Source organism: Numenius arquata, chromosome 12, assembly GCF_964106895.1.
Source record: "Numenius arquata chromosome 12, bNumArq3.hap1.1, whole genome shotgun sequence".
Taxonomy (NCBI): Eukaryota; Metazoa; Chordata; class Aves; order Charadriiformes; family Scolopacidae; genus Numenius; species Numenius arquata.
The window spans coordinates 29,571,845-29,643,933 of NC_133587.1; the positions used below are offsets into that span (position 1 = coordinate 29,571,845).

General features: G+C 38.8%; 1 protein-coding gene across 1 annotated transcript; it reads right to left on the reverse strand.

Moving 5' to 3' along the window:
• Positions 1-381: 381 nt before the first annotated feature.
• Positions 382-37,004, reverse strand: KIF5B (kinesin family member 5B). Its single transcript, XM_074156949.1, has 26 exons — positions 36,629-37,004; positions 28,029-28,116; positions 26,244-26,317; positions 25,669-25,773; positions 25,207-25,255; positions 24,821-24,876; positions 24,627-24,714; positions 23,024-23,148; positions 21,322-21,426; positions 20,738-20,883; positions 18,690-18,838; positions 17,139-17,332; positions 16,316-16,384; positions 14,996-15,202; positions 13,070-13,213; positions 12,244-12,432; positions 11,274-11,391; positions 10,862-10,923; positions 10,660-10,769; positions 10,375-10,476; positions 8,277-8,337; positions 8,060-8,131; positions 7,779-7,883; positions 7,037-7,253; positions 5,055-5,187; positions 382-2,986 (listed from the first exon to the last, which is right to left on the reverse strand). Exons 1-26 carry the CDS (start codon positions 36,752-36,754, stop codon positions 2,980-2,982), a joined length of 2,901 nt encoding a protein of 966 aa, XP_074013050.1. The 5' UTR covers positions 36,755-37,004; the 3' UTR covers positions 382-2,979.
• Positions 37,005-72,089: the final 35,085 nt, after the last annotated feature.

A 72,089-nucleotide genomic window follows, 5' to 3' on the forward strand; every position in this document is an offset into this window, starting at 1 on the left:
ACATACAGAGTATGCCTTTGGGAGAGGTCAAAGTAATCCCAGACAGAAGGGGTTCTAATTCTGATACACCGTGCCTGTAATCGATTTCTGAACATTTCTACAGACATCAACAATTGGGGTGGGTTTTTTTGTTCTTTTGGTTGGTTTGGTTTTTTTTTTTTTTTGTTAGTGTGGTTTTTTTCCTATAACAAACAATCTTTTGAGTACAGACTTAAACATTCATATTTGCATGTGGGAAAGCTTACTTGTATTAACAAACACAGGAATAAGAGGTTAGAGACATCACAGACCATGATTTACATAGGTTTCATGGCCAGTTATCGCTATCAACTGAAAACCATTATATGGAGACAATTTAACAAACAGGCATAGAGGCTGAATAAATGCACAAAGTTCAAAGATTTTTCTTCTCTTTATTTAAACACAAATACATTTACAGCATGCAGGTAAGTTAAAACTATATGGCGTCTTCCCCAAACCAATTGTTTTAATGCATCTTAAGTGTACTGAAGTTAAATCATATTCCACAGGTAGACTTGTCCTCTCATGTCAAATTTAGAGTTACGCACAGTAGTGAGTCAGCATTTAAGTTATGTAAATAATTTAGTCGTTCACCAGAAATAAATATTATTTCACCAAGTTCCTATCCTAAACCATCTTTTAAAAAATATGATCTAGAGGAACATAAAAATAAGAACCATTCAAAGACTGCAAGTTGAAACAGCAGTGTTGAACATTCCCCATATAGACTGAATATTTTAATTTACAAAAAACAGTAATTGTCCTGTCTGGCTGACCTATAGCAGCCAGACCAGAAAACAAAAAGGTTGGTTGTTTTTTGTTTCCTTTTTTACATTAAGAGGCAATTCTTGGTAAACTTCATAAAAGGTTTAAAATAAAAAAAAAGTTTAAATATAAAAAGGTGATGTACACTGAGCTACAGACTAGTTATTTAATCTATTTTTTAATTGTTCTTTAAACACAGCAATTTTCAGCACCAAAACCCATGATAATTACCTACAGGAATGAAACCCCCATTCACAGGCATGAGAAAAAAATCCTGCTTCATTTGAATGTACTTTAAGGAAACTTGGGGTTTTTTTGTTTTATGATTGCATATTAAAATGACGGTCTGAAAACCTGTAGTTAACATGGAGAAAGAAAATGGACAGTGCTGTTTCCATTAGGAGAAATTTCATTCAAAATAGTTTGCTGATCCTTTTCTTTCCTCAATGTGCTGTCTTTAATCGTGCTCTAAAACAACTGCAAAGTTTGGAGTGCTTGGCAGCCTTAATGAACAAAACAGTCTTAAAGGCTGGAAACTCCAAAATAGTGAGATTTCTGACTGATACACTCAACCTTTCAAAAAAAAAAAATCAAACTATTAAAAATTCAGACTACTGTAGATATAGAAAAAAGTGGTTCAAGGTCTAAAATCTGACTACACTCCATCCTAATATAAATATTTTGTCTATTTATAATATAAAAGTTGAAAGTGATTTTCTGTCTGAACAGTCACAGATTCCCTACTGTTTCCACAATAATTGATGAATACCCAGCAAAAAATTCAAGCCAGCACACAAAGTGGTACCAACCGAGTCTGGAAAGGTAACTGAATTCTTTCAGGAAGATTAAGTTCCTTCTTTCTCAAAGACCTGGTAACTAATTTCTACCCAGAAGGCAGCTGTTCTAAAAATTACAGTGGCTAAACCCTATGAATAAGTTAGGCAAATTATACTATAAAATTTTAAAACCCAGATTCAGCTCAGTGGGAGCACTGGAGCTCAAAAACCAAAAAAAAAAAAACCAGTTTCATTTTGTTAGCCACTTTAAAGGACTTTATTGCAAAGAGAAGAAAAATATTCCAACAACTACTACTGTGGACATTTCATATACCTACTTACAAACGGATTACAAATACAATTCAGGGTAGCACTTTATTTGTTTTATTGTTTTTTAAACACGTCTCTGGAATTTCCAGATATATCAGTTTTAAAAAGTTGTATCCTTTAATAGTGTATCTGAATTCATTGGCCAGTTGTTGAAAAAAGCATTTTAATTTAAAGTTAAAATTTTAGCCCAAAAATTCCAGTACTGTATATGCAGTGGAATATCAAGTTAGATTTTAGATTGTGTTCCTTTCACTATTATAAGATAGCAAAAGTGAACCATCACAGATACAGACAAATGGACAGACAGGCTCATCAGAATGAAGCAGAATGTTTTCACTCCACCAGACTGTACTGTGTGTAGAACCAAGAACAGGACAGATAGCATAATCCATTGCCAAAGTCTTTTTTGTAAACTTAGGTTTACTCTTATTACTGTACAATATTTAATTCTAAGTTACCCAATAAACGGGCATTTAATCAGATAACAGTTAAACAGCCTTGTTCATATTGAACTCTTTAGTTCTGTGGTGTAGCGATCGCAGTGCCTCATGGCAGTTGTCGTAAGCACACTTCTGTATTCTTACACTGTACAAATAAATTTAGTTCCAATGCTCTAAGTAGCATTCCAAAAGAAAACTGTAATGTAGAGTGCTGTTCTAATTCAATGGGACACGTAGTGTTATGTGAAGTGATAAAAATGAAAGTATACTTAAACACTGTCGCACATTCCCTAAGACAATAAGATGTACACAAATTAAACTAGAAAATTCAAACTAAGGTTTTCTCAACGTACATTCAGCTTGGCACAGTGCAGACTAAATTTAAGACATGAAAGACAAACTGTGTAATGAGCAGAGCTACATTTTAAGTAACATGTCATTTTTCAAGACGCCAAAATTGCACTCTAGTTTTTTTTTTTTTTTGGGAATCAGTTAGCAGAATTTGTAGAAGGGGGAAGAGCTGTACAGGCCAGGTATAATTTATACATTTTCAAAAAATAATCCTACAGTCCCCAAAGGGAGAGATTATTGTCATGGAATGACTCCCTCTACATGATATCCAATCCTCCTCACGCTGCATTTACTTTTCAGCAACTGTAAACGAGAAAAATAACAGAGTTAAGTGCTTGTACCTCATAAGCCAAAAAAAGTCAAGTTATTTACATTTACAGTAGACCATAGTCAGTATTTACGTAGCCTTTAAGAGTCCAATTCTTAGACCACTCAGGTAAGTGCTAATAAAACATTTGCTTTAGAATAAGAAATTACTCAACACAAAGCATTTAAGGAATGCTGTCTGGTACCAACAAATTTACAGCACAATAAACTGACTGGGTATCCAATCTTAATTGCCTTAACCAAGTAAACATTACAAACACAAACCAATTATAACTCAGCTCCATTTCCCATGACTGTTGCTACTTTTCCAGGCCAGGGAGAACTGCCAGGATATCACCTAGCTCATAACAAATTGATATTTAATAGTAAAATAAAGTTCAAGAAAGTTTTGTTCCTTTACTTCCATAAGGGACAGCTTCTTCCAAAAACAAGATAGGAGAGTTGGAATAAGTTATGACTTTGAGTGCTAAACTCTGCTTGGTTCTACAGCAATGTGTATCATGCTGACGTTAGAATTATATGAAAGCTTTACAACTGCTTAAGGGATTCTGTAACCATATTACATGGGAGTTTTTGATTTGTTTGTTAAAAAGGTGTTCTAGCCAATATGTAGTAATTTTCCACTCCATCATTTATCTACAAATAGTCCAAAAGTCAAAGTGGTCTCCCGTTTAAATTCCCCAGAAGCAACAGTGAAAGCTCTTCTCCAAAGCAAGATGTAGGCTCAAAATTTACTTATTTATTGCTAATCAACTGTTATAAGTACTCTTAAAGAAGTATAAGATTAAATAAGCTCTCTTCAGTTAGAATTCTAGGCAACACCAGAGCATGTGCAAGCTCATGCTAAAGTAGGCATCTAAAATAGAGTCAATCATACTTTGAAATGTCTCTGCATCGGACAGCTGAGAGAGCTACGTGGACTACAAAGGCAATTTATCTGAAGATTAATTTCACCAAAGCAACTTAATCAAGAATCCATGAATTGCCAGGTCCTTGCTCATTCAAGGTAGATGTTATTCAGAGATAAAGTACCTATCACTTCAACCGCTTATTTACTAAGGGACACTACCAAACATTACCAGGTACCCTAACTAGTACAACAGTCTGATTTGCTCTAAATTGGAGAGAAAGCTTTGAAAAGTCAGTCAGTTAATAAAAAGAAACAAATGGAAACAAGATTAACCTAAGCTGCTCTGGAGCCCTTAAAAAGAGAAGCACCCAGGAATCAAGCACCACACACGCATTTTAAGAGTATTTTTGAACTGAACATGCAGATAACCTTAACTAAGGGAATGCCTAGAAGACAGTTCTATGAATGCTTAAAAGTGAAGATGACAAAGAATGCAGCCGAACACTTCTGTTAGGTGACCAACAGACCAACTATAATGCAGATGTTAATTAAAAACCAGACAAGATTCTGTGAGCAACTTAAGCCTATTAAGTACCAGACTACAGATGACTACTTAGGAAATTAGAGACATTTTCAAGTAAGTGCACATATTAATTTCAATTACTGTAACTGTATTTTAACTAGGCTAACATTTTAAATTTACCAGATGAAGACATGAATTCTGTTAAATACTTTCAAATTACTTACACATGAAGCAGTGTGCCACTGTAGTAAGAACAGCAAATAACCAACATATAAGAATACGGTCATTTTAAATTTCATCACTGAATGTTTTCTGAAGAAAACCATATTTAAGACGATACTAGCAACCCAAAAATTTAAACTGCCCACTCCTTTCCCAAACAGTGGCTATTGGCTGTGACCAGTAACTACCTCCAATCGACTGTTTTCACATTTTGTTCTACTCCAGCAGAACAACTCCAGAACTACCAGTTTTCAACACCAGATTTGTAACAAAAACAGCAGCAGCATTAGTCAGATGTACACATATACTGTTCCTCTAACTATAAAATTCTGCAAAAAAAAAAAGTTAATCTGATTACTTGAGTGATTTTATGTCCCAGAATGAACTGTAATAAAACTAATACCAAGTGGTTTAATCATACATTTAAAAATCCTACAAGACAAACTTACACTTTGTCTTGCCGTCCTCCGCCTCCGCGCAGTGCAACTGGCTGGCTGTTCTGAGTGAACGCGCCTCCACCACGAATTGCACTTGGATGAGTTGGAGAAGCTGCTGGATGCTGGCCAGGACGGATAGGCTTAGCTGCATGAAAAGAAACATGACTTACAAATATATACATCACAATTTCACCTTTGATTATTCAAATTAACTAATGCTTTATTTTACAGAATCCCAGATGTAATAATCAAAATTGAAAGCACATAAAATAAGAAAACAAGTTCAGGAGATGGTATTCTGAAAACCTAACAGATTAGTATCAATTATAACAAGCCCTGAAAAACAGACAAGGTTTTGCTTTTATTGTCCCTATCAGAATTAAAGCAAGCAAAGCTTTTGATAATTATTATCTTCACATGTATTATCTGCCCCACCTAGTGCATTTCCCTATAAGAGTCCTATTTCTTGGCAATAAAAACTCAAATAAGACACATCAATAGACAAAGTTTCATGAGGGTTATGTTCCTGTAAGGAATCGTTATACCCTGCTGTGTTTCCCACACCTACTTGATTGATAAGCCGCTAGTTACTCAGCTCTGCACATGGCTTTGTGTACTGCTTACTCTACAGGCACCATTGTTTCGTCAACTTCTTACCACCATATAAAAATAAAACTTGCTCTATTACTGAATTCAAAAACAGTAGTTTTGACACGTAATTCACAAGCTGCATGCACTTTGATAAACAAACTGTATTTTCAATCAGTTTTGCACTAGCTCTTACCAGGACATGCACAACAGTAAGACTTTACAGAGTTCTGTAATATTAAACAGAAGCATTTAAAGTTTCAGCAGGTAAGAGTGGATATAAAGTACCTACAAGCAGCAACTGCATCAGAGAAACACTTCAAGTTCTGCCTTATAGGAAGCTGATCTCCAGTAAGACACGTCTATAGTTCAACTAGACATTTAAGTACAAGAGGCTTTACATTTGTGGTAAGCTCACTAGAGAATTCTGGTTTGTCTTCTTGGTGCCCACTTGAGACAAAGACAAGACAGGAAAGCACCTCTCTTCAGACCACCACTTGAATCGACCAAGAAAAAAAAATTGACTTTATTCTGCAACAGCTCTTTGCAGACCTACAGAATGCGAGTGAAGTTTAACTGCAATGCTCGTTTCAGCTGTGCTCACATTTAACAGAAGTGTATTCATTACTGAAGTCCTGACACAGGACAACAAAAAGGCTGGAACACAGTTACTTCTACAACACCAATGTAATAGGCACAGTTAAGTCCTCCATAGGTCACACACCCTCTTGGGCCTCAGCACTTTACAGCGCGATGGCAGGTGGAGGACCAAGGGAACATGACTGCCCTCCCACCACACAGTAAGAACACTAGTAGCTACTCCAGACTTCTGGATTTTCCATTCTTTTCCCCTAGGGAGGGCTATGGAATGATATACGTTTTGGAACAAAGAACCAAAAAGGCAATTAGGGATCTTATGACACCAGTTGTGGGTTTCTGTCTGCCCCTCTCCCACAAGATCAAGAAACAGCAAGACAATTTTGTGTTTGTTGTTTAAGGCGATAGCTTAATCTCTCTCCTTACTTTGGAATACCTACTTAGTCTCAGGTATTTAACATGATTCCATAAGAACTTCTAAGACTCATGCTCAATGTATTGTTTTGTTCTAGGAAATGAAACAAACATTCAGACTAGAACTGTAGGGTGGCAAGTCTTTCCCAGCATGTACAAAAACCCAGCTACCAGGAAAAGACCCATTTAAAAGAAATAAAAAAACCCCAGCCAACCATACACCAACAGCCACACACACTTACAGTCTATTAACCAAAATATAACTCATGGTAGAAAATGCACCATGTTCACCCACGCTGTTCCAGCTAGGGTTGGAAGATGCATACATGCACAGAGATCAGGAAAAAAATCAGGAGTCAGATGAAGCTTTACAGGTCAAGGGATTCTTTACTAACCAATTTGCGCAGAATGTCCTCTTCTGGCCATATTCTTGGATCTTACAGCTTCCTTTATACGATCTACTTCTTGCTGATACCGTTTGCGATCACGAGAAGCATTCTCTTTGGCTTCCTTCAGTGCAGACTCCAAAGCTTTAACTCTTTCAGCTGTAGCTCTAAGTCGCTTCTCCAGTTTAGGAAGTTCACAGCGAAGATCTGCATTATCACGTACCAGCTACAAAACCAGAATCGATTATTGTCTTGGTATCTCTCTTCATGGGGAGGGCCAACCAAACACCTTCCCACTCCTCAACAAGCAAAGCAGTAGGGCTACTGTATTATCTTTGCTGAAGCTTTTAGTAAATCTAATAGTTCATCAGTAAGGTTGTAATTTGAAAATCAGTTACTGTGGAAGAACATGCTACCCAGCATAGACACTTAAAGTCTACATTGTTTTTCAGTCATAGACAGGCGAGCATCCCCCAGACTGATATATTAACTCTAAACACTAACTTGGACGTTCTTCAGTTTAAATGCAGCTATTTTGTTACATACTCACATGCACTTAAAAAAGCTATTAATTTACCTTATAGGAAAACTTTAGTCTATTGGTTTGTATTAAGAGACACACTCAAGATGTAGAAGTATTAAATTATAAAACAGTTACTTTCTGACCAATATGCATTCAGTCCCTTCTGTAATAATGCACTTTAAGTAAATAAAATATTTAAATAAAACTTGAAATTAAGCCACATTGTACCTGCTTGTGAACCTTTGTAAGCTGTTCAAGATTATTCTCAAGGAAGGAAATCTTCTGTTTTTGTGCAGCGCTGCCTCCTGTATCATCCGAGTCAATCTCAGCACTCTGCAGTGACACAGGCATGGGGAGGGAGAGAGAAGGCTGAGTACAAATCCGAACTTGCATATTAAGATCAAGCCAGAAAAGTTACACTGCGTAAAGATCAATTCCTAATTTAGTTCTAAACTGAAATTTATGTAGTGGTCTCAGAAATGCCAAGTTTCACTACAGTACCACGTTACCTTTTTCACTCTAGTAGCCAGATCTTGAACAAACAGCTTCCGAAGATTGTGAAGAGTCTGAAGTTCTTTTGCCTACAGTTAGGGACAAGGAATTAAAAACAAAAAAAAAAAAAACCAGAACACAAACAAAAAACCAAACCAAACCAAACTCTGAAGGGCAGGGAGGGAAGCTAGCAAGTACTGACATTCGCTTTGGAACATATTGTGACTATCTTACCACAGTCTCTTCCAAACCCTTTAAATCTTGCCTCGCTTGTTCCCGTCTGTCCTGCATAACCCTAAAACAGAGTAAGTTCATGCTGAAATATCTGACCAAAATTTAAAATATCAAGCTTTTAGGAGACTAGAGTGATAAACACTATATGGTACAAACGAAAAGTGTTTTTCGTAAAGTCCGCAATTGAGGACGTAACCAAAGGCAAAACCACACTCAGAAATTCACATGGGGTGGGGTAGGAGCGGGGGAATTGCAGGAGAAAAAGATGGAAGTACTTTTAATATTGAAGGAATACAAACAAGTAAATTTGGATGTATAACTCATAAGTTTCTAGAATAGAATCATTTAGGTTGGAAAAGACCTTTAAGATCATCAAGTCCAGCCATTAATCTAGCACTGCCAAGTCCACCACTAAACCATGTCCCTGAAGAAAGGCTCTCAAAGTCAGGTTCATTAAGAATACTCGGGGAGATGATCTCCTACAAATGTTCTTAGCTCTGACCAGCTGAGATGACAAGTATCACCTGACAGATTAAGGATTTTTTGTTTTGTTCTACCACCCCACCCCCAACACATCTGCCAAAGCTAGCATCATAAAAAACAATCACAGTTCACAGGAATATAGCCTAACAATTATCACTTTACAGAGCTTCTGCCTTTCTATTTAACCTGAAAGCATTTACTGCATTGCTAATGTTATCTCTCAGAATTATAAGGAAGTGCAATTACTAAGGTGGCAGGATACAGGAAAGGAATTTGGACTTGCTAAATGATTAAACATTTGAGGTAGCAAAATATTCTAAAGAATATCTCAGCATCCTATCCATTTTCCAGGCCTCACTGAAAAAGCAGTTTCAGGCATCTTAGGTAACTCTACATCAGAAAAAAAAAAATCTAACATGAATAAACTGCACTGTTTCTGGCCTGTCATTTGTCATGCACATTTATGACATACAATGAAAAATAACTGGATTCAAAAAAGTTGGGGGAGGACACAGAACACTGAACTAATTTTTAATATTTCTTTGCAAGTATTTTGAAAAGGAAAGTTTCTAATATAGCAAGTACCTTTAAGGGATAAATGTTATACACACTTTAGCCTGCAAACTGAAATAAGAAGCAAATAATGTGCTATGGATATCAAGCGTTGCAAGAAAAGAAAACCTACTGTAACTAATGTAACTTTTGTAATCATTGTGGCATATAAATAAATCAGAACAAGATGGATTCACAAGACCAGAGTACTGTTAAAATTTTAGTCAGTTAAACCAGCACTATGTTTCACAGTAAGGCTAAAAAGAAAAGCGTTGCTTATTGGTTATCAGTACAGACCAATCAGGTCCCTCTGATTATTTCAAGTTCTATGATAAAAACCTGAAAGCCACTGTGTGTTTTTAAACATGGCCAAAAAGCATGCACTTTTGAAAATGTTTTAAGGATAATGTAGTTTTAACTGTAAAGTTTTTCTGTAAAGAAATTCAAACATGCCAGAAAGGGGTTGCTACTGATACTCTAGAAACATTTCCAGGTGATTATGGTCAGATTTTTAGAAGTTGAGAATTATTTTTCAGCTTGACCCTTGAATACTTACCTGCAAGCAGAACTCAATTCTAGTTACTGCATTAACTTTTCAGTCTCTAACTCATTAATACATTGTTATTTAGCTACTCAATGAAGCATGCAACTGTTTAATCTCAAGAATAAGCCAAATCAGAACCACTTAACTAGTTAAATCACACAAAAAACAAAAACAGTAAGGGAACAGAAGGAGCCAAAAAAAAAGAGAACTGTTACAAGCCTCTTCCAGTCTTAAAGCATTCAGTACTTAGCTGCAAATTGGAAAGTTAATTACTCCAACCTATAGCATATTAACAAAGAAAAAGTTGTGGCCTTAGTATCTTTCACCATTTTACTTCCACCTTAAAATATTAAGGCAGTTAAGACACTTTCAAAAAAGTTAAGTTCAAGAAGGCTCTGAAGCCTCACACTTTAATAAGCGTATCGCACAGTAAGAGCCACTTCATCATATTAGGTCACTAGTTTTTTTTAGAGGGAAGTGTTCCCACACAGATCTCTTTTATGGCCGATTATCACTTACGTAAGTTCATGCAGTTTTCTACTTTTTTCCTGATCAGTTGCTTTCAACTTCTCATGCTCAACTCTAAGACGTTCCTGTTCAAGCATCATCTTCTGGTTTTGGCTAAACACAGAAAGTAAATATTACATCAACCGAACCTCTCAGAAATTATATTCAGTAAAGCAACACAAGTTCGAAAGACACTGCTTGAGGAAACCCTTGCCGGCTTCCTGCCCACCACACTGTGCTCTGTGCTCACACAGTCCAGAGACATTAGGCACTAACAAAATAATGACAATTGCTTACTCTTGAAGTTCAGTGATAAGTTTCTCCTTTGCATCAACTTCATCTCTTAGGCTACTGATTTGTTTCTGATGTGTCTCACGATGACTCTGAATTTGCTGTTCCACAGCTTGCTATTAGAAAAAACAGTATGTATGATATGCTTTAAGAAGTTGCCATATTTCACTTTGGTTTTAAAAAAACAAAAGCAATGAAATTAACTTACCTTGACTTCATTTGCAGTTTGAACCTTATTTAAGTGCTCTTTCTCCATCTCGTGGACTTTTTCTAGTAAGGATAGAGGAGAGAAAAGAAAACACATTTCAGCCAGGTAACTGGGCAACTACAGGGAAGATGGTGTTAATTCCCCCTTCCCTCCCCAACACCTTAAAATTTGGAAAGTCTCCTCTCGCCACTAAGGTCAATTAAATCAGTAACATCTTAAATTTAATCCTATCAGAAGCAGTTCTTTCAAACAGCAAATATGTTTTCCTGTTGACCAACTCTACATGTTCAGTAGCAAAAAGCCATTCTATAGCTCTTCCCTTCAATTTAATAGAACAGAACAATTTCCTATTTATCACTATATATGTAAAATGGTGGTGGTGGTGGTCAGGGTGTAGGGAGGCAATTCCTACCCTGTGCTCGGAGTTGAACTAATTCTTCATTAAGGGAATCTACAGACTCTTCCAGTTGCCTTTTTTTCTGTTCCACATTCTGAAGATATTCAGTCAATGACTTGATCTTGGCTTCATGCTTGTAGAAAGGAGAGATTCATTTACTTTGGAACTAGATATCACAGAATTACATCTGCATAAACAGTTTATACTTATTTTTAAACAAGTAACCTATCTCAAAATAAAAATGGTGTCAACTAAACTTTAAGAAGAATATGACCACTCAACTATATTGTAATATAGCCTGTAAGACAACGCCTTTATTCTAGATTGGAATTAAATACATTTTTGGCTGGGAGAAGAAATGTTTTGAATGTTAAATACCATCAGAGGCAAGAGAGTCCCACTGTATTTAGAAGACTGCACTGAAATATGCATCTCCTGATATAAAGATTGCCATCTGTATATAAAACAAAATCTAGAAAAACTAAATTGCATACGTAGATCACAATTTTCAGAGTTTTAGAAGTCACATTACTGATCTTTGCTAGCAATCACGTTAAAATGGCCTTTCACACTAGAGGTTAAATTTAACCTGCTGTGCAGCCTATTACTGTGCCGTTACTACCTCTCCCACTTCCAACTTGCTGCATTAGTAGGCAGAGTGCTCACTACCCACTGCTTCTGTAAGACTTGTATTTGTAAAGGATCCTGTGATAGAGAACATATGGACCCCAGTACATAATACAAACATTACAAAAGCCATATCAGGCTAGAGACATATTACAGAAATTCTGACATCCTGTCACACAACTACTCAGAAGCATCCAAACTGCAAAGATGATTGAGGATACAGCTGAGTCTTGTGGCTGTTCAATCACAATGTACTTTGTTAGGTGCCAAGAAGAAATTGCAATTCCCCCCCCCCCCCCCCAGCAGGTTAATGAATTCAAAAGAACATTTAAGAAGTACAGTGTAAAGAAAGATTTACCTGTGAGATACGGAGCTGGCAGGCAGCCAACTCCTTTTCATTTTCTTCCATTTTTTTATTGCTTTCTGCTTGTGTGCCTTCTAACTGTTTGCAACGTTTCACCATTGTTTTTACTTCTGATTTCATTTTACTAATGTACAGTCTCGCAACCGTGAATTCTTCATCTATCATGCCAGTTCCCTCAGGCTGCTGAAAAGCATGGAGTGACACATTCAGAACGCTCAGATAACAAAACAGAATTAAATATGAGCTGGAGCAAAATTTAGTGCCCAGCACACATCCCCTGCCTCGACTGATACTGAGAGCATTTGCACACCAAAACATAACTGTTAAGTTTTCTGACTGATTATTTAGAAGTTTGCACAAAGGTAATGAGTCACTGGAAGAGGAAAATATAGTTCACTATAGATTTCTAACACTGCTCACATTCTTGTCCTACAGTGATCTTCCAGATTTCCCTTTCATTTCAGTTCCTCATTCCATTTTTAGTAAGTAACATCTTGATTGCCACTGTAGGTCAGCATTAGATTTCCAAGATGATGATGCTGCTGATTATGACCGTTTCATATAGCAGTTTAACAGTATGAATGAAAACACTACTTCAGAAAAAAATAAATCATACCTACTCTTCCTTATCCTTGCACAATCAAATTCTGTTTGGGACCTGACAAGTCACAGCATAAGCAAGGGATAAGCTTATGCCCAAATTATCAATATACATGAGGCTTTCTATGGTGGTTATTTTTACTGTACTAAGAAAACTGACCCCACCTATCCACAATGTATGTGAGTAATACATGGCATTAAAAAATGCACTAATTCTTACCTTGACATCATTATTTCCTACTGCAATTCCTATCTCTGCAAGATCTTTTAGTAAGGAGGCCATCATCTCCGTCGCTCGTTTCTTCTGATGGTTGGTCATTTCTTTAAGTTTTTGAAGTTCAGCATCTATACTGGCTAGAGTGACCTACAGTAAAAGAAGTCACGCTTTAATGAACAGAACACACTCTTTGTTTTAGAGCTACTTTCATATTATTTATTTAAATACAGCAACATGTAGTTGCCTACTGAAATGTCCCATTTTTATGTCTAAAACCAGACTGGTGTCAACCTATGTGACTACACCATACAGTAAAGAATTTGGAAGTCCTACAGTGACAATATTGCTTCCGAAAAAAATGTAAAGTACTGGGGAGAGAGGCTTCAGCCCACAAAATATAATCTTACAGCTCCGCAACAAAATTCACATCAACATTGCTAAACAGCAGAGTTATATACAGTTAAATATTGCAGAGGATTGCGTTTATAGGAAAAAGATACATAGACAACAAGTCAAACACTTGCTGTGGTTGTACTGGCTGCATCTCAGCAGCCTGCATTCTCAGAAGTTGTCTGCTCTCTGGTCTCCAGTTTTAAAAACAGGTGCCAGAAGTTTTACAGCAGGAAAATTTCAGCCAGTGACGCCAAAGGATGGTTACTGCATGGGTTAGCTGTGACAGACTGAGAACACTGAAATGTCTTAATGTTATTACATCTCAGAAGAGTTGTTGCTTTCTCATGGATTGAATTATTCATGACACTTAATGGACTTTAAGTTACAACATCTATATTAGATTGTAGATAATCAAGTGATTCTAAACTACATATAAACAACAAAACGAAAAAACACCCAACCAAAAACCCAAACCGTACACTTCAGAATCATACACACATACACCTATTCCACCAAATTTTAAATGCTGCTCATAATAGGAAGACCAGAGGTCACCTGACTTTCAGCTGACCTTAAAGTGATGTAAGTTACCAATAAAGACTACTCAGCTCAGAATACTTAGAAGTTTAAAGATAGGTTTCGTGATCTTGCAACACTGGCATTTAAATTGATGTTCACATCTAGTCAAGTTTTACTAACTGAAAATTGAAAGCCACATTCACCAGAAGACCCAGACCCACTGAATTTTCATCTTCAAGAATAGAGATGAATGAGACTTGAACCATCACATATTCTGCCTGCAATGCCAGCAAACAAGCTGGTCCTTTTGAGTACTTAGAAGTTTTGGATAATGGGTAGAGTATTAACTGTTTAAAACTGACTGAAGTCTGTCAAATAATTGGCTACCAAAACTATCAGTCAATTCAGAAACTATGCAGGCACCTGAGGAGGTGTATGGTATTCATCCTGCAGGACTGATGCTGCATCTGTAGTTTAACCAGGGCCATCTTTTGGACTATGTCCTCAGTGTTCAGGACTACTCCTTTCAGAAAGTAAAATCAACTGCCTGTTTTGAAGGCATCAAGATAAGTTGTATTTTACATGCCATAAATACACCATGCAAATACACATTCCTTTCAAGAAAAGCTCACTGCAATTTCAGGATTGGAAGGAGCAATTCTTAAGTGAAGACTACCTCAACTGCACCAGAAAGACAAACAAAACTGAGTGAGATCACCAGCAGGTAACGAAAGTGTTAGCTTCTAATACCTAGGATTTCTCTGAATACTCTTCAGGTAGTAAAATGCCACAGGTATTAAAAAGATGAGCGCTATCAAGGTCAACATTCACTGTACATTTTTCTAAAGCTTACTGGTTTTAGGAAATCATCCTTTGCTAAAAGCTAAAAAAATTTTAGACTTAAGCTCCCATTTTCCCTTATAAAAAACCTTTAAATGACTTCAAGCAAGAAATAGCAGTAAGGCAAGAAAAGTTACATTGAAGAATCTCAGTAATTTTTTTATCCCAATTTCGTACCGATTTTTGATTGAGTTCATCACTAAGCAGTTCATATTCTTTTGCCTTATCTTCTACTTCCTGAGACTTCTGGTCATAATTGACAGCTAATTCTTCAAGGGCTTGTAGCACCTCTTTCACTTCCTCTTTAGAGGCATCATTTTCAGCCTGAAGGCGATTCAACTCTGCTTGCAGGTTGTCTTGGTCCCGTCTGGTTGATGCTAGAAGCTGCAACATCAATAAGAGATTTATTGAAAATTACAACAAATAAACATCAAGAAAATTCCTTGCATAAGTTGAATCTTATTAAAGCTTTAGCTACTGCAATAGCTTATATCTACATTTTTAGTGTCTAGTATCATGCAAGAAGGGTGCAGAGGACAGGTAGAATGAAAGTGTAACAAATAATTACATTTATCATCTATATCCATAGTTCTTTAGCTTTTAACATATTTTTAAAATGGAAGTGATTACAAATCAAGATGCATAAGGACAGCAACTGGAAATGCACATGGAATATTGCAAGTTCTCAAAAAAGCCACTGAACACTACTCATGAGTCTGAAATTGTCAACGGGCTAGGGACTAAGCTTCCAGCATTTTCACACTATTAGTTGCTGAAGAATAACTAGACAAAGTGAACAGGTGCTAAAGAGGCAGATTTATTTATTGAAATAACATCAAACAGTAGCTCCAGCTTCCTGAGTCCTCAACCCATTTCCTTCTTGCCATGTACACAAAGATTACAATTTTTTCCGTCTTTGTGCTATATAGAATTATTTCCTCTAGTATCTTGCCTAAATGAAAATAACCATTTCATTATTAATAGCTATTTTCCCCATTTAATTAAGTTACACCACTGGCAACACGTGTATAAAATCATTTGAATATTCTAGCAAATATACTCTGCAGTAACCCACAGATACTTCCTTTTTCATTATGGGCCATTACATTTCCCTCCTCCCCCTTCTCTCTCTGTACAGCAACTGATCAAAAGCCTTAAAACTAGATTTCTTACATTAAATCAAGGTATCTTCATTTTTGACAAACTGCTAACTTTACAAGGGGAAAACTGTCTATGTCTCTGCATAAAACGTTTCCATTCCTTCAATCTTCATGGATACATAAGGTTCAGGTAAACTGGTTTAAGTTCAGCCATTAGCTCAGTGTCAGTGGGAGGGGAATGAATAGGCAGGGCATTAACATAAGGAATAGAACTATTATACAGTAGTAAAATGTGATTCTACTCCCTGGTCACAAACTGTGACCTATTCAGAACATCACAAATTTCTCTAAAGGAAAGAAAAAAAAAATGGAATAAAGATGCAGAAGCAAAACTCACCTCTTCCTGATCCAACATTTGCGTTTTCAGTTTTTCTACTAGTTGACTCTGCTGATTAATTTCTTCATCCTGCAGTTGAAGTAAGACTGTGTTAAATAAACTGACAAATCTCACTCAGGAAAAATAATCTAAGAGACAGGAGATGTTAGGCATCTAACTTTTCCATATTCTCAGACAATTATACAACAGAAAGCAATAAAAGTAAAAAAATAATCTCTTTGATTTCACTGGGTGATTCACTAGGCTCTTAGCCTGTCTTCTCGAAGTTGTTCTAACTTCGAAGTTAGAAACAACGAGAACTTAATTAAAATATTTTTCTCCTCTCCAAATGTAGTACTACTGCTTAAATTTAAAATTATGTTCAAATAAAATATGCACAACATGGAAGGTAAAAACTGCTGTCTTCAAATTACTCATTTTCCTGCTTTCTCATTATCTTCTTATTTCTGGTACACTATTATTACAAACAATTAACTAGGAATGTTCTACACCCAGAAAGTAGAAATACTGTTCAAGATTCTCATTAACTTTTCCTTCCTAGCTTTCATTTTTATCTTGTTTTCTATGTAGTGATACTTTAGTTTTCAGGACATTTTTTATTAGTTTCAGCAAAGGAGGGAGAGTAACTAAGAAAGGATGCTCACTTAGAACCAGATAAGGCATTTTTGATCTCTCTTAATCAGAGCTTCAGAATTAGAGTAGGCACTTTCAGCAAATATTGAAGCGAGCTGTACTAACAAATGAAGACTGGCAAATTAAACATTACATAATATAGCTCAAGATATATTTCCAAGAGGTCTTACATTAAATAAGAATGGCAAACCTTGTCATCCAGTTGTTTGTATAGTTTGGCAATTTCTTCCTCACATTTTCTTCTCTCAGCATCAGTGAAATTGCCAGTTACTCCAATTGTGGTAGCTGGTTTATCATTAATAACAGTAATATCCTTGTCCACTGCAAAAGCTTCTAAGTTGGCCTTCTCCTTGTCAAACTGCTCATCAACTGGTACAGTCTCCCCTAAAGAAAAGAATACACTTGGGTTTAGTAGTCAGCCACTAAGTATTTTGCACAAAATTAGCCTTGAGAAGTATTACATACTCCCTACTATCCATACTCCTAACTTACAGTTAGTAAGCCATCAAGTTCACGTGATTACATGGTAAAAAAATGACCACTGGATCATCCAAACTATCTCCTGCTTACCTCAGAACGTTGTATTTCACCCACTTACTCTGCTATGAGCTCCAAATCTCACATCAAACTGTATCTTCCAGAAAGGCACCTAACTTGCCCTGAAGACAGAAAATCCTCTTTTCCCTTGGCAGTCTGTCTTGCTATGTAGCCATATTTACTTTTAAATTGCTTTGATTCTAATTTAAAATATTTGTTCAGTTACACTTCTATCCTTTTATATTCATTAAGCCTCTTCTGATGAGAGCACTTTACTAACTTTGCATAGAAAAAATACCACATACGCTAATCAAGGCACTTCTCTGGTAAACTAAAAAAAATTCCTTAGCACCTTATTACAAAACATTTTCTGCAGCCCTTGGATGGTATGGACTCTTGCCAACACTCCAGTACCTTGTGTCAATATTCTGGAAGAGCTATACTTAACATTTCAGGTGTGGCCTCATACCATCTCTATAAGAGATTAAAAAATAAAAAAATTAAAAACACATCACATCCCACTAAACTTAAGTGAGCCCACTTCTCTGAGATTTGCACCAGGTTGTGGTGCAGTTGTTTACAAGATTGCAAAATCGTCTTCTGTAGCTGCCAAACTCCAGAATGCATCTGTAAGTATGACCTATGTTCTTCCATTCTTGAATTTAAGACTTCATTTTTAACTTGCATTTTGCCAGACGTTTTAAAGATAAGTTGTCAATTATTCAGGAAGAAAAGATAGGCACACATTCTGTACTGTCAGCAATTTTGGGTTTGGGGTTGGTTTTATGCCTATTAACATGTTTGAGTTTTAAACAAAGATAAGATCTTGTGATATTGATTTGAATTTGAAAACCAAACCAGAGGAAATTTTAATCATTTATAATTTCTGCATTTACAATTAATATCATTGTTTCTCCCCCAAAATAAATTTTTAGAATGTAACTCTAGTTCTGTAGTAAACTAAGCGTTGAAGAACCTAATACCAATATATTGCCAAACATTTTTCCCATTACGTGATTATTAGATGTTCCAGTTGTAATACAGTGAAAAATATGAAATTCCTATGTCAACTTATTATCCTAGCTTTAATATTCCTACCACTGTCTTGCATAGTGCTCTTAGTTATTTTTGGTATCCTGAATACTAATTCAGCATCTATCATCTTCCCTAAAGTTTGCAGAACAAAAATATAACTGCTTCTCACCATTACGCCATCTGTTGAGTTCATTTTCCAGCCACTGTATGGTGTTACGCAGAGTCTTGTTTTTCTCTTTTTCCTTCTCATACTTTTTCTTCCATTGTTCTGCAGTGAGCTCCACGTTGACACAGACTGTGTTCTTAATGGTCTTTGCTCTATACAGAAACAGCAAAAAACTCTGAAACTTTTTTTTTTTAAAGAAAAGAATTAAAGACTCTTAAATAAAATTCCTATGTATCACTGGTGAAATTGTAAATAATTCCTACCTCTTCCAAAAAGCTTACTTCTCTCCCTGCCAACTTACTATTCTTTCCACTGGATTGATACAACTGTTAATGGACAGAGCAATACAATAAGCTTTGGGAAGGTTGAAAAATCTCAAGCTGGTTGATTTAGAAAAATTCAGCTGCGTACTTTCACCTGAAAGAATTTAAATCAGGACAGTGCGCAGCTTTGAACAAAGGGCAGCATCCACCACATCTCGCAAAAATCTCTCTAACAGAGAGCATAATACTTTGAGGGTGTAAACCATCAAGCTTATTTAAGAAACAGCTCGTTCCAACCTAAAAATCCAATTGTTGGATCTCCATTACCCAAAATGGTGTCCAAGCTATAAAGTTCAGATTGACTGTCTACATTCAGTCATGCAAATCTCATCTGAACACATTAACTTTGGAGATGAAACTACAATAACTGGCACTAATAATATATCTTTGTAAAAGTTAATGTATAGTTTTTACTTTAGTGCCACACCTCGTTGACCTCAGTAATTCTTCTGTATAGTCTCCTACTACCAAATACCAACCCCCCCTCAAAGATGAGAACAGGAAAGAAGTTTAATGGTAGTTAAAAATTTCTGCCCCCCTCCATAATATGACTCCTATAAGCATCTTTCTGCAAGGTCTTACTGGGACTGATTACTACCAAAAGGCACATAATTTCCTTCTAAGTTATGTGATATTTATCTAGCCTTCTAGATATTTATCTAGCCTTCTAGATACTATAGCTGCGGGTTTCAGCAGAAATTTAACACCTCTAGAAGGCTGAATTAATATACCAGACTAACCATGGTACCCAAGATAAAAGCATAATCTATTAACTCCTGAAGACGACAAGAGCATGAGGCAATGAAACTGGAGCTACAGCCGGAGGACACTTCCCAATAGCTCATTCAAGTACTAATATGAAAGGAAAAGACCACCTAGATTCCAAAAAGAGACCAAAACCACCTCCACTGCTGCAGAATGCAGTCATTACTCCACACCCACCAACCACCCATATTCTGCCAAGGTTTTAAGAAGTTCTGAAGTATTTTAGTTTACTTTCCATAATAAAAATCTTGTCTGAAAAGACTAGTAGAAAACTATCTTGTTGAATTAAAGTGGAAGAGGTAGGCTAACAGAAGACCAGATGAACTAAGTGAAATGCTGACAGCTTTTGTAGTGTGCTCCAGTAAATAGTGATTAAATCTAGCAGTCAGGAACTAGAGTATTACAATGAAGCATTAATAACAGAGCAGTAAAGAAGAGATACCTAACAGAATACTAAATCTGAAATGGATATTTATGAATTCAATTACAAATGACACAGGAATTTAGAAGTATTAACTCAAGTGTTACTGGAATGCTAGATACAGGAAACAGACCAAACTACGTAATTCAGTACTCCATCAAGGAAAGGCTGGCAGAGGACAGGCTCTCCCAGCAAAAAGGATTCAACTTAATAGGGGAAAAAAAAATGATTCCTCCCTCCCACATAAAAAAAAAAAAGAAAGAGTATGAATTACCCTCCAAGACTACACATTAAACTGCATTTTGAATCAAACAATACACTGTCTTCCTGGAAATACACACATCTTCAGGACCCTGCCCAATTTAAGGATTGTTATATAGATAAGATAGATGACCACACTTAGCCATGTGTGCACTGAAGAATTACAGGAGGTAAACATTCTAATTAGCTTGGTTCAGGAATCTTAATGGAGTAACATTTATTTCTCATTCTGCATTTATATCCGAGCATAGTAAGAGCAAAACATTAAGCTGTTTACTCACCTTTGGCCAAACAGAAGAGTAGATTTAGTTTCAGACTCGTTGTATGAAGACGGAGAACAGCAAATAACAATAGTGGTTCTGCAATTACCCCCTAGTGAATCTTGAAGGATTCTGGTCATTTTACTATCACGATATGGAACATAAGTCTACGAAGAAAACAGTTAAATGAATCAGTCACAATTTTTCAGGCATGTTATTTAATTCATTGGAGTTAGGCTTTTGCTAGGTATAACTTCATTAGAAAGACATTAAATTCTACTTCAATTCATAAAACCTAAGACTGAACATGCATGGGATGACATAAAATTGTACTTCTACGTTTGGTAACTTCTACAGTACAAGAAAACCATCAGTACAATGCTTAGGACCCTCAACATTACACTGATGATTAAAGTTACATTTAATGTATGTAATTAATCATCAGTGTTAACACAGTATAAGGGCAATTTGCAATGCATTGGTGCAACTGGATTAAAAGACTCCACACACATCACTGAGGCCAGTAAAGAATTTCTGCATAGTATCATGCTCAGAGATGCAATCCTTCAACCCTGAAGTATAAAAATACAGAACAGGACACTTACACTACTTTCAGCCAAAGCCGAGATGACGTTTCCAAGAGCAGACAAAGACTTGTTGATGTTCTTAGCCTCATCCAGCACAGCACCTTCTGCTCCAGTTTTACTAACCTATACAATATTTCAGTAAATTACTAAAAGCATCTTCAAAGAAACACCTTCCACATTTAATATAAAACTTGAGTTAATTTTTCTGCTTTTAAGTCAGTCTCCCCAACTTTATGAGGTACACATAAGTAAGCTGAATTAGAGAAAGCAAACTCCTCCTCAGACTCTCTCTGATTCACCATCAATTTTTCATTCAAAACTCAGTGTTTTAAGACATATCTGATTTTTTAAATTGATTATTTTCCCTGGAAAGTATGCCTTTTCATAGAAAATAAATGTATAGTTCAAAATTTTTATCAAACAAACAACTTAAAAAGTTTTTTGAAGTTTCTCAAAAAGCTTGAAATCCTTAGAGTAAAAGGATCAAAAAAAAAAAAATCCTATAAAACAAACAGCAACAACAAAAAAACCCAAAGAAAAACCCCATGACAGCAACAAAACAACAATCAAAAACCAAACAAACCACTCACTACCAGTCTCTTCCCACCACACACCCCCAGAAAATACAGCAGAGTCCATACTAGCAAGAATTTGTGAGAACAGATTTTAGAGGCTGAATCTGACCTAGATGAGTGCTCTAGGAACTTCAGCAGGTATCAGCAGAAATGTGATAAAAAAATCTACCCTGACACCATTCAATTTACCTTAGCTCTTCTGCCTCAAGGGCTGAATTTGACTTATAGTTCTATAACCGTCCCTTTACTATTCTTCTCACCAAGCTGTGATCACGACTACAACTCAGCAATTCTATTTGCCGATGTTTAAAGCAACCAAAGACAAAGCATCAAAAAACGTCAAGTACTTCAAAAAGACTGGGAGAAGCATGAAAGCCAAGTTTGAAATAAACATTGAAAGGAACAAAACTACAGAGAAAGGAGACCTGCAAAGAAGCCTTTTTCTTTAACTTTGCTCTCACTTTAATGCTTCTTTTCACTCTCATTAAAAAAAGACCACTACTAAGAAACACATTTCAGAATAATCACAGGATCAGAGACAACAATAAAGCCACAGAACAATGACACGAGGAAAGACAACAGCAAGCAGAAAGGACTGAAAAAGATGGGGATTACCCCAGAAGCAAAGTTGAATATAAAAACCAAAATCCAGCTCTTAAAAAGCTGAATTACAGTCTATACACAATAACCAAAACAATATATAGTTCCTTCCTTGCTTTAAGGCACTGACACAGGAAAGCAAGCTGTCATTTTAAACAATGTTAATCAGATTTTCAGCTTAAACACTTGGTACCACTAAATAAGAAAATACAGCTATTTCACATCCATAAAACTCTTTTTACTCCAGTACCTGGCTACCCAACAGACCTGTACACTTTTGTGCTCTCACAGATACTGAGACTGAACTCTAGCCTATTTCCCCACCCTATTCTGTATTTACAAACCCTCACTGCAGAAATGCAGATCAGCTTAAAGAGGTAGTATCTAATAACCAACCCAGACTAGGATTCAGAAACCACATTTCAAAGTCAAAATTAAAATGCTTCAGAGATGACAACTGAACAATCAGTACTGCATTAATGTAAAATATTTGATTGTAAAGAACAACCAGAGTTTCTCAGAGCAGAAAAAGAAATTTGATTTACCTTTTCACTACCTGCCAAGTCCACAAGGTAAAGTTTTCCACTTAATTTCTGTTCTGTTTGAGTATTCTCTTGTTTCACATTAATAAGAAAAATACTATGACTTCGGGAGCTGTGTTCATTCATATCTATAAGCCAAAATATATAAATTGTCAAAAATATTTGTACAAACAAACAAACTTCACAAAACAGTATCTTCCCACTTCCCACAAAACATTGAAGTGACAAATTTAAAGCTAACAAAACTGTATAGAGTAATCTCTGGAAGACAATAAAACTAGAGGCAGCAAACCCAATAGTATCGTCTAATTGAGTAACAAAGATACAGTCTCCCTTGAGCTTCTATTAATACCACATAAGCTCACGGATAAGATTTGCTAGCCTGTCACCTATGGATTTCACATTTTTAATTTACTTCATTATAACAGAAAGCACATTTACATTCTGATACCAGAACTTTTTTTTTTTTTTTGGTAGATTTACAATGTATCCCATTTTATCCTTTTGTGAAAATTTGACCTGGATGTCCCAGAACCTTTGACTCCTTTCCAGTTTAAATCCCTAGTGCTCCCTCCAAGAAAAATGCAGAGTAAACAAGACCTCCTGAATTTAAAGAATGATTTTTAATTCATTGACAAAATTTAAGCTGACTGCAACCTGAATAAGAAAGTCTACCTATTTCTCTTCCTTTTAACCATAAAAACCTCAGAGGCCTAAAGGACCAGCTTATTGATGCCAGAGAAGCAGTTCAACAGAGAATAATATCCTTCTATCCAAGTTTCTGCTATTTCTCCGTTACTTAATCTGGTCCTTACTTCAGAATCTTACTACCTAGGAGCAATGAAGTAGAAGTGCAAGACTAAGTCATTCCTTAAAAGGAACATCATATTTTAATTTTTGATCCTTAACCAAAGAAATGAGAAAAAACTTTTATTGTCTTCATGACTGTATATTCTTTCTTTTTCTGAATAAAGAACTAGACACAGGAGGATTGTGAAACTCGCCCTCAAACTGGCTCTCAAAGATTTCTGACAGTCACTTCAGTTGCTAAGAACTGCAGTATTACTTTGCACGCACCACATCTTTCCTTGTTGGTTTTTTTAACCCTCTGTCCATACCTAATCCTGCTTCTTATGGGAATCTAGAGACCTATGAAATGGCTCCTTGCAACTCTACTGCATGCCACAGGCCAAAAAACCTTGGGACATTGGGATGCTGCTTAAATCTGCAGCTTGTCTGAATATATATTCTGACCAGCTTTTCTTAAAGTGTGCAACAGAATGGCCAAAGTGCCTTAATTATAGATTCATAGGTTAATCAAAACAAATGCCACAAACTGGGGTTTTGCACAATTCCCAATGCAGAACGACATCTTTTTCTCCAACCATTCAGAGTTCTCACTGATCCTTTCAATCCAAGCCTAAGTAACAACATCTAACAAGAAATCAATTGAAATACTTGTTTCTGAAAGACACGCTGAAACTGCTTATGCTAGACCCTTTCAAAAACCTGAATTTAGCTCACTATTTTTTGTCTTCCCTACTTTCTAAGGCATACAAGGAGAGAAGCAATAAAGCACCATAAAACAACAAAAGATAATACTTACTTGTAACTGCTACATGTCGGTTTGACTTTCCTTCATCTATAGTATCCATAACTTCTTCTGGACTACATACAAAACGCTCTGTACAACCCTTTAAAAAAAAAAAAAAGGGCAAAAAACCGTCACATCAACAAGCCAAAAGTAAATGCCGTACGCTAGAGGAGTGAAAGATGAAAACATATCAGATTGATGCTCACCTTTACATAGGGAACTCTATTTTTGTCCTCATGAACAGAAAGATTGGTCTTTGAAACTGGAAGAGAAAGAGTTCTAAAGCTAAGGTATATATGATTTCTTTGCAAAATGAATGAGCTGTGTACAATGCATGTCTGAGTCACAGACGTTATTACTCAGCAATACTTTATAAAAAATGTAATATACATGAAACCAGCACTACTGCAGCTGTAGTATTATTATATGGATTAGCTCCATGCTTTCTTATTTTGATGTATCCTTATCATTTATAGGTTATTAGCATACTGCATACCTATCTTAGTATCATGAGAAGGTTTGCAGGTTTTGTTTTTTTATATTCTCTCCAGAACAATTTATTTTCTATGTACAATATAAATAAAAGGCTTACCATCCAAAAGGTCCCTTATTTTATCCAAGTATATTTCAAAATATGACACCTAGAAGTGGGAAGGGGAATAAAGATACAGCATCAGAAACCAGAAATGCTTTGCTTTTTGATCAGATGGATCCAGCATGATTTATTATGACCTCCCACATAAAACCATATCTAGCTCAAGTCCTTAAGGCTGAACTAAAATAAACCTTTAAGAAGAAACTATTTTGATCAAAAGCTTCAAGCACTATCAGCACTGCCACAGGTTATCAGGATAGCTACCATCAATGTTTAATGGAAACAGGATTAAAGTGTTAATGTAATTCTTCTTTAAGAAGAGTCACTTAATTCAGAAATAACTCGTGTTTAGATTTTCCAAGTTACAGGCATTTGGAACAGATATAGAACATCCATTTAACCATAGGCTACTTTCAGTTTTAACAAAGATTAAATAAGTAACAATGCAGAAAAGTTTACCTTAATATGAAACTCAAGATTCTCATCCATAGAGTAAATATAATTAAAAATATCTTGCACTATTCTTGGAATAATACCCATTCCATCCGGGTCATGAAGCTTCCCCTTATTAGAAAAAGATATGGAAAAAGATACAAGAAAATGAAACTTTTGTACCAAATCCAACATCACAAGCAGTATCCAAAGGCCAAATAGTTAACAGACAAATTATTTTTAAAATGCTAACAGGTATGATGCACTTATTTTACCTACAAAGGAAAGCCTTGACCATCCATTAGGCCCAGCATTTGCCAGGAGTGAAAAGAATCATCTCAGAAATCTCCCAGACTACTAAAACTGAAAATGTACTATTAATATTATTCTTGTGTTTCTCATCCTGCTACTGAGGGCTGAAAAAAAAAAAAAGAAATACAATAACTGCCATTCTCAGTCCTAAAAAAAAACATTTTGGGTATCAAAATGTTGTAATGGAAAGAAAATCAAAATTGCAAGATGAAAACAAGCTGACATAAGACTATTGGGATGAAAAGAGATGACAGTGACAATAAGAGGAAAATTATTTTAAGATTTCTTACTTCCATAGTGTGTGTCTTTCCAGACGATGTTTGCCCATAAGCAAATATTGTACCATTGTATCCCTCAAGTACATCTAAAGGGAAAGAGCATTTTCATTAGGGTTCATTTCCTTCTTCTAAAGGAAAGTAAAATGAAATAGAATGCAAGCAGGCAGTTCCTAAAATGTTCAGCAAGTTAAATCATTCAATGTTTGGGAACTCTGTGCTAGAGGGTGTTCCTCCCTACCCCTTTTAATGCATTAAGTCATTCATCATTCACTGCGTTTCAGAAGTTTACTGTGTTAGAAGCATCTGTTCCGTCAACCAGAAAAATCAGGACTTCAGAGCCAGGTACAAAAAGGAAATCAATACAACTGCCAGGTTGAATGGCTAGTCTTTGATAAATCAGAAGAAACACCATACATGAGAACACTTTAATATTTTCTGCCTTCAGGAAAGTTTAACTGTTCAATCATGAAGAGAATGGGCTATGCCGTAAGTTTCAAGCATCCTACTCTTTGGCTATTAAGCTTGTATTTCAAATTATGAGTGAACCACCCCAAAGTTTTAGATTAAGGGGTGAGAGGCAGATGGGTTGGTTTGTTTACAAGTCAGTTACTGTAGAATCACCTCCTGCATGCAAACTTTTATTTTCCAAAAACAAGCATGAGATACTCCAAATGGGGAAGTCTTTGCCACCCCATCATACCCGTAATCCATGTGTACCCCCACTACAGCTCATTTGCCACATGAAGTAGCACAGTCTAGAAATGCTGCACAGAGAAACAGATCAGATTTTTAGATGGAGGAAAGAGGCACCATTACAATTCTTAGTTAACTCCAATTTTTAAGGAGCAAACTTCTGATCTAATCCTCATTAACTCACAAGCAGCTCATATAACTGCGAGTTCCTTTAACTACATATAACATAGTTATATACTATTATACATTTAACTATATGTAACGTAGTTATAAAGTTCATTAATAGTTGCAGCAGCATGGATTTTTGACAGCACTTCACTTTTCTAGTGATCAAAAAAACCCGACATTTACCCAGTCTTCTCTTGTCACTAATAGTTGATGTTTCAGGGGAAGGCTTTGTTAAAGTTGTTCTGAAAGTTGTATCAATTAGAATTTATTACTGATCTCAACAAATTAATCAATTTTCAGGAAACTAGCTAATTGTTTACTACAACTACTTACTGAGGGATTTTCTGAAGTTACTAAGCCAATTCTGACAATTCAAGTTTGGAGAAACTGTATACTCTGACATGCACAGCACTAATTCACATTTAAACTTTTAATTCTGAGGCTAAAAAAATCACATTACAAAAAATCCCCCTTCAACTGTGTATTAAATAAACAAGCTTAGAAAGTATCTACAGCATACACATGATTTCACAAGTTTCCTTTCATCTTCTATTCCTCCAATCAAACTAAAGAAATTGTAGGATGTTTTCACCAATAAATTTGGGGGGGAAAAAAACAAAACTAAACTGTTCATAAATTATTTTGATTAATTTTTGAAAAATTATTTTTAACAATCTTTTGCAAAGATCTGCAAAAAAACACCAAAACACAAGAGGTAAATGTTGTCAAATGTTGCAATGGACTGAGAGAACAGGTTAAGCACTAACATAATTTATCAGCTCAACTACAGGATGATTTTATACTGCTATGATCCATGTTGACTTTTATTAAACATTCAGAAGGTAAAAGGGAGCAACAGAAGTATCAGTTTTCAACACTGAAATGCACATGAATATGAGACTTTTCACTATGATTAAAGTTGTTGTTCCACCTTACCTTTGACAATCTTTTTAGCACAGTCATTGTATACTTGTTCCTGTGATGTGTTCGACTGGAATACACGATCAAATATATATGGCTTGGACTGCAGGAAAAAAAAAAAAAAGGACACAGAAGAGCTATTGAAAAAATCAGACACTGGAAGTAGAACTGGAAGGTGGTTGTTCATATAGTTTAGAAGTAGCCTATACTGTCTCAGCCCAATCTTTTGTTTTATTTTAAGCACTTGAAGACAGTAGCAAGGAAATCAGCCTAAATCTTCACATGCTTGCCTGCAAGTAAGGCCTTGAACTAAATATATTTGGTTTCAAACAGTTCTTCAAAACTACTCTGCCACATGACCTCAATTTACTTGATTTACAATGTAAACCAGTGCCCAGTTTGTACATCCGAGAACCCCTTATTCTATTCTACTCTGGTAGCAGGTTTACTCTGGTGAACCTGAATTACTAAAACCAGCTTATACCACATCACACAGATGATCTGTCTTGGTAATATTTGTTAAAAACCAAAAAGAAACATTAGGATCACCTACAGTCAGCACAAGAATTATTTCCCCACACATGATATCCTTAAAATAAAGTTCCATAAGCAGAAGCAAAAGGCCACTTTGGAGGACAGCAACCTTCTACAGAAGACTCATTTTGGAAGACACTGCAAGAGAAAGCTCTGAGACAGCTTTTTGAAAGGGATGTTGGATTTTGTTTTGTTTTAAAGAAGAGATGTTCCTAATGCAGTTCTTAGCAGCCGACAATCCATTAGGATATGAACTATTATGCTTATCTTATAAAGTTCAAATTTTTTGTAGCGTTTTCAGAGCTTGATTTAGTAGGCAAGCCAAGCAGATAGGCAAGGTTTATAGGGGACCTAGGTCAGTTACCATTGCTAAACTCCCTGTAACTGCTAAGCACTCCAGTTTGCCTAAATTTAATTCATTATCATCCTCCCGCAAGGATATTCTGGAACTGCCTCCCTGGCAAAGAAACAAGAATAGCTTCCATCTTTCACCCACCCACCACATTCCCTTCCCCAGTCTGACCTTCCTTTTAATAACATCTAGCATAACACCAAACACAGCTTTTTAGATTCAACACATATCTGTCTGCTGAGAGGGCTTGAAGTCAGGTGGATGAGCTCTCGGAAAAAATAATTACAGCATTCACTGTGTAAATACACTCAAGAAACCACAAGACTTGGTAGGCAGAAACTATCCCTAAGGTGCTGAAGTTTGTCAGAACATTTGTTTCTCAGCAGGGAAATCACAAGCCTCCTCGATTACTCATTTGAGCTTCAAATGCACCTCAAATTCGTATGTTGTACAGGTAGAATTGAGTCCATTACATACACCAGAAGACAAACAAGCTCAAGTAACCCTAAGGTAAGAAAATGAAGACTAAGAACACATTATATAAAAATCTAAGTCACTGTAGAAAAGATAACACTAGATACACATTTTATCACTAGCAGCTGTAGTTTCAAAAAGCCTCCAACTTCACAATCAATCAGTTGCCCTACACAGCAAGTCACCTACATCACAAAACATTAAGCAAATCTGTTTCATGCCTAACTTCTGCATATTTGTATGCACTGAAATAACACCATTTTGGAGGATTGTATTTACCATTACACATTGGAAAGATATAATAAGAAAAGCAACAGCATCCAACGTCACTGCAAACAATCCGTGCAGCATAGTAATTTGTGTGTTTGCACTTGTAAGATTTAGAGTCTTCTCCAAATTATTGCTCCAGAAAATACATAGATTACAATTATTCCAATTAAATTGATTTTAGAAGAATTAGGAAAGCTCCTGGATACAATCTTCTGACAGCCTATGCAGCAAGTGTTAACAATACTCACTATTTCTCACAGAGCCCAACATATCTGATCTTTGCTGTTCCCAATACAGCATGACAACTACGAGAACAGAAAAGTATTAGAATGTAAACATTATTTGTATAGTATGTGTGTTTGAATGTAGACACACACATTATTGTGTATTTATATATTACTACAAAAAAACAGAGGTTTGTTGTTTTTTTTTTACTTCAAAGAAATTCAACTAAAAAAATTTAAAAATATAAGTATCGAGCCTAGTTTCTGGTACAGAAAGATATCTTGTTTAAAAAGAACTATAGGCACAACCTGCACTACTCCACAACTACCCTGCAATCTACACGTATTCGCAGCAGGTTCTGAAAAAGCTTTCTTTCTCTAAATTTTTAAATAGCATTTAGAGGGATTTGGTTTGTTTCTGGTTTGTTTGTTGTTTTTTTTAATTCTTCTGCCAAGCAAAGGTTGACTGAATTATTCTTCTTCATCTACATTAAACAAAAATTATCTTTACTAATTTGACAGTAATCCGTAGGCAGAATACTTTTAGGCTATCTACTCTCCAGTTGCCATTCAAATGCCTTCATAAGAGAGCAGAGCCAAATATAATTACAGTCTCTTTTGTTTTACAAAATGTTAATACAATAAATAACACATAGGATGAATGCCATGGACTAGTAAGAACAGGAAACCAAGCTGCAAGGACTCACTTGGACAGTAATGCCTTTAATTGATCTTCTTTATTTATACAGTGAAAGATGCTAGGCACATGACAAATTCCAATTTCCCTCAACAACTGTTACCAACATACAAAATTTAATAATTCTCACAAAAAAAAAAAAATCCTCACAAGGGGTCCTGTTTATACCATTTGTCAGTTCCCCATCCCTTGCAGGTGGAAAGTGGAATACTGGAATATTTGTTTACATGTCCTCAGTATTACAGTTCCTAAATGAAGCCACAATACAACTTCAAAGCACTCAAAAATCCAATTACATATTTCCCTTCCCTGCCAGGTCACAGTACAATTATCACACCTGTGAAAACCCACATTAGAGGTATGCCCCTACTCCATCATTACTGAATCAATATCTAACCAAGTAGGTTTAGCCAAGCAGGTTCCAGGATAATTATGTTTTAAGAATACAAGTTACTCCCACTCGTATGGTTTCACATCTTTGACATCTGCAATACTATGACTTATCACCTCTCTCTACAGTCTACTTTCTGCTGTAAACAAAGCTAAAACAGTATTACACAGATTACCCTGCCCTAGAAAGCCTCCTCATTACCTTTAAGAGATTAATCAAGAAAGATTAAAGTATCAGATATTTTTTCTATACCAGATGCCTTTTCTTCCTCAAGTAGTAAACAATCAGATACTATGATGGAACTGAAAACACAAAAGGTCCAAGTAACATTACCACACAGCGTTAATAACAGTGGTAGTAGCAGCATCACGGTTGTGGTATAGTGCTGCTTTCACATACTCTAGAAATTTTCAGCAATTATTACTCAAATCCTAATAAAAATTTAAAACATACAACCTCTAAGCAACACAAAATATCAAGCAAACAAGCAAGAGCTTCTGACTTCCTCCCTCCAAGTAGAGAGAATTCAACATTTACATTCACTCCCTGCAGAGCATTTGTTCTGTCAGTAACCAACTACAGAACAACTTAAACTCCCATAACTGATTGTACTGAAGGGATGTGGTCCCACGGCAAAAACTTTGCAAGTGCTCTCACAGCCCTCAAAAAGGTACATCTGCCAACATGATTTAGTGGTAGTTAAACTGAATCTTAATAAGGGGTTTATGTTTAAAGTACACATTTCCATGGTTAACCTAAAGCTAGTTACCAGTTATCCTTACTTGTTGCTCAGCCTGTCAAAATTACACAATTTGGAGCACGCATAAGTTTTCATCAGAAAAGTTTTTCTCAGTACCTTCAACAAGGACTACGCAAAAATCTTATCACAACTAGGCTGAAATCTTACCTTAAAAGTCCTAGAAATAATGAATATTATCTCCCATTGAAATAATTTAAAATATATTTCATTTTCCCATTGTAACTTTCTGTAAACTACAGAATTGGTTACTCATAACACTACCTTATTTTCTGTGCATTAGTATCTGAAGCGAAGTCAATAGTGAAAATTTACTTGAAAATCAGTAGCGTGTTTTTCTGCCACAACATATCCAGATGCTCTTTACTGTTTTTTCCTAAATGGACTGCTAGAGAAATACGATACCCACTAACGGTTAGTTTATTCTTGGTAAAAGACTGAAGTCATGGGCTTACCTCTCCCTTAAGTTTCACATCTTTAATAAAGACCATTCTTCCCATAAGCTCAAAATATGGAAAAAAAATCCCACAGCGAACCATTTCTAGAAAGCCTGATGTCAAATACCTGACTCAGTCCTTCCTATTACTAAGCTAAGGTATTGCTGCTTTGACACACCTAACAGAGCCAATGTTGCCAATAAGCGAAAAGGCACTGTTCCAAATCAGTATTTTATTTTTAGGATAAGGAAAAGGCATTTTCTTCTTCTCCCAGCTCTATGCATCCAAAACTGCAGCCAACACAGAACAGTTAGTGGATCTCAGCTCTTTTTGCCCGATTTTTCTATTTCTATGCAAATACTGCAACTCAAGTATCAACTTTTACAGCAGTTATTTATTGTTGTGACACTAAACCATGTCATTTTATGTTTAAAAAATTGTGACTGGAAACTCAATTTCCAGCACCAAAATGGAGAGAAGTTTTGGAACAAAAGCTTTAGCCAAGCTTTGCTTTAGTAAAGAGTTTCTTCTAAAGAGAAAAGTAAGCATTGCTGGCAGAAAAACTGTCACTGAATTTCAGAACAGCCACCAAGTACAAGATGAGCGAGGTGTTTCCAAGCAAGTGGTACAGCAGCCAGGGAGTACAGCTTTCCCTTTACAAGTTACCATAAGCTAGAGTATTTGTTTTCTGTTAAATTATCATACCGGTGTCATCTGAAAAACATCTCTATTATCCACCATTTTTTCATGGAATGAAATAAAAAAAAGAGCAACATTGAAAGAATATTGTTTCTGCTACAGACCGCAATTTCTGATTTATATTTGAGCTGCACTGTAGTCTTTAAGCATTTTTATTAGTGTGTTTCTAATTAAACAGTGATTTCCTTCATGCTAGCAAAATAATACCAAAAAAAAAGTTCTTTTAAGAATGCATCTTGTTTCTTGCATTTATATGGTCCAGCACAGCTTTTCTTTCAGCAGTGTATGAATTACATGTTCCTTTTGAATAATCTGCTGCCAAAAGCTGCAGTAACAGCAACTGATCTTCATTAATCTGATTCTAATGTAACTTAAACCTAGCTTGGCTCTCATTTACTACCCAATACTAGTTTAAAAAGTATTTAAAAATTAAAAAGAGAGCTAAATGTCTCAAGGTCTTCCCACAATCACAGGGGTTACATCTTACATACAAAAATACAGCACTGTAAACAAATAAGAAAATACAGGTAGGTAGCCACAATTCTTTCTTAAAAGCCATAGTAATAAGGAATATACTATGATCATTACTAGAAACATTTGGACAACAGACAGATACTTCTTATTTCTGTGAATGCCTGTAGCAACTCGCCACTTCAGTCATTTGACAGTGCTTGTTTCCAGCTTAGGCTTCAGCCCGAAATCCTGAAGTGTCACTGTATTCAGTAACCTGCCTTGTCTTTTGGACAGTTCTAAAATGAACAAGACTAGGTATAGAAACATTGTTTTTTTTAAAATAAGTATAGATGTGTTAAGCAGAACTATAAAGCTACTCAGTTGCAAGAAGTTTTACATTTGAAAAAATAAAGTGCATAATCATATATAAGCTTGCTATTCCCCCCGTTTCATCTTACTCAAAATCCTGAAATCCATGAGCAAATTGCTATCAATTTTTGTATATAGGCACATTTATGATATTTAACATAAAAGCCATATACTCACAACAAGTCACCCTATTATTTGTTTTAACAAAACCCTTACAATTTCCTAACAGGAAAAGCCATTATAAAAAAAATTTAATAAAATATTAAAATGGAAAGAAGCCTGCTTAAATTAATAATTTAAAAGCTCTTTACTAGTTAAAAAGGTCTCATCCTGTAGAAGGACAATAATTTTTCAGAGTCTGCTCTTTGAAACAGACTGATACCTTATGTCCCCTCAAATTGCTGTTGCACACTAGCTACAATTAAAACAAGTATTTTATCTAACACGTATCAAAACAACTCACTTGTCCAGAAAGACAACCATGCCAGTAATTACACAGGAGCTAGGAAGAGAAGGGAGGATAGCTCAGAGATGACAGGGGAGCCAAGGAAGCAGAAGGGTTTGGTTCTAGTCACCGATTTCCCTCTCCACCCTCCTCCACAAAGGAGTCAAATCTGCAGCCTGGTACAAGCTCTACTTCCACCCTCTCTGAGATTTCATCTCCTCTCTACTATTACAGGCAACTCCCAAGTATTATTAAAGAAGCCGTCACTGTTTCAGCACAGAACCAGGCACACAGAGAAGGTGCAAGTCCTTCAGGCAGCCCAGGAAAGCAGCTATAAAAAAAAAAAAAAAAAGTGGCTGAATTACTGTTCAACAGGCAGCCAACGTGCCATGTAGCAATAAAGACAGAAATCAAACAGCTGAAGTAACCAAACATAGAGGTTATTGAGGATGTCTTTAGAAACTGTTTCTCAAGGGGGACTGTTTCTGTTACCATTCTCCCTTGGGCAACTCCACAACACACACACTGACAAGAAGTGGCTGGCTACAGCCTCACATTGGCACGTTCTTAACTTGGTAAAAATTCAGTCAGCTTGTTAAAAAAACCCAAAAAAATACAAGTAATTGTCTCAACAGTTTTAGAGAATCAAGTCATAACTTTGAGAACAATGATATTCTCATATATCCTCCATTATTAAAACAAAGTCACAGAATATCTATCCTTTATTTGTGTGAAACAGAACTCAAATACTGTCACTGCGCCCCAGTCTCATAATTTGGGGGGGCATTCTCACTCAGACACAGCAAGTTCTGGCCCTAGGACCCCTAAAGGATTTTTTGTTGTCATTTTTTACCAGTGCAGAGAACACCGCAACACAGTTGTAACACTAAGTATTAACCCCGAGGATAAAGCCCCACATGATCCCTGAGGAGCACACCATCAGACTGCTCTACTCAGAGCAGTTCAGCCCAATTTACGTTTTAGATATTTTAAAAGCATACTTTAAAAGTATTTAAACAATGTAAGTTTTCTGTTCTTTTCAGAGTACTGAAAGAATATGTGGAAAAAAAATTTTTAAAAAGTCAGAAAACATCAAGATTTCTAAACTTAATTGTGGAATTTAAACAGAATAGGTCTTTCACAATGACTGAGTACACTGATGAAAGTGAAATCATTTGTTCTAGTTAAATTTTCCCTTTTTGAGGCTTGGTTCCTCACTCTGAGGAGTCTACCTGTACAGCCTCAGGAAGGGATGTACTCCAAGATACTTACTTGCCAGCTGAAATAAGCCCAAATTACCTCACTCCACAAGCATGCTATCATTCTTGTAGCTCCAGACTCATGAAATTCCATATTTTTTTGACAAATTCAGTTGAGTATTAACAGATTAAAGCACTAGTATTTAGTAAGTCATACTAAAAAAAGTATTTTATTAAATCACCTCCTTCAACTTCAGATATTGTGCGAATAAGCTATTAGTGGTAGCCTCAAGAAACAGGATAAAAACCAAAATTTGAATACAGATAATAACTGACATCTAAGTTACTTTCAGCAATGCAGAACCAGTATTGTCTCTAAAGAGAAAAGCATTTATACAAAAACACAAATTAAACGTTAGCAAGTATAAAACAAACAAACACACTTTATTCCCAATGTACAATACCAACCAAGCCAGGCAATAAACTACTGTACTTTAACTTTATATTGCAGTTCCACTTTGTAGCTAAATATGACACAATGAACAAAAAGGAAAGAATTATCTTTTCCCTTGTAACATTCAGATTGTTTTACAGCAGGCCTCATACTTTGCAAGGTGACTTCAGTTAAAACAGATTTACAAACATGTAATAAGCCAAATGGTCTGTTTATTCTAATTAAAAAAAAAAGTTATCTGCCGATAGACTGATTTACAGATCACAAGCACCAACGAACTAGAGCCTGCACTGTTGTTCTGCATTTTTTTTTTTCCCCCAAAAAACTCTCTGTAGGCAATTACTTCGATGGTAGCTCCAACACATGAATTTTGAGCACGTCTTTAGCGGTCGAACTGCTCACGGACGCCACAGCCGGGGACAGCCTCGCCGGGGGACACACCTCTGTTCTCCCCCCGGCAATCCACGCCTTTTCCGCGGACACACCGTGCCCTGTGGCCGGGGCTGGGCAGCGAGACCTCACCCCACGCCCCGAGTCCTCAGCCTTTCGCTAGAACCTTCCTCACAGGTTTCCCGACCCGCTCCCCCCGGCCCGTCCCCACAGCCCAACACCCACTGCTCGGGGACCTCTGCCCCCACCGGCTCCCTGCTCTTTGCCCGGCCATGCCCGCATCCAGATGAGCTCTGCCTGCCCGCCTCCCCTTCCCCCCTTCAAAGGCCATCCCCCTTCCCGAGGCGTCCCCTCTCGCCTCAGCCCTGCCCTCTCGCCTCACACCGCGCCCATCCCCGCGGTCCCCGACCCCTGACACCCCCCCCCCCCCGGCGCTGCCCCCGCCTTTCCCATCCAGGGCGTCCCCTCACCGCGATGACGACGGTGTCTTCGCCCTGAAACTTGGCGATGTATTTGTCGCCGCGGGTCACTTCGGACTCGTTGAGGGGCCTGAAGCGACACATCACTTTGATGTTACACTCCGCCGGGTCCGCCATCTTAGGCCAATGCCGCCTCCGGGGCACTCAGCTCCGCCGCCACCCGCTGCTTGTCTCTCCGCCGACTCGCTCCGGGGGGGGCGGGGGTCTCACAAAGCCGCCGTTGCCCGGGAAGCCTGCGTCCGCCCGAGCAGAAGGGAAAAGGGAAGGGCTCCTTCCTGGCCGCGGCCGCCTCCCGCTCTCACTTCCTCCCCAATATGGCAGCCATGGCGGCGCCTGCAGCCGGCGAGCCCCGGCCCTCCCTCGCCGGGCGGAGGCGGGGCAGCGGGGGGTGATGTCACCCTCTGCAGCGCCCAGCCCCGCCCCCCTGGCCGGGACCTGGTGCGCAGGCGCGAGGCCGTTGCTGGGGGGAGGCAGAGCTGCCGAGGGGGCGGGACTGCCGAGGGGGCGGGGCTTACCCTCAGGGGCGGGATGGCGGGAGGCAATTGTGATGGCTGCTTGTTCCTAGCCGACCCCGGCGGAGTTCCCCGCCACTCTGTTCCTTCGCCGCATGGTTTGCGGCCAAGGGCTGGGCTTAACCTCGGCCGCGGTGCTGAAAGCAGGGATGAGACCTCGCCTGACGGGGTGGGGGCGGCAGCCGGGCCGCTCCCCGTCACACCTCCCTCCCTCACACCCCTGAGAGGGGGGACTGGCTAACGGCCGGTGCCGGGCGCTCGCCGGCCCTGGTGGCGCTGAGGGGGGGCGTCGCGACACGGCCTTCTCACCAGCTGCACGCCGGAGCAGGGCAGTTCTGTAAGCGTGCCTGAAAACTGAGAGGCCGGGTGTGAGGTAAAGGCTTAAAGCAGACGGTCGAGATAGAAAGCTCCTGTATTTCTTTTGGGGTTGTTTTTTTTCCTTACTTGGAGTGATAAAAGAGGGAAAAAAACCACTTTCTTGAGGTGTTCACAGATGTCAGGGAACTGTCAGCGTTTCCTGAAGCACCCTTGCTGCCTGCATGTCTCTGGAGCTGGGAAGCAGACTTTGGGCGAGTGGGGACCCAAGTGCACTGCAGCCCACAGCTTCTGGGGTCACCTCCCGAGACAGTCTCTCACCACCTTCTCATCCCATTTGGAAAAAAAAATAAAAAAGAGTCTGCACAGTATTTTTTTTTTAAGCTTAGTTTATTGCAAGTTTTATTTATTTTTCACAGGGAGCTCTAATTCTAGTCAATCAAAACTTACTGTATCTAGATGAAAAATGTGGGGTAAGCCATTCTGATCAGAGATTCTGAACTGTCTCACAAGTTTACGACTGTACCTCTTGTATCTAGGTATGAACTTTAAAATTGGGACAAAGTACAAACTTGCAGCTTGGCTAAGTTACGTATGCTTCCTGACAGAAACCATGATTTGTGCTGGAAATTTTTCAAATAGCCTTGAAGTTAAAAAAAAAAGAGGGAGCCTTTCTCTTAAATTAGTAAATTTTAGTAGGCCAGAATGGCTCAGAATAGTACTGTCCTTCCCCTAAAAGTACTCTCGCTTTTATTAAAAAAGGGGAAAAGATTGTGAATTTTAATGGGGACCATCTGAAATCAGTGGCTCCCCAGCCCCTTCTCAGTTTAGGGATTTCAGTGGTGTATTTTTACTTAGGATAGGTGTGCAAGATGAACACTTCAAAACTATTCCACATGACAGAAGAATTACCTAATTATCTGGTTTCATCTACAGCTTCTTTTCACACAGTAATACAAAAAATATTTTTGTGCCTAGTTTATCTTATGAGGTAAGCTAAGTCTTCTAAATTGGGTTCATGTTGTAACAAGTTTATTTTTCCGCTGTGGTTAAAGATTCTTCAGGACTGTGCTGTCTCATCCAGGGCAGCAACCACTAAACCTCCCCACATATCAGTAGATGTGGAAATAGTTGTCTGGTAAAGCCAAGATATATAGTCAGTCTTTAGAGGGTGTAGTGCAACTCCACAGCATCTAGCATATGATATATAGAAACATCTGTCTACAGTTCTGTTTGTGTTTTCAGTAAAATTTTTTGAACATAATTGTTATTAGCCTTTAAGTATCAGAAATCCAATTCTTGTTGATTGCTAATTTAGAAATTATTAATTTGTATTGCAGTGAGCAAGACACATTAATGCATCTAACTCAACTACATCTGGGATTATTCAGATACTTATGGCTAGGAATGTTCTTATACAGCTGCTCACAGATTTCCTATGATAGAAGGTTATTACTTTCATGAAAGGTGTGTAAATTATTTACTGCTTTTTCAATTCATTTGCTTTCATACATGAGGAAAAATAAATGTTAGCTGCAAAATGAACTTCATGATTATTGCTCCCAGATGTACATGTTTCAGCTGCTGAGACATCCTTTACCCTAATCTTTTTAAGAAACTTCTAGTTCTTGTTAATTATAAGCAAAGGGGATGTATTATTGTCCCTGCTCATTGCAGGGACCTTTCCAACCCAAAAGGTCCCTTCCAACCCAAACTATTCTATGATTCTATCACTAGCTACACTTGCTGACATACAGTACCCAATGTAAGAACATCTCAGTAGAGGAAGAAACCTCATAACAACATGATTCCCCAGAAACTAGGTGCTTGGGCTTGCTCACTTTTTCAGTGGTCCAAACAGCAGGCACTCCAGAAAGACAACATAGACGAATGTGTAGATAATTACTCATTTTAACTATGTTGAAACAAAAAGTGTCGACATGTATGAGCTATGCAGGAGACACTACCCACTTTGAAGCTGTTAGTTCTGTGCAAACTCATAGGAGAACCCACTGATGGTATCCTTCATACTGGCTGTGGGAGCCCTTACTAAATGAGGTCTGCTGAACTGAATGTGTGCTCTCATATCTGTTTCAGGTATTCTGTCATGAAGTTTCTCTTCTCTGATCCGCCGTTCAAAATGCTCAGCAACCGTTCTTTCACATTACCTACTTAAAGTCTGACACAAGGATGCAGTGTGCTCAAAGAGGGGGCAGTATGTTATCTCTAATGGTGCTAATATATGTCAAAACAGCAGCCTTGAGGACTTGTGTTTAAAGATGTGGTGTCACTTTCTTGAAAACAGGGCAGAGACCAAACATCCTGGTAGGTTTTCCATATTGTCACAGTTACAAAATCCTCCTTCTTTGCCAGTTGGAAATATATTTACTGTCTTCTATATTGTTATGTAATGATATCTGTAGCATACATTTTTTGTCATTTAGGTTAAGAGATTCTGTTTAAAACTAATCTAATGTAGTGAGAAAAAATGATCTATCAGTTGTCATAAACAGTGAATCTTCCTGTTTGGTATTTAAGCCTAGGATGACCATATACATCAATTACATTTTCTTTATCTGACAAACAAGTTTGGTAAAGTTTCTCAGTAAAGACCAACGTGTTTTGATAATGGTAATTTATCTAAAAAATCTGTGTCTGTTAGTTCACTAACCATGTTTCTTCTCATTTATGATCTGTGCAATCAACCTCTAGAAATTCTTTTATGATTTACAGCTCCTTTAGATCTTCAGTCTTTCCCAGCAATAAAAGTCTGTTAACCAAAGGGAATTGGCAAACCTGAGCCTTACAGTGAAGCTATACCTGGATAATGATGTAATTAACCATCAAAATTGTTCCAGCAGAGTAAAAGTGATCTTGATTTGGTCTTTAAAAAATATTACATATTTGAGTAAGTCTTTAAACCAGGTGTTTGCGGGGAAGCAAATTAAAGCTGCTTCCTCCTGCCCTTTAAAGAATTAAAATTCTGAGATTCATCAGTTGACAGTACTTGTTGACATTCAGTGTTCCTAATGCAAACACAAGTGCTCTTCTCATTTTAATTTGCAATGTGCTGGAAAAATATAGCACATGACTTCTGAAAATTTAAGGTGCATTCCAGGTCAAATTTATTCTCAATTTGCAAGTCAATTTATAGGACAAAAGAGTGATTAATCTGCCAGATATGGTGTACCTCGAACAAAATTCTTTGTTGTTTGTAACAATCTCTTTAAATAAAGGCTATTAAGATGATTTATGAAGTCTAGCATCATTGCCTGACACCGGAAAATAATAATTAAAAGTAACAAAATTTTATGGTTCAGACAGCTTATTCAAATACATTTTAAAGTCTCTTTACCAACAGACTGTGACCGGTCAACTCAGCTTGAGGAACCCAATAACTAAGTAAATTATTAAGATTAGCAGTTTGGCAGATGGAGTTTAGTGGTCTAAGATACTACTGGAGTCCAACTAGATTATCTGAAGCTCTGATTCAGTTATGAAATTATAAAGCTTCTTTTTACTCCAGCAAACAATATGATATGGAATGTATCTCCTGTCCCAATCAAGTTTAGGCTCTTATGTGAACTAGAAGGGTGAAACATACTTTGAGGATGCGTCCGCTGATACACGTGAACAACTTCTTGACAAAAATATGACTGATTCTAAAAATCAGTTTTATTTTTACTTTTTAACTGGAAATGCATAAAATCCAGAAAAATCTCTAGTTTCTCCCTAATCACCAAGGTCATATTTAATTATTTCCAACAGTATTAGACTAATTAAAAGCAAAAGCAAGCTCTGGGAATAATACCACATTTTTAGATGTTTATTTCAGCTAATTTGTGCAAATTCATGCAAACATTTTGTCAGCTCACTACCTAAAGCATTGACTCTGAATTCTCTTTGAAGAAGGAACACACTTTTGGACCTTGTTTATAGTTTTAATCATTAAAAAGATCTGGCATCTGTTGTCTGAAACATCCCATCCTAAATCCCTATTCTCAGTTGCTTTTCATTGTTTACAACCCTTACTAAACTCACCACTGGATTGTATCTTAGCTTGCTGGGTGCCTGCCTGAAGCAATTTTTATATAGTTGTGGCAAAAAATGGTTTAGTTATTTTGAAGAGTGGGATTAGACATGCCTTGTTTGTCATTGTTGCTAAAGGAAAACTCTTAGAACTATTTCATGTCAGAGTTATATTAGAGTGCCTAAGGATCAAAATTTGGTGGGGAAACCCATGTAGGCTCTGCTTTTGATTATCTAAAACTACCTAAGACTGACCTTGGGGAAAAAAACCTTATATCAACATATTCTTTAGAGTTCTGCTGAAGCTTTTACTAGAGGTAAAACCTCCATCCCACCACAGCTACCGTCTGTGACTAATGTATATATATGAATCACTGAACAAATGAACTTGTTCCATGTCTAGGCAGCAGGGGTTTAGCAGGCTTTCCTTTTGCATTCTGTTTGATCTGGGAGCTGGAGCTGAAGGCAAGGAGCGTAGCTTCCTTGAATTCAAGAAGGAAGATGCTTTATTCACAGAAGGAACCGAGAAAAGTAGGTGGGATGGAAGAGGCAAAGCAGAAGTTTGGGGACATAAAAGAACCAGACAGAAAAGTCTGTGATTGCTGCAGGAGCTCTTTCAGCATCAAGAATGGTATCTAAGATCCCTCACTTTGTACTGTCAGCAAATGGATACAGAACCCTTCAGCAAAGCAGGTGAAGCTCAGAGCGCACGCAGAGGGACACCACCCTATAGCTACCATATGCTTTGTTAGTGAAAGGGGCAGGGGCAATGGACCTAAGTGCAGTCATGAGAGTGTCTGTGTGGTAACTGAGGTACTCCAGAAAAGACTTGGCTCAGGTGCTGCAGAACAAAATTGATGCCAATTAGGTGTAATATAGAGAATTTCCAGTCTTTTTAAAAGACAAAAAAATTATTCATTAGACAAGCTTTTCAAAAATTAGAATCCAAATGTTTAAAAATGACACAAAGTTGTTCTTGGCTGATCCAACTGTAAAGATATAGTATTGACAGGAGCGGTGGTCTCACGACAACCTGATTTCAAACTACTGATGACTATGAACATCATTGCTTTGCATCTCAGGTTGCATCCAGAAATGACAAGAAATCCCGCCGAGATGATCATTCTGCCACATACTTAGCTCGTGGTGAAACTAGCATTTCATAGGAAGCAATGACTAGATCCTTACCTGAAGTGCAAAATGGAAGTCAGCCTTAACTATGTAACACCAGTGTATTCAGAATGCAACATTTTAATTCGTCCCCATTTTAGAGTTGCTTTTTTTTTTTTTTTTCTGTTTGGTTTCAGTTTTGTTTTCCTCCACTGCAGAATTGCTGCCCTTCTGACAAAGCGTATCCCAATAACCTCTCCTGGAAGTAGCAAAAGTGTGGATGAAAGATTTACATTTGAAAATATAGCCCTGCTAATTTCTTTACTTGTAAATGGCAAAAAAAATTAAGGGACACAAGTTACATTGTGAACTTCACAGTCAACAATAGATCCAAAGATTGTGCATCCTTTAAAGTGTCAGTCACAGCTCCTCATTGATATGGTATACAGATCACCTTGCTTTATTAATTTAAGTGCTTCTGTGTGCCAAAAATCACCACTGTAATATAATCCAGGTTAGGTCATGGCTTATTTGTCTTCATTCAGACCCCAGACACAGAGAAAAGAGAGAACAGAAAGTAGGTTGAATGATAAGGAAATGTCAAGCTGTGTATTATGATCATATATCTATATGAAACGTATTATCTGTCAAAATACATTAGTGTCATATATGTTATGTACTTTAAAGCACATCCCAGTGTCTCCAGTGGTCTCATATAACTGGCGATAAGAGTGTCAGAAATCATATGCAAAGTCACATCTTGAGTGCGGAGGCAAAAATCCCTGGGTCTGTTTTTTTCTGAGAGCTTCTGTCTTCCCTGAGATTGTGCAGGTGGTTCAGCAAGGTCTTATGTTCAGTTATTCAAAAATCTTTTGATGGAGCTTATGGAGTCTACTCTGACACTTTTGCCTCCACTATGATTAAGAGTAGTTCATAGAGTACTTGCAAAAAAAAAAAAAAAAAAAAAAAAGTCTAAATTCATATGTTTTTCTGAATTTGAATTTGCAGGTATCAAAGGAATTAAAAAAAAAACCCTAAATGTAGCGGTTCAAACTCCATCTTTTTATATGTTTCTTCCAAATCTAAAGCTCAAAAGATACTAGTATTTGGGAAGGTCTAGTTGATTTCTTAGGGAAGGACCTAAAACACTTGCTTGAACAGAGCTAGCGTCTTGTCTTCCTTCTTGTTTATTAATTCTTGCAGCTAACTGGCCAAGCTTGTCACGCTTCTATCAGCCATTGAAAATTACAGACAGAATCAGTTTAAGATGTATGAGGCTTGCCTCCCACCCGACATTGTTCAAAAAATTATACCTGGCTAGATCTTCTTGTCCAGTTCGTGCATCAAAAAACATCAGGGTCTGTGACTGTTGAAGGAAATGGTGGTGTGTGGTACACAGACACACACAAAGAGATTGTGAAAACCATATCTATTTTTTCAGTGTCATTCTGTTTAGAAAGATGACCATGCACAGCTTTTTACTCACCAAATTTGAAACATGCTTATACTCAAAATCATGTCTGAAATCTATTGGCAAAAATACGTTTTATGAATCCCTACTTTGTAAGCTCTGTAGAAATAATGCTGGAGGAGAGGAACACAAACCTTTTTCTAGGTCTTTTATCAACATCATTATCTCACTTCTGACATTTATTGTTGGTGACAGCACATGAGATATGCAGAACAGGGCTGACTTTCAGAGCCCGGTTTGAAATTCCTAGGCTGAAAGCACCCTTTCAAGTTGTACGCTGAAGAAATTTCTCTGGCAAGGGTAAATAAACCATTCACAGGGGGTGAGAGGGTGGGACAACTGTGCTTCAAAATCAACCTTTCATATTAAGTTCCTGTTGACCTCATGCAGACTCACCATCCTGACTTCTAATCTTTCCATAAATGGATGTGTGCCTTGCATGCAGAGAAGTTAAAGAGTCTTCATTAGCTGGAGAGCTGCCAAAAGTGAAGGGAGTGGGGGGGGGGGTGTGTGTGTGTGCATGCATGCACATGTATTTGTCGTAGCGCAATGCAGACCGTTTTCTCCATCTCCTCAGCGTCATATTTTCATCAACCTCCATGCTGTCCACAGGATATAGTACAGAGGTTTCATCAGCTTTTCAGGATGTTTAGTAACAGTCTGTCTTTTTTTTTTTAATCTGGATATTTGCCAGATCTTACAACATGGAGTTACTATGTGGGAAAGCAGCAGTTCTTGGTTATTCGGAAGGTTTGATGCTAAAGTGCTGATTTAGCACATTAAGGAGTGGCTCTGTAAAGAAAAGAAAATCAGGTGAGGGATGAGACAGGTACTAATCACTTTCTGGCAACATCTAAAGCGCTTTTGTCATCCTAAGTAAACTTCCATCACATCCGTATTTCATTCATGTAGGTGGTCAGTTTTCAGCTTTTATATAGCCCTACCCTGTCTGTCCAGCCCTCTAATGGTTTCCCCTGATATATTTGTTGCTTTCCCAATGTCCAGCAGGCATCTCAAGCAGTTCAAAAAAAGTATAGCTACTAATATAACTTTTCTTGCTCCTTGCTTTAATTATATTTAATTCTCTCTTCCTTAAATACCTTCACAGCATTGAAGATCATTGCTTTTGCGTTCCATGATTTTTATGGCTTTGGTGCTCTTTGTTTATCTGTCCTTGCCTCTGCTCATGGCTTTCCTGTCCTCTTTTCTCTGGTAGTGATGACAGGATACAGTTTTTCTCTTGCTCCCAAAGTTGCCACAATGCTTTCCACTAGACATCAATGACCTTGTGGTTTTGCTAATTGTTTGGAGAATATTAAAAAGCATTGCCAGAAATAAGGAGAAAAAATGGAATAGCACGACTGAAATTGCCTTTGTAATTCCCACGCCTCTTAAATCCTTGTATTCTGATTTGTCCATATGCACCTCTTTCAGAAACAATAGTATCATCATTCCTGGCAAAGAATGCTTCCTTCCTTGGTTACAGCTGTAAAGACAGGGTTTGTACTTAGATGGAAAAATGAGGAAATGGATTCCTCAGTTGCTATAGTCTCTGTTTTTGGGATCCCCAAAAAGCATTAGACTTACCACCAACTAAAAGGGAAGGAAACATAATAAAGTTTTCAATAAGGTTTTTGTTCTTTAAAATGGAAAACAGTACCCCTTGCAGTAGTTGGAAGTTATATAGCATAATGTGAGCAAAATTAGAATTTTCCATGTGCCCTTTGCGCTGGCCAAGCACGTAAGAGGCAGCACACACAGGTGATAGATCTCTCCACTCCTCTGAATACCGTTCAACGACATGGGATTAAAGGTTTCCCTTGAAAAGTATGTGAGGGTTAGGATAGAAGAAGAGGGTTGGGAGCTGAGAGGAAGGAAGCTGAAGTGCATGGTTCGTTGGCTGTTGCAACTTGGCAGATCAGCCTGTAAAAGGTTATTAAAGCCACTGTAGATTTGAAGCCTTGTGTGGCCTTTAGTTCCTCTTATCTCATCCACAGGACCTCTCTCCGGTCATGGCTCAGCAGGATAGTTAGTCTCCACAGACCTCCTGCTGTCACCCTGAGATCACTAGAGGTATCCAAGTTAGCTACTGTTCACACACTTGAGGTGTGTGTACATATATATATATATGTGCATACCCAAAGTGAGCAGGGTAGCACATATGAGCATTGTTGTTGTAGCCTGTTCAGAAATTAAATTCTTACAGTGAGAATTTCATTTGCATAAGGAGTATCATGGTTTTTTTCCTTCCAGTACTGATATCTTGTGTTGATATTAGCTCCTAAAGGGATGGAGGAGTGTCTTGATACAGACAAATTTAAAAATTCTTTAATCCCTTCACAGTTTCTGGAAATCTTCCCTCTCTAGCCTTATCAGCATCTCATGGTTTACAGTGGCATAGGTGAGTACCAGACCTAATGTGCTTCAAAAAGAAATTATTCATATGTGCGTTTTGCATTTAAGCTAGGATTTGCAAGGTTAATTGTATCAGTCTTTTATGCATGAATTGACAATCTGGAGCATCTGTCCTTTCTGTGTCAGGATTACAGATTACTCTGATTACAGATACAGATACAGCAGCCCTACTTCCATTGCTCAAAGGTACAGCCTGGTCCACAGGAAGCAGCACTGGTTGCTGTTATTTTAGATGTATAATATTTAGCAAAATAATGCAAGGGTTAACACACAAGTTCACATTGTTTTGATAGAAAAAAATGTGTTAGATTCCTGTTGTATTCCCCATGGCTAGATTTCCCTGGGAAAAGAGACAACAATGGTACATTGTTATAAAAAACTCAAAGTGTTTTAAGATCATAGAATCATTCAGGTTGGAAAAGACCCTTGGGATCATCGAGTCCAACCATCTTCCCTACTCTACAAAGTTTTTCCCTACACCATATCCCCCAACACCACATCTAACGACTCTTAAACACATTCAGGGATGGTGACTCAACCACCTCCCTGGGCAGCCTGTTCCAGTGTCTGATCATTCTTACTGTGAAGAACTTCTTCCTAATGTGTAGTCTAAACCTACCCTGTTGCAACTTGAAGCCATTCCCTCTCGTTCTATCTCTGCTTGTGAGAAGAGACCAGCACCAGCCTCTCTACAATGTCCTTTCAAGTAGTTATAGAAAGTGATGAGGTCTCCCCTCAGTCTCCTCTTCCTCAAACTAAACAGTCCCAGATGTGCCCAGATGGAGCTTGATAAGTTTATGGATGGGGATTACAAAACAAGATAAGAATGACTCTGAAGTTAGAATTAAAGCTTGAGATAACTTTTGTATCCAATTTATTAGTAGGCCTGGTACCCAAATGCATGTTAGAGAGGAGATTCTGTGTGTTCGCAATGTTTTAGCCTCCCATTACAGGACTTCAGTTGGGTAGGAGGTGGTGTAAGGCTTAGTGCTTAACAAGATGCACTGCTGTTACTTCTGGCATTAGAAACTCTCACAGCACCTTAGGATCTTTTGGTCGATATACTTCCAATTCTTACTACTGTAAAGATGTTGGGAAATGGTCACACCTTCTTTCTTCTTACAGGACATCAGAGGTACAGCTTTTGCTCTTTTACTGTGTGTCTCAGGTGTACAGGCAATCCAGAACAGTGTGCACTATGAGGTTCATGGAGTTGTTGTATGACTCCTTTAAGATTAAATGTCTGTTGAAGTGGTCCTTGTATTGCCTGGGACATCATTCAGTGACCTAAGTAGTCTTTTTCAGTTCCTCTGTTGCTATATTCTAGACTGTGCTAGGATCTGAATCCAGAGAAGGAGAAGCAGTGCTTGTAAGCTTGGAAGGCTGGACGTTTGTAACTCTGTACTGCTTAGGACCCTTCTTTCTCAGCCAAATAAAAGATGTCTTGAGAAATCTCATCACGACATTTTGGAGATGTCGAATGTGTAACAAGAGCTGGTTTTTGTTCTGAGTACAAAGTACATTTTTACTTTCTCCTATTTGCATGTAGATGTTGGAAGTGGTACAGCTCCTTCCCTGGGAGGAGGGCATTCCCTTTCTTTCTTGTGCTTCACAGCTCAACAGCATGACTTGGTCTTTAACAAAGACAAGTACTAGCATGTTGGTTGCATCACTTTAGAATTAACTAAAAAATCCAATGTGGTATAAATCTTTATTAAGATCACTGAAGGCCTTATGAGATATACATGATTTTAGAGGAAACCTATTCAGAAAATTTCATATGGATTAATGAAAATATAGCAAAATCATCATACCAGTGTGTTCTGATGCACAGAAGTTTTTTACTTTAAATAGCATTTCTGTTCAGAGAAAAAAATTACCTGAACGTGACAAATTTTTACTTAGCAAATCACTTTCTTTGTCTGTCCTGCACACACAAATGACAAGAGTAATTTTGCTTTGTTTTTTATTCCTGTTAGACATGGTAATTATGTGTTAGATAATAAGCTGGATTTTGTTCCTTTCTATACATGGTCAACAGAATTTCCTGCATTGCTAGCAAGTGTATTTATGTAACTTAATGAGAACACTGAAAAAGGGGCAAAGGTTTGGTTTGCTTCAGACAGGCTTCCCGTGAGATTACCAGTGTTCATGGCTTTGATCTCTTCTCTTTAAAATAAACAAAATCATCTAAACAAGACTTCAACTTCAAAGTTGCTGTCAACTGGTTAATTGATTAATTTCTCCAGATTGTTTTGCTCCCACAAAGGAAAAACAGCCCAGCTAAGAAAGTAGTTGTCTTTTATCTGTGGGAACACTGTTCTTCTGCTAATACATCTTTACAGAGAAATATCAAGGGAAAACAGATTGTCTAAGGAAACATCATATACCATAGTATATAGGAACCTTGGTATTCATGGTCTGTAGTCTGGTTGGTGTCCAGGAGAATCTCTTCAGCATTTTGACTGGGGAAAGCAGAAGTTCAGTCTGCCAGAGAGGTGTTATAGTCTTCTTTTGGCCTTGCCTGGGGCAGGAGGCCTCTTAGAGTATTAAACAACCAGAACCGTTAAAACCGAGGGCAGATTTCACCTAACCTTTCATAAGCATCTAGAATCTAGTTTAGCATCTAGTCTGGTCTCCCTAGTCTCCTCTTATAGTCCATGGACAAATTTAAATACCCCAGAAGGTGACTTATGTCATTGTAAGATAGGTCAGATAAATCATCGTTTGGAGAGGCCCATGTACCTTCTGCTCACTCTAAAAGAGCCCAAGTAATCTAACTTAGCTTTGGACACCCAAATTCTAGATGCCTAAAGCTTAGGTAGGGTGAATACTGAGTTGGCCTTTTAAGTAGAGGAATTTTATTCAGATGCTTAAATTTACTCATAGAGCTCTGATCTGTAAATTTGAATCCACCCTAAGGAGATTTCCAAAAAGCTGCCTATAGCAGCCATGCATCAATCTCAGAACATCCTTTTTAATTACATGATAGTCTCAGATGTGATGCACATATTTAGTACATTTTTCAGAACAGTTTTTCCAAAGCAGAGGCGTATTTGGCACTCATTTGAAGGAAAGTGTTCAAATGAAGTAGCATCAGATTCGTTCTCAGTCTGTATTTTGAAAAGATCAAATAGAATCCATTAAAATGTTATTGATTCAAACTTTGTTCTGAAGTACTTTCTATAAGAGCTCTGTCATTAGCCCTCTGAAAGGGCTGATTAGAGTCTGAAATGAGTTATGAGCATGTAGAAGCTACCAAATTGTATTTGTGTACATAGTGAAAAGGGTAGGACATCAGCAGGGGGGTAGGACCAGATGATCTCCAGAACTCGCTTCGAGCCTCAGCTGTTCTGTGATTCTGTGATAACTGCACTTCTGGCACACACATACCTACATCCCCTCCCTCCTCCCGCTCTGCCAGGACTTCTCAATTGTTCTATCTGCCCTATTATTGCACTTTCTCTATTAAAAACAAAACAGAACAAAACAAAACAAAACAAAACAAAACTAACTGAAACTGGCCTTTTAAATGTTTTAAATAAACATTTTACTTTTGTGTCAAAGAGACAAATTTGGCAAATGCCTGTGGTATATTTGAAAGAAAAGTAATGAACAATCAGCTTTAAAATGGAATCCTTTACAGATTGACTAAACAGCCTGCAAATAACGGATTATTATGCGCTTTTCCCACCAGGTGGGAACACGAACATTATTATCAATGAATGCATGTTAAATTGAATAGAGTTAGTTGAATGAAAACAAATCCTAAGGACAGAATTGTGTATTGAAATTATCTACCCACACAGCATTAAAAAAATTGATCTTATATGTATTTACTAGACGCTTTGCAACAGTTGAAATCAGACATTTCTCTGGCAGAGCACAGCATACTATTTTCTTTTTAATTTATATGTTGTTTTAAGTGGGTATCCACCTTTTTTGGAAGGGACAATAAAAATGATTACATGAAAAATCAGCTACCATACATTATGTTGGGAAACATTTTTGCTATTTTCTTTCTGTCTCCAAATACACAGTTCGTTTTCATTAAGCTCCAGCTTACGAAAGCTTATTAAATGGTCCTTATTATCATTTAATGTATTTCAATAATTTAGACTAAAATCATAAAACTCACAGCATGTGCAGTCAAAATTAAATTTAAATAGAAGAGCAGTGTCAATATTTTGCAAATTTCTGCAATCTTTTCAAGTTCATTTTTCCATTTAAGATAATGGTTTCACTGTTGCAATTGAGTTATAAGTGAAAATAATGAATTCGACATAATTCAAGGTGTAAGATTTGAAGAATAGGAAATGGTTTAGTATTCTAACACCAGACTCCTGAAATAGGTACTCACAGACTGATTCATCTATATGCAATAGTCCTTATTCAAACAATGCCTATGATTATTTGGTCCAGTTTTAACCCTTCGCAATGTTTACAGTTTCCTAAAGAACTGGGGGTCCAGGCAGTGGGGGGATGAGAGAAAGTTGATTAATAAGGCAAAGGAAATTTTATTTGCTGAAATAACAGTATGAAAGAGTTATTTTGATTAAATTAATTCCTTTTTGATTTTTTCTGCTTTGCCATATTGTGTTTTTAGATAAGTCAAGTTGATGACTGAAGAATAAGTATCAACTCTCAATCTTACATGCATAAGATGACACACTGCCAAAATTCAAGCTCTTTGACTGCATTACACTTGTTATATTTTCAAATACCATTAATGGAGCTTCAGTGCTGTCATAGAGATAATCAATCAGGTGACGGATGATTTGCCTTTCAACTGTGCAAATGAATGCAATGGATGTCTATCATAAATGTTTCGGTATTTCTGAGGTTGTCGCAGTAAAATACTCTTTTCAACTGAATGCCTAATTGTTTTGTCAGAGGAACGAATGTATCGTTGACAAAACTTGAAACATTTTTTCCCCTAGCAACCTATATAATTTTAAATCACAAACATTAAGCCTATACAACTGACTGTATTATATTGTTTTCACAATATGCTGAGTGCCTGCTGACAATCTACCATGAGCAATTCTGCATAAACTACTGTGAGAAAACTTTTTCATTCATTTTGGAAATTACAAACTGTTTGGGGTTTGGTTTTTTTTTTCCTTAGGGCATGTATTTTTGCTCTCAGTGTGAAATTATCAGTCATCTATGATCTTACGATTCAAGATGGGAATGTAACCAGGTAAAATTGCAGAAAGAATATGTAGACTCAGCCAAACTCATAATCATTCTGTTTGCTCTGCATCCACTGTATTTTGCACCAGCAGACTCCAAGCGTTGGCTTTTTACAGCTAGCAGTTAACTTGGGATGCATGTAAAAAAACCTTTCAGTAACAAAATGTTAATTAATAGAGCAATTCTAGCTGCAGATCAGTCAGCTATTTTGCAGATGCATTTTAATCTTACCTTGTATGTCTGTGTAAGGTTTGTAAAGCAATATAGGGTCCTTCAGTGTTGAGGATGCTTGAGTATTCACCAAATCTTTGTAAAAAAGTCACTCCCAGTGTCCATAGCAGGCAGGAACTGCTATTTACATAGGCATTAATGAGCCTTTCCAGCACTTTTCTCCCTTGCATGCCATTTCTCTGCCTGGGTTACAAGTGCAAAGACAAAGTCCCAATGGCGCAACTGGCAAAGAATCAAACACAGAGCCATACCCCTGATCTCTAGTTCAAGACACAGATCGTCTTATTTTAATCCATTTGTTGACGTCTCATACTTTTACAAATGAAGTTTTTCTTCATTTTTCCATTTCTTGGTGATTTTCTGCTCAGTGAGATAATATCGAAACCCATAAGCTTTTCAGAAACAGCTACAAATAGTTCTGCTTTATTTGATCTGCAAATACAAGCCATTATGCATAGAGTTGGTTGAGGGTTTTTAACATTTTGGTTTCATTTTCATTCATCTTTTTTGCCTTTCACTTTGGAGCACAAAACACCTGTATCATGTAAACAAGTGATGCAAGAAGATCACACACTGTCTGTATGTATTTAGAGGGCATAGCAAGTTGGTTGCTTGTGAAATGCACATGGCAGTTCTTTATTCTGGTTTATTTGTTTTGATTGACATTATTTCAAGTTTTTTTATCATGAGAGGTGTTTAAGAGGAACTAGCTTTTGTTTTTACATTATAAGGCGAAGATTAGGCTCCCCGTTCAGTGATTGAAACAAAAAATAGGCAGAGGTTCGAGTAGTTTGCTTTTATGCTCAAACAGTACAAAAAAAAAAATCCTTCCAAATTTCTAAAGTGCCTGGTGGCTTTGCAATGGGAGATATAACCTTATGCTTCTTACAAACAGTTCAGGTCAACCTCCAGCAGCAGCATATTCCTGCCAGGTATTTGCTTGGTGTTCTGCAAGGACCAATAGGCCAGTCCCCAGCACAGAGGTGCCCTCAGCACCCAAACTACCATTTTTGTCACGCCTGTGAGCAACCTGGGCAGCAGCGAGTGATGGATGAACAGAAGAGTGACATAACTTCCTCATCCTACCAGTGGTCTTGTCAAGTTAGGACTGAGATTCCTCAACAGTGGGAAAAAACTTGTGCTACTGCTCCCTTCAGTCACACAATTGCAGCTGTAATTGCAACGAGTGCAAGAAGGCCCATACAGACTATTATTAAATTTCCCTTAAGTCTTCATTTGGGCATAGCGGGACTGAAAATAATGTCATTTAACTATGTGCCTCAGAGCACAGCACAGCACCAGTCTAAGGAGTGGTGCTTTTGCAATTGTCCTCTAAAAATAACGTTCTCCTCCTGACCACAATCTGTCTTAAAGTAAATTAATACCTTGGATGGGATTTCTCAGCTGAGAAGCAGAATTAAATACTAGAAATTCTCATTATATTTTGTTGGGTTGGTTTTTTTCTTCATCTTTCCCATTTTCATCCAAATTACATTCAAGGATTTTGCTAATGCAGGCATAAGTAGCAGAGTTACTGTCCTGCTCTTTCTAAAGAACTCAGCATTGCTGTACTCAACTTAACTAAAGTAACTTGGGGAGCAAGTCAAAACTAGAACTAATTTTTACTTGAAAGAAGAAAACAATTACTGCTTCCTTGGTGATAGGATGATTCCTTCCTCACAATGCTGAAATAGATTTAAAGGAAAAAGCATCTTCAGGTAGATTATAGAAGCCGTAAAGATGTTTGACTTTTCAGACAGCAGAGCCAGAATAAAAAAGAAGTAAAAATATCCCCAGTTGCCTGTGTGGTAATTATAAACACACACACAGAGTAAGCTTCCCATTGCTATCAGGCCTCCTCTTGCCAACTGACCTATCTGGTCACCATGAAGGTCCTTTCATGTGATTTCTGTATGAAGTGTTGAGGTGTTTTCTGAATATTGACAATGGTCTCTTTGTATGCGAGCGGAGCAGGGTATACTCTCAGTCAGTCAGCTGATAGGGGCTATCAAGAGAAATTATTTTAAAGTTTTTTCCTGGGTTGAAAGTTGGAGAAAAGGCTATTGTTAGAATTTTATAAATAATTTTTTTCCTATTCAATATAAAAAAGGAAAGAAAAGGAAAATTAATCATAAAACCAGTAAGTTACATTTGAAGTTAAGTAGCTATATTTTAACCCCCACAAAATTTCCTGAAGTATGGCTTAGTTCATGGAAAGAAAGATAATTCTTCCAACAGTATCATGTGCTTTTCCTCTTTCTAGAAACAGAAACTTTGTTTGCTTTCTCTAGGGAACCCAATCTAATTTTTCTCTAGGGGTGCACAGGGTCTATGAATTCAAATGGACCAAGGAGGCCAACCAGTGTTTGGGTATCCCTCACCTCTCATAGGAGTGAAGAAATGAGTGACACTGCCAAAAAGAGAATGGCATAAGGAATCTCACTGACCTGTACAAGTGTCTTTTCACAGAGTCCAAAAGATCTTTAGTAATGAAGCCTGGGTACTGCAATAATCCTGCATCCCCCATCGCCAAGGAGGGAGCGCGGTCAGCAGGGTGAAGGTAGGGATACATGCCAAGCCCTCCCACTGCACCCGTGTCTATCCTAAGACTATTTAGCAAACAGCCAAAGTTAGCTGGGGACAAGTGCTGCTCTTGCCCACAGCGTGTCTCTTATCCCCACCCGCTGAAAGGAATCCTGCGCTTGGCACCAGATCGCTGGTAGCACAGGGTCACTCCCCTCTGCTTGTTCCTCAGCCCATTGTAGTGCCAGCCAGAGCAGAAGTCAGCCTATGGAATTTGGATTTTGGAAACTAAGCAGCAGTAATTCAGCATTTTTCCTGCACTCTCCAGGAAATAGGTCTTTCTAAAGCATGGGGGGTGTTATTTTAAGTTTTGCCTTAGTGTCTGGTTAGCAGAAGACTTCATCTGTTCAAGATCTCAGGAACTCTTTTTGACCTCAATTAATGCTTTGAGGAACTAAACTAATAAGTGTTTCAGACATTACTTTACCATCATGGAAATACATATATATATTAAAAACATGTGCTTTGCTAAAATGGTCTTGGAACAGTTTCTGCATGCCTCTGTGTCCCCTTGGATCATTACTACCATTCTTTCTGTGCTGGCATTCCAGAGCTGCTGATTCACAGCCTACATCTGGTTCTGTAGCGTTCTTGCCAACTCAAAGCCTGATGCATTATTTGGACACTTAACTTGCTCGAGTCATTCTCCCTCTGTCACCGACTTGTTTGTTTTAACATCCTGTGTGTTATAAATACATTTCTCCAGGGCCTTTCCTCACTATATTCGATTAGACTATTTTGTTTTTTAGAAATGAAATGTTTTCTTCTCCCTTTCCTTCTTTCTTCCTTTGGGCTCCTTTTTGCAGTTGAGGCCAAGACGACAGTTGCTGATACACATACGGAGGCTGCTGACTTCAGAAAGGCGTGGGGTAGGTGAGGAAATCGGCTTGGGAAGGGTGGCCAGGCCCAGGATCAGGATCCAGCTCTGTAAGCTGTCACTGGTGAGAGAGAAAACTGAGCTTTCCAGACATGTTACTGTGAACAGTCGCTTGGGATTTTTGAAATGTAACATCAAGATGTTTGTAGACCAATGTATAACCCAGTTGTTTTATGTTCAGTTGTATCTGTGTTAATTCATTTATAGTTGTTAATGAGTTTGAATTCTTCTGTCATGTAATACAACGACAACATGTGAGATCAGACAGCAGCTGAGGTTTCTATCTAATTTGTAGGCTATAAGGAAGCTGGGAACACTACAACAGTGACTACATATCACTACATGCATGCCAGAAAGGATGCCCTTCTTCAAATTCCTGCACTAAGTCATGTGAAAAGTTAAATGATTTGCCATCCTATGGAGTTCATCTCCTCTCCATCAAAAGTGATCAAGATCCCATCCTATTGAAATCACTGAAAATTTGAAAATAATTTCAGTGGATCTAGGATTACTTCCAATAAACATATATCCCTTGCCTTAACCAAGGCTGTTTTTTCCTCTCCAGTAATTTTGGTGAAAATTCCTCATTCTTTCCTCATAGCTGCTTAGGGTATGAGTGACTTTTATAGAGTGACGTTTCCCCCTCTGAAATGTTTAATACGGGTGGCAGCTGTACAGCCCTCTTCATCAACGCACTTCGCAGCTCTTATTTCCAGCTTTGCTAGGCAGAAATAATTTCCAAGGGTGGGATGTGAATTTAGTGTCCATAGCCTTTCCGTCTTTTTCTGTTGAAACTCAGTTACGCTGCCAATGTGGTCGTGCATTTGGTGATAAGGGCAACGTGCACCAAGAACAGGATGGGCAACCTCCTAAGACATTTCACTACAAAACTCTTTGTAGAGTTTTTTCAGTGAGCGCTGGCTGTTGTCCAAAAGCCAAACCAGCTGTCTTTCAAGAGACCTAGCTATAAACCAACATAGAAAGCCACCATTACTGACTTATAAGAGCAGTCATGTTGTATTTTGAATGGATGGAGGTGGGCTAGGCATTGCCTGTAGTGGTCGTTGTCCGTAGCACAAATAAGCAAAACAATCCAGGCTGAACGGGTCCCTGGGTTCCTGCAATGTGAATATTATCGGCTGCCCCCAATTTACAGCAAGATTTGCAACACCAGGGTTTTTTTCTCCAACCCATGATTCTTGGAGTCTGACAGTTATGTGGGAATTTTTACTTTCAGAGATTTTCTTGCCGAGTCTACGCTTTACTGGCCCAGAGCCAAAGGGCGCAACCTGTGGGGTTTTTATTCATTTTCAACCTGTCATGATTTTTTTGGATTGCTTGAGCTCAGCCTAAGGACTGAACCAATAGAAGTATATGGTAAGATGTATTCTTCAGATTCAAGGTGTTAATTGCAAGTTAACTAAAGCAAGAAACAGATTTAAAGCTCCCTGGTCTGGTTCCTGTAAACTTTGCGTCTCCGTCCTGTCCTGCTTCCTTTCTCTGCCTTTCTCTTCCATGAGTACATGCCCTCAGTAGCTTGACACTGCTTTGTGCCTCACACCACAGCAGCAGAACGGCCGCTGTGAAAGGACAAACCAACCTACTGAGACCCATGCACCAAAGCTTTATTTTTAGTAGGGTTCTAGGCAACTAGTCTGAAGTCAGCTCAGAAACCTGTACTGCATCGCAGACAGGAGCTGAGTTTCTCAAGAAGCCGTGCATAGCCTTTCCTTACATGCAGGAGGGAGGGAGAGCTCAACTCAGGTTTTCATCTTCCTTCTAGACATTGTCCCAGAGCAGGATGCAACAGGAAACATTATGATTTCTATTGCAGGCATCTCTTCGTGAAATTCATTCTGAAGGATTTCAGTCTAAATTATTTAAAGCAACAGTGACGTTACGGCCAAAAATAATGTCTTTATCAGCAGATGGAGCTAAGCTGAAGTCACAACGGTCCCATTTGCCATATCCTGAATAAAAGCCCTCAAGCTGAAAATTAAAAAAAGGTAAATGAGATACTTCACCAGCGCTGAAAACAGCCTAGTTTAGTGCTGGCTATCACCAGCAGGACAGTTGTGCTTTCCAAACAAATACTAAGTTGCAGAGTTCAATGCTGCTACCCCATGCAATAGCTCCTCTATTAAAGTGTCCTGGTATCCCTTGGATCTCCACAGGGAAGGACAACCCATGAAGGCTTGCTATACATTCCTGAAGACGAGCAGTCCTTTTCTTTCCATGGAGTGACAGCTGCTGTCAAACAGAGGAGGTCCATTGCCAACCAGTGTAAGGTCAATCTTCTGGCAGAGAGTCAGAGTTGTGAATATTTTTTCTCATAATCTCTGTACTTTTCTGAGCAGAATTCTCCTTCCTGTACTTTCACTGAAGTTGTCTCAAGCCTGAGAGCTGGCCAAACCGCCACATTCACAGTGAATCGACAGAAATTTGTACCAGGAAACAGAGTGGGAAGGACAAAGAACGGCAAAGTGAATCGAAAAGTGGCTAGCAAAGACAGGCACAGAAGCCAAACTAAGATAGAGAGATGAGTCTTCTGGGTGCCAAACATGTCATCACTAGAAATCTTCTAATAGTTATGGTATTGGTATTTTGGAGATATTTGAAGGAAAAAAGGAAATAAATGGGGCTAGATACTAAGTCACTGTAGGAATATATAGTAAAGGCCATATGAGAAAGGCCACTAAGTCCTGTGGCATGGATATAATTCACTCCCAGGCACTGTGCCAACTCAAGGCCTAATCTCTGCCGAATTATTTCTGGGCCTGGTCTCTGTGGTTGCTGATGAATCTGTCTTTTTCCATCTTACAGTAACAGGCTGTTCAGCCCCAGCAGACATATGAAACTGAACAAGCAATTTATTTCAGGGAATGGGCTTAATGTTCCTGACAAGACGGAAAGTTACCAGCTGGGTTATCTTCTGCATCTAATCCAAGTCAAATATTTTCATTATAATGTCTCTTAGACCAAGCAGAACTGAAAGGTAAATTTTACCAGTATCCACAAAACTCTGCAGCAATTGAGAAAGAGGCCATACATTGTGTCATATTTTATATTGAAATAGCCTGTATCTAATAAGTCATGAAGCCTTGACAGGTTTCCATATGCTAGTGAGTGCAATTTTAATGGCATTTTTATAGCAATAATCTCATCATTGAAGGTTGTTTGTTCAGCTGATCTGGCAGAGCTAGATATATTATAGAAAGACAGATTATGGGATGTCTCCCTGAAACTTCCAGGTTAAATGTAAAAGTCTTGTTAGAAAAGGCAGGATCTGAAGACATTCAGCACCTCCAACCGATTGTTCTTGCTGCTGAGACATGACTCTGTGTACAACATTTGACACAGACACTCACATTCTTTCGGGATGGTCTACACTGGGATCATCGTCACCGGCAGCAGTGTAAGGTGCCCAAGTGTTAGCAAGATTTCTCCTGTTCTCATTACAAATTCAGCATACAGTGTCATATGCAAAGTGGGTCTTAATTCCAATTAGGTTATTTTGTTTTCTGGTACTTCAATGTTAGGCAGAGTTTTTGTGCATGTTATTTTCCTTGCTGCTTGGTCTTGTTGCTTGCCTCTTTCTGTGGATCTCTGCTGAGACCACAACTTCTCTGTGGAGAATTCCATACAATTCCCTTGTCACTCTGATTTACAAGGGATGAAAGAAGGCGTTATGTCCCTGAGAAATCATGTTTGTCATCACTCAATTTACTCTGTGGGAAGGTTTTTTGAGGCCATCAGCAAGGAGGTGATTACATATCTGGATTCAGTATGTCATCTAACTCATATTTTTAGTGCCTTTACTTATGTAAAACACTTAGTTTTTTTCCTATACCTGCTTGATGCAAAGGTGCAGGATCACTTCAGCGCCACTAAATCTGAGATGGGAAATGAGAACGCAGATTCCCATTGTGTTACATCCTGTGTTGGCGCTGCTAAAAATCTAATCTTCAATGCAGAGCATTGAGACATATTTTTGTTATTTTTTTCAGTACTGAGATTGTATCACATACCAAACCTCATGTGTCTGCTTACAGAGGTCCAAACTGATTGCAGTTGTGGTGATTGGTTTAATGATAATGATGATCCATGTCTGTCAGGACCTGGCTTGAGACCAACTGTGCACTTTTATGCTACCAAACAGCTAAAAGATGTCCTTTGTTAAGCTCTGGCCTGTGCTTCAAGCAGACAGATGTCCTCAAGGCAAGTCTCTGTACCTTATTGCAATGCTTTAGAGTCTTCAGAAGTCTTTAAACTAGACACCTTAACTGTACCAATTTTTTCTATGTCAAGAGAAACAACAAGGTAAAGCAGAAGGACAATAGGTAACTTGGACCAGTGGGCAAATCTAGAGGAATGGCAGGGAAAAAAGAGTCAATGATTGGTGAGCAGCTTGGAAGGACAGATCTATGAACCCTATGCCAGGAGAGAAACAAGGAGAAACAAACGGTTTGATGTACTAGATACAAAAATGCCTGAAAGTGGTTTTGGCTGATGGCATCTGATTGCCATCACCAGCCACAGTCAGGCATTGCTCCAAAGCACCCAGACAAGCAGTCTCACAAAGTGCTTATCCCAGCAGCTTGCCAAAGGCTGTGCTCCAGCTGGAAGACCATCGGCGCCAGGGAAACTGCAATTGGGGCTGGTAATTTTCATTCTCAAGGTTTGTTGAGTGTTTACCCACATCCATCTCCTCACCCTGGGGCAATTTTCTCCTCCTACCCCCCCTCCCCAACCCGCATGCAGTGACACAAGCCCTCTGCAGAAAGGACTCTGCACTCTTTCCTTTGCCAGCCATGACCCTGAGGGACAGTGGTTGTTGTGGCCACCAAGGCTGTGCTAGTGCTTACCCACAAAAACATGCAGAAGCATTTGCTGGTGCATTAGTCCCCTCCTGTCAGCTCATACAAATAAGGAGGCTATTTATGGAAATAAAGAGTGGAATATATGATTTCTTGATGGGCACACACTTTATTGCCCTTCCTGAGCCTTAGCATATGCTTTACTTTCCAAGATGCAAATGACACTGATTATCTCTAGGGCACAGGCAAAACTTCAGTCAAATGATTAGCTTCAGTCAAAAGTCAAATAAACTTCAGTCAAAAGTCAAATAAAACTCGGGAAGTTTTTCTTCTGAAGTTCTTCCTTTTGACAAAAATTTTGCCAACAAAATACTAAAACACACCAATGTTTTCAAATCTATGTGGCAACTTCCTACGCTAAAGAAACAGCTATACCTATAGTAAGGATCCAAAAGTTTTAAGCTTTAAATTAGGCATTCTTTGAAATTGAAAGTTATGCCTGCTCTACTGGTGACAACAATAGACCACAAACTAAATACTTAAAAGAATAAAATAAGCTTTAAACTCACAAGAGTTGCCAAGCTTCAGATTTAACTGGGCAATATTATCTCTATTTTGATTTTTGAAGTGGCTGGTTTGCTTTACCTGTGTATAAGCAAACTTTAAGAGAGAGGATTATCACACCGAAATGCACAATTATAAACAGAATGGAAACTTTCAAGCCTTATGAAATACACACCTCTAAAACTAATATTGCTGCTAAGATGATGCCATTTTTATGCTTAGAAAATATTGAACATGGAAGTGCATTTGTTTAGGTGATTTGAACCCATTTTATCCATCGTCTCAATTATACAATCAAACACATTAAACCTATTGTTGCTTTTTTTGACTTAAATTCTTTGATGATAGAAACTGAGTTTTTCCCAGAAACTGAATTAAACAGAAGGCAAATTTAGAAAGCACAATTTCTAATACACTCTCAAGAAACTGGACCATGATATCTTGTGTTGCGATGCTGGGGTATGGTTGGCAGGACGGTTGTTGGTGTCTGCAGAGAGTGGTAACCTAATGCACCAATTTCCTCTACAGCCATGAAAAAGCCAGAATCCTGGTGCATTTGTGTGTATGACATCATCTCAGGCTTGCATGGAGCCTAACCACTTTCTCGGGCACCAAATTTTGTTCTGACCCGTGGAACTTGTGCTCATACCCTGTGCAGCATTAATTTTGCCTAACAAAGGTTGTTGTCTTCGATTGCATCAGTCAGGGCCAGACTGTTAAGATTTTAGATAATATATCCAGTGAAACTTGCTTTAAAATCTTGCCAAGATTGTTTACAACTGGTGTTTTCAAAGGTCTGCTTCTCAGATGGATAGGCGCTGGCACTTACGTCTGAAGTTCCAGTAAAAACCACGTTGCAGTAAGCAGTACAGGAAATTAGCTTCAGCGACAGTGACCAGAAGTGGGTTTGATCCAGTGATTGAGAAATCCCCTCTTTTCCCTCCAAGAAGCTTTTGATTTCTCTGCACCCGCCGCAGCCCCAACCACCACCGTGGGGCCTGCCATGCCCCTAGGTTGATCCTTCCCTTTCTGGGGGTACGACAGCCGTTCCCATCATAACTGGTACCTACCGAGACCTAGTGAATGTGTTACTGCCTAAGACAGTTAACGTGTATCTTGTGAGGACTTAAAAGGAGAGAAGAAAGGAACCTGAGTTTTTCAGTGTGCTTTATGGTCACCCACTAAAGAGACCTACTCAGCTTCCCCTTCAATGCGAGTGAACCCAGCGGTCAGGTCAGTATTGCCTTTACACATTGTGCTGTCAGATGCATGTGACAGAGATAGTCTTCATCCAAGCAAAGCACACTCGTGTTTAAGTAGCTGAGAAATTATACCGTCATTAGTATTCTAAACTTTGTTTTTGTTTTAAAATATCTAAACTTGTATGGAAACTTGTAGTTTCTGAGCTGATTCAATTTCACCAGATTGATTTAATAACTTTATAGATCTCTGTAAGAGCAGCGTCTGCCCCACTAAGATTAAAATACTAAATATCAGCTTCTGAATTTGGCAATTAAAATATATCTTGTTTTCTGAATGCTTTTTAAGTTACCGTTCATTTTCGCAGTCAAAGGAATGAGTTTTGGAAGTAATTTGTTCAAAGCTACAGACTCAGCTAAATAAAAAGCAGAATTTATGCCTTGTTCTTTGCCGGTTAAGGTTAGCTACAAGAACAGGAGCTTCTGGTCCATAATTAGTGGACTGGACCTGCAGTGGTGGATGGATGCATTAATTTGCTTTCCCTAAGATTCTGTTTTTCATACTTTGTACTGACACCAATTATTCAACTGTGATTTGAGCACAAAACGATAAGAGACAAGGACAAATTAAAAGCAGTGATGGATCAAGTTCAGGACTAGGAACATTTGCAATTACAGGCACTAGGAGACTATGACAGCTAAATGGGCAAGGTAGGTTAGGAAAGCTTTTTTTTTTCCAAAGTGAGCAGCAAATATTACTAAGAATGATAAGAAGATTTTAACTTCTGAATACAGGAACAAAGTATAACCCAAATTTAAACATGATTATGTTACTATTATTATATTTATATGCGTAGCTCTGAAATGTTTAAGTCATGCCCATTTTTTCCAGTTCCCCCAATTTATTGTAGAGTGCAGTTCTTTTGATAGAGATTCATAGTGAGCCCTGTCACATCAGTTGTTTTTCAGACATAGAAATGCAATCCTGTCTGCACCAGAAAAGGCAAAGGCCATTGTACGTTTGGCCACAGAGGCTGCAGAAGCCGGGAGAGCTGTGGCAGGAAGCACCATCCCTTGTTGATTGTGGGCAGCTCCAGAGCAGGGAGCAGCTCCTCAGCACCACCCTGCGCATCTGTGGGAGCTGATATTCCCATGGTGGTGCCAGCAACCAGTGCTTATCCCCTGTGCTCAGCAAGAGTGTGTATGGGGAGGAGGGGGAAGGTGGGGGTGTGTGTTTGTGTCTGTGTGTGTGTGTGTGTGTGTGTGTGTGTGTGTGTGTGTGTGTATGTTAACCCTTTGTTTGCCCCCCCTTTCCCTGCTGTCGAGGCTGGGCTGGAGGTGGATGCCCATGGGAATCTCCTCAGCCTCGTGGACTTGAACTCCATTTTCCTCTCAGACTTTGCTCCTGCTCCCACCTTGCTTCTTGTAGTTTGTTTCTTCTCATTCCACTTTTCTTTGCATTTATTTTTGGAAATACTGTTTTAAGTTCTAACTAGGTCTGTACCTTTTCTAATGGGCTGATTTGCAGCTCTAAATAAGCAGAGAGCACGATGCTTCACCCAGTCCTTCTGCAAGAGGGAATCAGCAAAAGTCACATTCAAGTGTTGTACACTGCACTTTGTTGCTTGAGAAGCCACAGGGAATAATTTATTTGCACTGTCACAAACCCTAAGAGATGAGTGTTACCCAGGGGCAGATGGTGAAGAGATAATTAAGTGTCTGCTAATTTGGAGGCCACAATCTGAAAAAAATGTTTTCTCAAGAGTTCTTGACATCAAATATCGTTTTCTGTGTGTAATATATACTATTTGTATTTATTTTTGTGATTTTTAGATTTCATTTGAAGTGCTGCTCCCCTTAGTTTAGTTGTGAATAATTTAAAACTCTGTAGATGAGATGCTGAAGTCCTAAATTAAACACTTAAACAGTAAAGAGTATACCGTTACAAAGACCCATAATAGTTAATTTTATCTTAATGGATGAGCTCTTATAGATAATGTTTCTCACTTTTTACAAAAATTGGAGGCCTCCATCGTTAGCTCTCCAGGAATATCCATGTTATGTAGCATTGGCACTGGCTGTCACCTCCAGCTGATAAAATTGGGGCCAAACTCTGAATGCCCCCTCCTGTTGTTTGTATGCTCGTGCATTTGAGGATATCTGTGAATTAAAAATGAATTTAATTTATTTTGCAGATCACATTTAGATGTGGCACAGTCCACACTGAGAAACACTGGTCAGAGCAGTGTCTAACCTGAGATTTCAGATCGCCTCTGGAGAAGTCTGTCCTTCTCTACTGACCATAGAGGCTGCTGGAAGACACTCCCTAGATTCATTAGCCTTTGAAATATTGACTTGTCCACACATCTGAAACATTTGTTTTTAATGACTCGAATCTCAGCAAAAGGAGGAATGTGGCAAATGTGATGACAGGATCCAGTTCTCCAGAGAGGTATTCGATTGCCTTGATCACAAAACCATCCCATCCCACCCCTTGGCTGCCTTGTGCCCTGCACGTCTTCTGATTCAGGCCACAGATAACTGCAGCCCTCTCCTTTGCTCTCCAGCTTAGGGTGAGGACCACAGCGGTTGCTCTTTGGTCCCTGGCTGAGGGGAACATGCTGAGCTGTGCTAACGTGTTCATAAACTGTGCTCCGTGACAACAGTTACCATGAGAAACATCACTCCCGATGGCCGAAGTTGCAGGGAGCTGAACGGAGAGCACGTATTTGGAAGTGCTGGGTAAGGTTAAAACACAACAGCTCAATATCAAGCTGCAGTACGCGACAACTGCCCCAGATGAGTTTAAATGGCCAAAATGAAGGGTGAAATTTTCAACCAGGAATGATTCAGTCTCCCGTATATCATCAGAATGAGAAAGGAAATGCATTTGAGGCCATGAATATTTACATATTTGATTATACATGCAAATTAGATGCTTAGACATATAAAGGCCTCATTTGCTTTGCTAGATAACCACATATAAACTGGTTCTAGAATTTGAAAATCTGGCCCTAATTTGACATAATTACTAATTTATGCATATCAAATCGATCAGGTAGTCTGCATCTGAGTGATGTTCTCTAAATCATTTACATGGGAAAATAATCAAAGGAAGTAATATTGACCAGAAGGGTTACAGAGCTTCTAATCTACTAGTTTCAGAATAGATAGTGTAAATGTCTAAAGGAACTTGAAGATGCATCAGAAACTCATGCAGAGCACACCATGGACTCAGTAGAAGTCATATAGCAATAGATGTTGATGCTTTGATTTTTTTTGTTTTTTTTACCATCTGTTCCTGTTCTTTATCATGTTACCTTGCCTCCTTTGGATATTTGTTGGGGAGAATTTTCACAGAGGTAAAGTATGTCTCATTCTTTTCTCTAGTAAGACTTATTTTCTGAGATTGTTTTGATACAAGCAGAGCAGACTAAATTAGCTTTCATCCAGAGACTATTCCTTATTGCTTGACCATTTTGCTTACAGCTCCTCTCTGTAACCTATTCCCAATTCAGGGCAGTAACACACAGACAGAAATCAGTACCGTGCATAATGCCTGGGCTCTAAACTCCAGTCTACTTCTATTCTTTAGTCACTAAAGTATTTGGTACTAAAATGCTAAAGGTACTCAGTTGCATTACCAAGGTGTGTTGAAAGGCTTTTGCTAAATACGGATTAAAAGGTGAATTACCTCTGCTACATGTACCTTTAGAGTAGGGTAATCCCTCATGGCATGCAACTGAAATCCACTAAACCCAGAGAGTCCTGGGCAGTGCTGTGGGGAGCTCATCACAGGAATACTTGGTACAAGCAGAGGGTGGAAACCTTGCCTTGCTTCCCTTTCTGCTTAAATCCCCACGTGGAGGGTGGCTATCTGCCAGGGAGGGGAGGAAGGAGTATCAGATGGGGAAAACGGAAGTCAACCATTACAGCAGAACCAAGTACAGGTGAAAAGATGAACACAAAAAAAAAAGTTTAACAATTGCAAATTTGTCGGTTTTTGCTAATCTCTTCAGATTACTCTGCATATGCAGGCTATATTCCTTAGCAGTTTTGAGATAATCATAAAATGACTCTCCAGAAAATGAATGAAAATAAGATAAAAAATAATGGGAATCCATGAAAGGAAGCAATACAGGGTAGCAATGACAGGTACCTCTGTGGCTGAAAAAATTAATCATAATGGAAATATCACCCTCTGTCATTCTGCCATCAGATGTAGCAAAGAAGTGTTGTTAAAGTCAATGCCTGGTATTTATGGCTGGGGATGGCTTTGACCTCAAGTTCTTTCATTTTGTTATTCTGCCAGTAGTTAAAAGCACACATTGAACTACCGGAACAGTGGCCACCCATGCCTCACTTCAGGCACTTCTCTCGTTGGCCTATCTTGACTTGAACAGTGTGAATTAGCTTGTGGCCAGAAGCTCTTATCCCATTTAGTTGATGTCATTAACCCATTTGCTGTACAGCTGGGAAAGCAAGGGACTGATAACAGAGACAACAGAATTAGCATCACTAAAGCACAAGAAGTTTTAACAAAAGGAATTCTGCACCAACAAGGGTTTTTTTATGGCTAGTACTTGTGGTTTTGATAGCTAAAGATATCATTCCTGATTTTACAAGAGGAAATAAAAATAAGACATATGTGGTTTGTTATCCGACATTGTCAGAAACTTCACAGATTAGAAGAAGTTGACTTGGAACGGTGACCAAACTCCCTAAAACAGGTAACAGTCCCACTAGTTATGGTGAGTAACTAGTGATGTAGTTATCCAGACTGTGCTTCCTATTTGGTTGAAATCTCTCTTAAATCTTGCAGACTACAGAATTCTTGCTTTTGTTTGCTTCTGTGTGTCTCTGACATTTGTATGTTATAAGCAGGGAATTTATTTCCTGGCACTAATAGACTTGGGTCTTTTTTTAATGTTTAATAGCTAGCTGGGAGCTATACATAAGCATTTCTATACCAGTAACACCTCCTGCTTCCAGAAACATCACTAAATACTGGAATACCAAAGTAGCAATTATAAACCTAATCAGTACAGTGGTATACAAGGGCTGTCTTTAGCCCAGCCAGGTTAATCTCCCTGTGCTGCCTCTACAGACAGGAGGAAATTTCTGTAGGGCAATTCAGAGCAAAAATCTAATGTTTGAGTGTCTTAAATGATTCTGTAGGGTGGACCTGGCTATAGGGGGTCTCAAGAGACAGCCTCTCTAGGCTGCAGGTATCCCTGCATTATACCCCCCACATTTTTTCCTTTTTAAGAAAATAAATTCTAATAAATCAAAACAAACAGCAGTCATGCAAAGGACAAAAATGAACACAAGGAGAAAGCTGCTGATCTCATGCTTCCCTGCAGAGAAAATGAGGAAAGGGTGGAGAATCATCCAGACACTTTCTGATTATCCTGTGAGATAGGATGGGAACAATGAGGTGGCTGGGGTGAGCCTGAACAGAGCACTTTCATTTTGGCACTTCAACAAATGTTGGCAGCATTTTCTTTTTTAATGTCAACATTATGTGCACAACTTCAAGGTAAGCTTTCCAAGTCACTCAAGTTAATTGATACATCAGGGATGCGGAACTAGAACATTATGTCCTTGGTGCCACTTAAAAAAATTGCAAAACTATGTATGTTGCCTTTGGAGAAAGGACTAGAAAAATGCAAATACATTACAGAAGTGCTGGCCAGAAATGGGGGGGATTCACTGCAGCCATTTCCTTTGATGTGGTCTCAGATTGATTGAAACACTGTGAGATTATATCTTCTGCTCTAGTTTTGATGATTAAATACTGTCCTGCCTCCCAAGTTGGATCTACTTGCATCTTATCCGGAACTGTCCTTTTGCTGACTCTCTATATATTTTTATACAAAAAACCCAAGTGCTTTTTGTTCTGAACTTACAGCTGTCTGCTGCAATGTAGCCTCAAGGCTTCCAAACTGAGGGGTTTGAATTTGGTGCAAGAACTTGTTAGTGCAGAGACTCCTCTGATCCATGGAGCAAAGAAACGTTACTTACCAGCAGCTCACGGGAGGTATCATCCGTGCGTGTACTCAGGCTGCAGATGAACATCCCTCTGTGATGCAGGTATCACAGCCTCTCAGGCCACATCCTCTTCTACCTCACCCGCAGGCACACTCACATCCTGCCCCTCTCCTGGCCCTGCGGGCTGGAGCGATGCCCGAGCCTTCCACCCCCTCAGCCAGCACCCCCGGGAGGCTCAGGGAGAGGAGGAGGGTGGTTAGTGCCTGTTCAGGCAGGCACTGCAGAAGAGATTCAGGTGTGCAAATACAGTGCCAGGAGAAACGCTTTAGGGCAGCCAGCCTTGCCTTCCAGGGGAATTCTCCCCTGAGGCTCCAGGTCCTACAAGAATCTAGAGAGGCTCATCAGAGCTGCCAAGACCCTGACCGTGTCCCCAAGTGACAGCTCTGGTCTGCCTAAACTTTAACAAGGCAGAGTCTGCTCTGCGCCTCTGCAGGGGCATCGCTGCAGTTTATCTAATCCAATGAGGGCAGTTATGTCGCCTGCCACGGTCAGGCAGGGAAGACTTGTAAGACTTGTCCTAACTGTATTTTTATAATCACGCTCTTCCTGTGCACAATGGCCACTGGGTGTAACTGTAAATAAAGATTGCTTTCATTCTTGAAGTTCAAAATGATGAGGTTTCTCCATGGCTTATGGGGTGATTGTGCACTGAGACACAGAGGGGTGACAGCTGCCGGGGCCAGCCAAGGGTTCGGTGTGCTTGGGAGGGTGGCTCCACTTACAGTTATCTCACTGCTAAGCTACTTTTATAGCATAATGCACTCCTGCAAATCAAAAGTGATTTCATGACAGTGTATCCACACGGTGAAATCAATAAGATCTTTAGTGCTTGAAACCTGGAGCACTTTCCAATTTCAACACCAGTTCCCAGGTTTAACATCAGCTATTTCTCTCCTGAGCAATGCCACTGCATCCACTTCACTGAAAGAGGAAATGCAGCAGAGGTGAGAAACCAACCCAGCGCTATGAAGGGAAACATTGTGGTGCCTTCAACTGGAGCTCAGAAGATCCCGGCTCCTATTCACAGCTCTCATTTACTTCAGCCCAGTTCTTTACTTTATGCAAGCTGTATGTTCTTCATAGATCAGTCACAATATTAAGAAGTGGAGACAGGGTGACAGTTGCCCGTTTTCTTTGTTTATAGACAACATAACTGCCTGTAGCAACCTCCATGGCTCAGAGGGAAGGACACAGGATGCAAAAGAGATGCATTCAGAACCCCTGGAAGCCAGTCTGTGCGCACACTCTTCAAAGGCGACTGTGGTTCCTTGGTCTCTCGAAGCAGAGATATTCCAGCACGATGCTATTTGATTTGATTGATTTGATTTGAAGGGTGAGCTCTGGAATTAACAGGGGGCTGTAATTTAGCAAGGTTTGTCCCTCCTTAGAAATTCTGTCTTGTCTCCATGACCAGCGAGACCTCCCAGGCCAAGGCCAGGAATTTCTGGGCCTTCCACAGATCGGCTTTTGCTCCTGAAAGCTGCTCCTGGCTTCAGTTCTAAGTGAATTCAAAGGGGGGAAGCCTGGCCTGGCCAGAGCGGCTGCTCTGAGGGACACCAGCCGTCAGGCTTCGAGGTAGAGCCATGAGAAGTGCAAGTTTAGGAAGATTTCAGGCTAAATCTGTACTGGGGACAGTTTCTGTGGGGCTGCTGCGTGGTGCCAACTCAGCCAAGACAGAAGCAGCCCCCGAGAAGCTGTGATCAGACTGCTAACGACGCACGCTCTCGCCTTCTTTGGTTATAACTTCGTTCCATTTTTCAAGCCTACAGTTTTAAGCAACTGTTGCTTTATCTTAAAGCTTGATTAAAGCTGATGGTGAGCAATCCGACACACGCTATGCATGTTATTCCTGAGGGGAACAAATGGATTACTCAAGGACACACTGGGAAACTCTTGGAAAGTCTCCATACTAAATGCACCATGGGCTTTTCAGGAACCTGAAGGCAGCTGGCATGGCCTGGCGGGCACATGGGGCAGAGAAGCAACTCACTGAAGCAGGACTGGTCTGCATCTCTCTGGGAAGCGGTAAGAAAGTGGGAACACTGTCTAAGACTTGAGTCACTGGAAGTTGCTTTTGCGTTGTTTGTACCTACTGTTATCTGCAGCCCCTCCACCGCATCTCCAGTGCTGAAGGTGACTCTTGTCCCAAAGAAGGACCTCAACAATGGTGATGGTTCACTGATGGGTGCCCACGAGCAGGACGTACTCATGGGAACAGTGGTTGAGTGTCAAGTTAGTGACAGGTCACTGCTGGAAGGGACACCAAATTCTCGGTACCTTACTGATTTTCTGTACAATGGCACCTGACCTGTGAAGAATCTGTAAACTCTCTGGGTTTTTTTCTGTGTTACTTAAAGGCTTCTAATCTCCTGCTTTCCTTACTGTGGGCCGCCACAGGCAAAATCTGCTTTTTTAGTTTTGTCTTGTACTTCCAAAAGGTTTTATGGGGTTTTGATACTTTAATACAGGTTTGCATTAATATGGGTTTGGTTTTTTGCAAGCATCTTTACAACACACTACACAGAAAAGTATAGCTTCTTAAAAACCAAGCATCTCAAGAATAAAACCCTTATTGGGGCATCCCTGGAAGCGCCATCTCCCAGAAGCAGGAGAAGTCAACAGCTTTGTGCCAGAGCATTAGCAGACGTTTGCCCCCGTGAGCTGGTTTGGCTGCCTCACCATAGTTCCTGCTTCATGAAACATTCTTTCAAGAACGGAAACTATCACGAGAAACATCCACGAGGCAAGTGTTACTGGTAGCCACAGACTGATTTACACTGGCAACGCGCTGAAAACCACAAATGAAAGGATAGAAACTCTACAGACTTCAGTGAAAATGATTTTATCTCTATCAGTGCCGCTGGTTTATAATCCCTGAAGACCAGAGATAAGGTGTTGTTGAAAAAGGACTTGTAAACGCCTCGCGTCTCTCACCAAACCTATCTTCTACTGAATCCAGAAAATGCTGATTATGGCACTGACAGCTCTGCCGTGTGAAACCAGCCAATCGAGCTGTAGCAACAGCTGCTTTTACAGCGGGGCTGTAACAAAATGAGACGGGGATTTAAAATGAACACCTGACACATGAAGCATCGTCTCTGGCCGAATGGCACTGAAATACTTTATTTGTGCTTATTGTCCTCTGCTGCGATCAGCGGAGGCCTGTTAGCGCTGACTAGGACTGAATACGGAGGACTGAATTGCCGAAACACTTAAATAGACACCAGGAAAACGGGAATTACACTGGAACCTAGAGAAAAAGCGTGTCTTTTTAGCACTGCTAAGTCACCGCATCCTGTTATTGGAAAACCAGTAAACAGCACGTCAGTTCTGCCACACCAACAGCGCTCCTCAGCTACTGACAGCCCGGGCTCAGCCAGGGCAGGTAAGCGCTCACAGCCCACCGCCACCTCTGCAGTCCCATCTCCCAGAGGGCAGGGGAAGCAGCACTGTCACCTGCACTTACATTTAAAGAGGACGTGCCTTTTAAGAAACGGATATAATCAGCCTCCAGCACGACCCGAGACTCCTTGCCTGTCACCACGAGCAGAAAGTGACAGGATGAGCAGTACGTGACCGGGATGCATGACTTCAGTACGCAAACATTTGGAAATGCTTATACTATGGAACAGAAAAAAATTATAAAACTAGTTTTAAACCAGTGATGTAGTCATTTGGTAGTTTCACCAAAGCCCCACTTTTATGATTTTTAGCTTCTTCCCAACTTGCTCATTCCTGCCACTTCCTGAACAGCAGCTCTAGCCAATACCTAGACTCGGGTAACAACACAATTTATAACCTGAATGGAAATTGCTCCCTCCATCCCTGACCACGGCAATAATTCCAGCTGACAGAGGAGCTCTCTACACCGGGAAAACACGTACCTCTTTCTTTCAACGTCTTCAGGATGGGATTCCTTCAGCAGACGCGTTAAAACAGGACGAGAGACTATAAAAGTTTTAACAGAATTTTGGATGTGGGTGGTTTTGCTGTTGCACATGTAAACAGAGGATGTGGCCCATCCCACCAACCTGACATGAGAAGGAAGAACAGCTAACGCTGAAATCCATCCTTTCGCTGAT

Coding starts and splice junctions, on each gene's coding strand:
- KIF5B (XM_074156949.1), bottom strand. CDS start 36,754: ATGGCGGACCCGGCGGAGTGTAACATCAAAGTGATGTGTCGCTTCAGG. Junction 25,774..26,243: donor GAAAGACACACACTATGGAA/GTAAGAAATCTT, acceptor TTTTCTAATAAG/GGGAAGCTTCATGACCCGGA. Junction 20,884..21,321: donor CGGCTTTGGCTGAAAGTAGT/GTAAGTGTCCTG, acceptor TTTTCTTCGTAG/ACTTATGTTCCATATCGTGA.